At 37.1% G+C, this 72,089-nt stretch overlaps 2 protein-coding genes, 1 long non-coding RNA gene and 1 other non-coding gene across 6 annotated transcripts; 2 read left to right on the top strand and 2 right to left on the bottom strand.

Annotated features, from left to right (window-relative positions):
• The first annotated feature begins 6,541 nt into the window (after window positions 1-6,541).
• LOC112704661 (small nucleolar RNA R71) lies at window positions 6,542-6,648 on the top strand. Its single transcript, XR_003155275.1, has one exon. It is a non-coding gene; the product is annotated as a small nucleolar RNA R71 (small nucleolar RNA).
• Window positions 6,649-27,182: 20,534 nt separating this feature from the next.
• On the top strand, window positions 27,183-29,768 carry LOC112703129 (uncharacterized). Its single transcript, XM_025754452.2, has 7 exons — window positions 27,183-27,999; window positions 28,082-28,297; window positions 28,387-28,521; window positions 28,609-28,680; window positions 28,787-28,981; window positions 29,120-29,222; window positions 29,581-29,768. Exons 1-7 carry the CDS (start codon window positions 27,577-27,579, stop codon window positions 29,628-29,630), a joined length of 1,194 nt encoding a protein of 397 aa, XP_025610237.1. The 5' UTR covers window positions 27,183-27,576; the 3' UTR covers window positions 29,631-29,768.
• Window positions 29,769-30,956: 1,188 nt separating this feature from the next.
• LOC112703130 (universal stress protein PHOS32) lies at window positions 30,957-33,302 on the bottom strand. Of its 2 annotated transcripts, XR_011864038.1 has the most exons (6): window positions 32,864-33,237; window positions 32,654-32,795; window positions 31,853-31,905; window positions 31,567-31,685; window positions 31,410-31,486; window positions 30,957-31,315 (listed from the first exon to the last, which is right to left on the bottom strand). XR_011864038.1 is itself a non-coding variant. In XM_025754453.2 (5 exons), the coding sequence occupies exons 1-5, from the start codon at window positions 33,096-33,098 to the stop codon at window positions 31,290-31,292; spliced, it is 537 nt and encodes a 178-aa protein (XP_025610238.1). In that variant the 5' UTR covers window positions 33,099-33,302; the 3' UTR covers window positions 30,957-31,289. The 2 variants fall into 2 exon arrangements, 1 of the variants encoding a protein (XP_025610238.1); XM_025754453.2 differs by lacking the exon at window positions 31,853-31,905 and having other exon boundaries at window positions 32,716-32,795; window positions 32,864-33,302.
• Window positions 33,303-36,403: 3,101 nt separating this feature from the next.
• Window positions 36,404-46,318, bottom strand: LOC112704097 (uncharacterized). Of its 2 annotated transcripts, XR_011863495.1 has the most exons (4): window positions 46,156-46,318; window positions 46,011-46,064; window positions 45,777-45,935; window positions 36,404-36,579 (listed from the first exon to the last, which is right to left on the bottom strand). It is a non-coding gene; the product is annotated as an uncharacterized lncRNA (long non-coding RNA). The 2 variants fall into 2 exon arrangements; XR_003154774.2 differs by lacking the exon at window positions 36,404-36,579 and having other exon boundaries at window positions 45,419-45,935.
• Window positions 46,319-72,089: the final 25,771 nt, after the last annotated feature.

The raw sequence follows: 72,089 nt of genomic DNA, 5'->3' as shown, positions 1-72,089 counted from the left end.
ATGGTGATCTAACGACTTCCTGAATTAGCGATTTGTTGCTGTGTCCTGGTTTGGTGCTGGCAAGTTTAGAGAGAAGGTCTGCCCTGGCATTTCGTTCCCTAGGAACGTGCTGTATGGTTACGCTATTGAATCCTTCTTTTAGTTTGTTTACCTTGGCAAGGTATTGTTGGAGTAGGGGATCTCATGTTTGGTAGTCTCCTTTTGATTTGGGAACTGACTACCTGCGAGTCGGTATTTACTTCTAGGACCTTTGCTCCGATTTCCTTGGCTAGGGCTAGGCCCGCCAGAAGGGCCTTATATTCTACTTGATTATTTGAAACCAGGAACTCGTATCGTACTAACTGTTCGATTACAACCCCGTTTTGACTTTCGAGTATGACTCCGGCTCCTCCGGAGGTGGTGTTTGATGAGTCGTCGACGTGTAGTTTCCATGACTCGGGGGTGGAGTTTCCTGGCGTCATCTCGGCGATGAAGTCGGCCATGGCCTGTCCTTTGATTGCATTTCGGGGTTCGAATTTGATTTGGAACTGGGACAACTCGATGGACCATGCTAGCATTCTTCCTGCTTGGTCAGGTTTTTATAGTACCTGTTTGACCGCTTGGTCTGTTCGAACTGTCACTGGATAGGCTTGAAAATACTGTCGCATACATCGGGAGGCCGTGAGGAGCGCGAAGGCTAGCTTTTCTAGGCGTGAGTAACGAGTTTCCGTGTCTTGTAGGACTTTGCTTATGAAGTAGATGGGTTTTTGTTCTTTTTTCTCGTTTTCGCGGATAAGTGCCGCTGCGAGTGCTTCTTTCGTTATGGAGAGGTATAGGTAGAGGGTCTCCCCTATTTGGGGTTTGGCAAGAACTGGTGGTTCCGCTAGGACTCTCTTGAAATGTTGGAATGCCTCTTCGCATGTTGCTTCCCATTTGAAGGGGCACCTTTTTTCATCAGTTTAAAGAAAAGGGATTGCTTTTTGTGCCGATGCCCCGAGGAAACGGGATAGCGCAATGAGCCGGCCGGTGAGCTTTTGGATTTCGTTAAGGTTTTTCGGGCTTTTCATTTCAAGGACGGCCCGACATTTCTCTGGGTTAGCTTTAACTCCACGTTGTGTGATCATAAAGCCGAGGAACTTTCCTGCCTCCATTCCGAAGGCGCATTTTATTGGGTTGAGTCGCATTTGGTGTTGTCGTAGGGTGTTCAATATGAGCTTGAGGTCGCTAATGAGTTGCTAGCCGGATTCGGACTTGGCGAGCATGTCGTCTATGTAGACTTCTAATTTGTCTCGGACAGGTTCTGGAATATCTTGTTGATGAGCCTTTGGTAGGTGGCTCCGGCGTTTTTTAGGCCGAAGGGCATGAATGTGTAGCAGTACGTTCCGTCGGGGGTGATGAAAGCCATTTTCTCCTCGTCGGGTCGGTGCATAGGTATTTGGTTATAGCCGGAGTATGCGTCCATGAAGCTGAGGTATCGATGACCGGATGCGGCGTCTACTAATCTGTCGATGTTTGGTAAGGAAAAGGCGTCTTTTGGACAGGTTTTGTTGAGGTCCGTTGGTGCACAAAATTGTGATCATCAACAATGGCACCAAAAACTTGGTAGCGCTCTCAAACGTGAATCACACTTTGTCACAACTCCGCACAACTAACCAGCAAGTGCACTGGGTCGTCCAAGTAATACCTTACGTGAGTAAGGGTCAATCCCATGGAGATTGTTGGTATGAAGTAAGCTATGATCATCTTGTAAATCTCAGTTAGACGGATAATAAAAGGTTATGGAGTTTTCGAATAATAATAATAAATAAACAGAAAATAAAGATAGAAATACTTATGTAAATCATTTGTGAGAATTTCAGATAAGTGTTTGGAGGTGCTTGTCCCTGTTGAATCTCTGCTTTCCTACTGCTTTCATCCAATCCTTCTTAATCCTTTCCATGGCAAGCTGTATGTAGGGCATCACCGTTGTCAATGGCTACATCCCATCCTCTCAGTGAAAATGGTCCAAATGCTCTGTCACAACACGGCTAATCATCTGTCGGTTCTCGGTCATGTTTGAATAGAATCCTTTGATTCTTTTGCGTTTGTCATCACGCCCAGCAATCGCGAGTTTGAAGCTCGTCACAGTCATTCAATCCCAGAATCCTACTCGAAATACCACAGACAAGGTTAGACTTTCCGGATTCCCATGAATGCCGCCATCAATTCTAACTTATACCACGAAGATTCTGATTAAGGAATCCAAGAGATATGCGCCCGGTCTAAGGTAGAACGGAAGTGGTTGTTAGTCACGCGCGTTCATAGGTGAGAATGATGATGAGTGTCACGGATCATCACATTCATCAAGTTGAAGTGCAACAAATATCTTAGAACAAGAATAAGTCGAATTGAATAAAAAATAGAAGTACTTGCATTAAAACTCGAGGTACAATAGAGCTCCATACCCTTAATCTATGGTATGTAGAAACTCCACCGTTGAAAATACATAAGTGATGAAGGTCCAGGCATGGCCGAGAGGCCAGCCCCCAAAACGTGATCACAGGATCAAAAATACAATCCAAGATGAAAATACAATAGTAAAAGGTCCTATTTATACTAGACTAGCTACTAGGGTTTACAGAACTAAGTAATTGATGCATAAATCCACTTCCGGGGCCCACTTGGGTGTGCTTGGGCTGACTTGATCTATCCACGAGCTGAGGCTTCTCTTGGAGTTGAACGCCAAGTTGTAACGTGTTTTGGGCGTTCAACTCTGGTTCGTGACGTGTTTTTGGCGTTTGACTCCAAAATATCAATGAATATTAATTCTAATTAGACGAGCGGGACTTGTAGCTTTTTGCTTCTGAACAGTTTTGGCATCTCACTTTATCCCTTGAAGTTTCGAATGATTGGCATCTATAGGAACTCAGAGTTCAGATAGTGTCATTGATTCTCCTAGTTAAGTATGTTGATTCTTGAACACAGCTACTTTTATAAGTCTTGGCCGTGGCCCTAAGCATTTTGTTTTCCAGTATTACCACCGGATACATAAATGCCACAGACACATAACTGGGTTAACCTTTCCAGATTATGACTCAGCTTTGCTAGAGTCCCCAGTTAGAGGTGTCCAGAGCTCTTAAGCACACTTTTTTTGCTTTGGATCATGACTTTAACCACTCAGTCTCAAGCTTTTCACTTGGACCTTCATGACACAAGCACATGGTTAGCGACAACTTGATTTAGCCGCTTAGGCCTGGATTTCATTTCCTTGGGCCCTCCTATCCATTGATGCTCAAAGTCTTGGATCCTTTTTACCCTTGCCTTTTGGTTTTAAGGGCTATTGGCTTTTTCTACTTGTTTTTTCTTTTTCTTTCTATTTTTTTGCCACTTTTTTTCAAACTTTTGCTTTTTCACTGCTTTTTCTTGCTTCAAGAATCAATTTTATGATTTTTCAAATCACCAATAACATTTTTCTTATTCATCGTTATTTCAAGAGCCAACAATTTTAACATTCATAAATAACAAGATAAAAAATATGCACTGTTCAAGCATTCATTCAGAAAACAAAAATTATTGTCACCACATCAATATAATTAAATTAAATTCAAGGACAATTTTCGAAACTCATGTACTTCTTGTTCTTTTGAATTAAAAACATTTTTCATTTAAGAGAGGTGAAGGATTCATGGAATTATTCATAGCCTTAAGACATAGTTACTAAACTAATGATCATGAAGTAGAGACACAAAACATAAACAAACATAAAGCATAAAAAACCGAAAAACAGGAAAAATAAGAACAAGGAATGAGTCCACCTTAGTGATGGTGGCGCTTTCTTCTTGAAGAACCAATGATGTCCTTGAGTTCTTCTATGTCTCTTCCTTGCCTCTGTTGCTTGATCCCTAGTGATTTTGGTGCTCCTATCCTTAGTTGCTCCCAATAATTGTGTAAAGAAAAATGTATCCCCTGAGGTATCTTAGGGATCTCTTGATTTGCAGTCAAATGCCCTACTACTGAGCTATGGATCCTTGAGATGAATCTCTCCATCTCCCATGACTCGGAGGTGGAAAAATTTTTTGTCTTCCCTTTTCTCTTTTTTTTTTTTGAGGTTTCTCTGGCCTTAGGTGCCATCAATGGTTATGGAAAAGCAAAAAAAAGCTATGCTTTTACCAAACCAAACTTAGAATGTTGCTCGCCCTCGAGCAAAAGAAGAAAGAATAAAAGAAGGAGAAGAAGATATGGAGGAGAGGGAGAGATGTTTGTGTTTCGGCCATGTAGGGTGGGTTTGGGTGGGAAGGATGGATGGATGTGAGTGGTGAAGAGGTGAGAAGGTAAGTTGAGGTAGGTGGGGATCCTGTGGGGTCCATAGATCCTGAGGTGTCAAGGATTTACATCCCTGCACCAATTAGGCATGTAAAATACCCTATGCATGCAATCCTGGCGTTTAACGCCAGATTGATGCTTGTTTCTGGCGTTAAACGCCAGCTTTATGCTTGTTCTGGGCGTTTAACGCCCATCTGCAGCATGTTTCTGGCGTTGAACGCCAGCTTTCCTTAGTGTGCAATCCTGGCGTTTAAACGCCAGATTGCTGCATGTTTCTGGCGTTCAGCGCCAGATCCATGCTCTGTTCTGGTGTTGAACGCCAGACAGATGCTCCTTACTGGCGTTTAAACGCCAGTAAGTCCTTCCTACAGGGTGTGATTTTTCTTCTGCTATTTTTTATTCTGTTTTTAATTTTAATATTTTTTTTCGTGACTCCACATGATCATGAACCTAATAAAACATAAAAGAACAATGAAAATAAAATAAAATTAGATAAATAAAAATTGGGTTGCCTCCCAATAAGTGCTTCTTTAATGTCAATAGCTTGACAGTGGCTCTCATGGAGCCACACAGGTGATCAGGTCAATGTTGTATAGTCCCAACACCAAACTTAGAGTTTGGTTGTGGGGATTCAACACCAAACTTAGAGTTTGGCTGTGGCCTCTCAACACCAAACTTAGAGTTTGACTGTGGGGGCTCTGTTTGACTCTGTACTGAGAGAAGCTTTTCATGCTTCCTCTCCATTGTTAAAGAAGAAGATCCTTGAGCCTTAAACACAAGGTAGTCCCCATTCAATTGAAGGACTAACTCTCCTCTGTTAACATCTATCACAGCTCTTGCTGTGGCTAGGAAAGGTCTTCCCATGATGATGCATTCATCCTCCTCCTTCCTAGTGTCTAAGATTATGAAATCAGCAGGGATGTAAAGGCCTTCAACCTTTACCAACACGTCCTCTACCAATCCATAAGCTTGTCTTACTGACTTGTCTTCCATTTGTAATGAGAATAAGGCAGGCTGTACCTCAATGATCCCCAGCTTCTCCATTACAGAGAGTGGCATAAGATTTATGCTTAACCCCAGGTCACACAGAGCCTTTTCAAAGGTCGTGGTGCCTATGGTATAGGGTATTAAGAATTTTCCAGGATCTTGTTTCTTTTGAGGTAAAGTTTGCTGAACCCATGTATTTAGTTCACCAATGAGCAAGGGAGGTTCACCTTCCCAAGTCTCATTACCAAATAATTTAGCATTCAGCTTTATGATAGCTCCTAGATATTGATCAACTTGCTCTCCAGTTACATCTTCATCCTCTTCAGAGGAAGAATAGTATTCAGAGCTCATGAATGGCAGAAGGAGGTTTAATGGAATCTCTATGGTCTCTATATGAGCCTCAGATTCCTTTGGGTCCTCAATAGGGAACTCCTTCTTGGTTGGGAGACGTCCCATGAGGTCTTCCTCATTGGGACTCACGTCCTCCCCTTCTTCCTTGCATTCGGCCATATTGACTATATCAATGGCCTTGCACTCTCTCTTTGGATTCTCTTCTGTATTGCTTGGAAGAGTACTAGGAGGAGTTTCAGTGATTTTCTTACTCAGCTGGCCCACTTGTGCCTCCAGATTTCTTATGGAGGACCTTGTTTCATTCATGAAACTTAAAGTGGCCTTAGACAGATCAGAGACTAAATTTGCTAAGTTAGAGGTGCTCTGTTTAGAATTCTCTGTCTGTTGCTGAGAAGATGATGGATAAGGCTTGATATTGCTGAGCCTATTTCTTCCACCATTATTAAAGCCTTGTTGAAGCTTTTGTTGATCCTTCCATGAGAAATTTGGATGATTTCTCCATGATGAATTATAGGTGTTTCAATAAGGTTCACCCATATAATTTACCTCTGCTATTGCAGGGTTCTCAGGATCATAAGCTTCTTCTTCAGAAGATGCCTCTTTAGTACTGTTGGATGCATTTTGCCATCCATTCAGACTTTGAGAAATCATGTTGACTTGCTGAGTCAACATTTTGTTCTGAGCCAATATGGCATTCAGAGCATCAATTTCAAGAACTCCCTTCCTTTGAGGCGTCCCATTATTCACGAAATTCCTTTCAGAAGTGTACATGAACTGGTTATTTGCAACCATGTCAATAAGTTCTTGAGCTTCTGCATGCATTTTCTTTAGGTGAATAGATCCACCTGCAGAATGGTCCAGTGACATCTTAGAGAACTCAGATAGACCATAATAGAATATATCTATCATGGTCCATTTTGAAAACTTATCAGAAGGACATCTTTTGGTCATCTGCTTGTATCTTTCCCAAGCTTCATAGAGGGATTCACCATCTTTTTGTTTGAAGGTCTGAACATCCACTCTAAGCTTGCTCAGTTTTTTAGGAGGAAAGAATTTAGCCAAGAAGGCCGTGACCAGCTTATCCCAAGAGTCCAGGCTATCCTTAGGTTGTGAATCAAACCATGCTCTAGCTCTGTCTCTTACAGCAAAAGGGAAAAGCATGAGCCTGTAGACTTCAGGATCTACTCCATTCGTCTTTACAGTCTCGCAGATCTACAAGAACTCAGTTAAAAACTGATAGGGATCTTCTGATGGAAGTCCATGAAACTTGCAATTTTGTTGCATTAGAGCAACTAGTTGAGGTTTCAGCTCAAAATTTTTTGCCCCAATGGTAGGGATTGAGATGCTTCTTCCATCAAACTTGGAAGTAGGTGTAGTATAATCACCAAGTATCCTCCATGCATTATTGTTGTTGGGTTCGGCTGCCATCTCCTTTTCTTGTTCGAAAATTTCAGCAAGGTTGTCTCTGGATTGTTGTATTTTAACTTCTCTTAGTTTCCTCTTCAGAGTCCTTTCAGGTTCTGGATCAGCTTCAACAAGAATGCCTTTTTTCTTGTTCCTGCTCATATGAAAGAGAAGAGAACAGAAAAAGAAGAAAAATCCTCTATGTCACAGTAAAGAGGTTCCTTATTATTAGTAGAAGAAGAAGGGAATAAAGAAAGGAGAATCCAAACAGAAGGGTGAGGATAGGGGTAGTGATTTGAGATGAAGAGAGGTGAAGAAAAGTGTTAGTAAATGAATAAATAAATAGAATAATATGAGAGAGGGAGAAATTTTCGAAATTAAATTTTGAAAAGGGGTTAAATGATTTTCGAAAATAAAGATAAGAAATAAAATTAAAATTTAAAATAATTAATTAATTAAAAAAAGAATTTTTGAAAAAGAGGGAGGTATTTTCGAAAATTAGAGAGGGAAGAGTAGTTAGGTGGTTTTGAAAAAGATAAGAAACAAAGAAAAAGTCAAATAGTTAGTTGAAAAAGATATTAAAATCAAATTTGAAAAGATAAAAAGATAAGAAGTTAGATAAGATATTTTGAAATCAAATTTTTGAAAAACATAAAATTTTGAAAAAGATATGATAAAAAGATATGGTTGAAAAAGATATAATTTTAAAATTAAAATTAATTACTTAACTAACAAGAAACTAAAAGATAGGATTCTAGAATTTAAAGATTGAACCTTTCTTAACAAGAAAGTAACAACTTCAAATTTTTAAATCAATCACATTGATTGTTATTAAAGTTTTCAAAATTTTGAAATAAAGATAAGAAAAAGATTTTGAAAATAAATTTTTAAAAATTTCAAAAATAATAAGAAAAATGAAAAAGATTTCATTTGTGAAAAAGATTTTGAAAAGATAAGATTTTTAAACTTGAAAATTTGACTTGACTTGTAAGAAACAACTAATTTTAAAATTTTTTTACTAAGTCAACTCAAATTTTCGAAATTTTGAGAGAAAAAAGAAAAAGATATATTTTTATTTTTTGAATTTTTAATTATGAGAGAGAAAAACACAATTATGACCCAAAACATGAAAATTTCGGATCAAAACACTTAATGCATGCAAGAACACTATGAATGTTAAGATAAACACCAAGAATACTTTGAAGATCATGATGAACCTCAAGAACATATTTTTGAAAAATTTTTTATGCAAAGAAAATATGCAAGACACCAAACTTAGAAATATTTAATGCTTAGACACTATGGATGCAAAAATGCACATGAAAAACAATAAACAACACAAAACAAGAAAATATCAAGATCAAACAAGAAGACTTATCAAGAACAACTTGAAGATCATGAAGAACACTATGAATGCATGAATTTTCAAAAATTTCAAGAAATTTTTAAAACATGAAATTGACACCAAACTTAAAAATTGACACTAGACTCAAACAAGAAACACAAAATATTTTTGGTTTTTATGATTTTATTAATTTTTTGTATTTTCTTTTATTTTTCGAAAAAATTAATTTGAAGAAAAGAATAAGGAAATTCAAAATTTTTAATAAGCATTCCAAGAATCTTAGCAATGTTAGTCTAAAGCTCCGGTCCATGAATTAGACATGGCTTCATAGCCAGCCAAGCTTTTTGCAAAAGCTTCAGTCCAAAACACTAGACATGGCCAATGGCCAGCCAAGCTTTAATTGAAACATCCTATACAGTAGCCAATGTTGAGAAAGACATGGAATTTAGACAAAGAAGCTCTTCTCTAAGGATGAGTGAAATCTCGGTCCAAAAGAATTTAGACATGGCTTTTACAGGCAGCCAGGCTTCAACATGCTTTATGAAACTCTAGAATTCATTCTTAAAAATTTAGAATAATTTTCGAAAATAGATGAGAAATGTTTGAAAAATATTTTTTAAAACTTTTTGAAAAGAAAATAAAAAAGAAAATTGCCTAATCTGAGCAACAAGATGAACCGTTAGTTGTCCATACTCGAACAATCTCCAGCAACGGTGCCAAAAACTTGGTGTTGTTGCCGAATCAGAAAAACTTGGCGCTGTTGTTGCACGTAATTGTAATTCAAACAATCCCCGGTAACGGCGCCAAAAACTTGGTGGACGAAATTGTGATCATCAACAATGGCGCCAAAAACTTGGTAGCGCTCTCAAACGTGAATCACACTTTGTCACAACTCCGCACAACTAACCAGCAAGTGCACTGGGTCGTCCAAGTAATACCTTACATGAGTAAGGGTCGATCCCACAGAGATTGTTGGTATGAAGCAAGCTATGGTCATCTTGTAAATCTCAGTTAGGCGGATAATAAAACGTTATGGAGTTTTCAAATAATAATAATAAATAAACAGAAAATAAAGATAGAAATACTTATGTAAATCATTGGTGAGAATTTCAAACAAGTGTATGGAGGTGTTTGTCCCTGTTGAATCTATGCTTTCCTACTGCTTTCATCCAATCCTTCTTAATCATTTCCATGGCAAGCTGTACGTAGGGCATCACCGTTGTCAATGGCTACATCCCATCCTCTCAGCGAAAATGGTCCAAATGCTCTATCACAGCACGGCTAATCATCTGTCGGTTCTCGATCATGTTGGAATAGAATCCCTTGATTCTTTTGCATTTGTCATCACGCCCAGCAATCGCGAGTTTGAAGCTCGTCACAGTCATTCAATCCCGGAATCCTACTCGGAATACCATAGACAAGGTTAGACTTTCCGGATTCCCATGAATGTTGCCATCAATTCTAGCTTATACCACGAAGATTCTGATTAAGGAATCCAAGAGATATGTGCCCGGTCTAAGGTAGAACAAAAGTGGTTGTCAGTCACGCGCGTTCATAGGTGAGAATGATGATGAGTGTCATGGATCATCACATTCATCAAGTTAAAGTGCAACGAATATCTTAGAACAAGAATAAGTTGAATTGAATAAAAAATAGAAGTATTTGCATTAAAACTCGAGGTACAGCAGAGCTCCATACCCTTAATCTATGGTATGTAGAAACTCCACCGTTGAAAATATATAAGTGATGAAGGTCCAGGCATGGCCAAGAGGCCAGCCCCCAAAACATGATCACAGGATCAAAAATACAATCCAGGATGAAAATACAATAGTAAAAGGTCCTATTTATACTAGACTAGCTACTAGGGTTTACAAAAGTAAGTAATTGATGCATAAATCCACTTCCGGGGCCCACTTGGTGTGTGCTTGGGCTGAGCTTGAGCTTTACACGTGCAAAGACTTCTTTTGGAGTTGAATGCCAAGTTGTAATGTGTTTTTGGCGTTCAACTCTGGTTCATGACGTGTTTCTGGCGTTTGACTCCAGAATGCAGCATGAAACTGGCGTTGAGCGCCAGTTTACGTCGTCTAATCACAAATAAAGTATGAACTATTATATATTGCTGGAAAGCTCTAGATGTCTACTTTCCAACACCATTGAGAGCGCGCTATTTGGTATTCTGTTGCTCCAGAAAATCTATTTTGAGTGCAGGGAGGTCAGATTCCAACAGCATCAGTAGTCCTTTGTCAGCCTTCTTATCAAAGTTTTGCTCAGGTCCCTCAATTTCAGCCAAAAATTACCTGAAATCATAGAAAAACACAAAAACTCATAGTAAAGTCCAGAAATGTGAATTTAGCATAAAAACTAATGAAAACATCCCTAAAAGTAACTAGATCATACTAAAAACTACCTAAAAACAATGTCAAAAAGCGTATAAATTATCCGCTCATCATCCGTGTAGTCGACGCACATTCGCCACTTCCTGTTAGATTTCTTCACTAGCACGACATTCGCCAGCCACGTCGTGTAGGGTAGTTCCCTAATGAAATTTGCTTCGAGTAGGGCTTTGACTTGCCTTTTGACCGCGGCTGCTCGGTCTGGGGACATTTTTTGTCTCCTTTGTGCTACAGGTTTGGTTTGGGATCTACGGCTAGTTAGTGGGACGTTTGATCGGGATCTATTCCAGGCATGTCAGCTGATGTGAACGCAAACAAATCTCTATTTTGCTTCAGGATTTGGGAAAGATCCTCTTTAATGTCATACGGGAGGTTCCTGTTGATGAGGGTGTATTCGTCTTTGGTTTGCACTATTTGTAGTTTTTCCATGTTGCCTTCTGGTTCTGGCCTTGGTTGGCCGTCTTGTCGGGCGTCCAGGTCGGCTAGGAATATCCCAGCCGCATCGTGAGATTTCTTTCGTAAAGCTAGGCTGGCGTTGTCACATTCTGCTGCGACCTCCCGGTCTCCATGGATACTACCGATGGAGCCGTCTTTCGTTGTGAACTTCATAAGGAGGTATTTGGTAAAGATGATGGCGGAGAAGTCATTGATTGTTTTTCTGCCGAGAATGACGTTGTAGGCCGTGGAGTCTTTTAGGACCACGAATTCGGATATAATTGTCTTCCTTTGGTTACCTGACCCTATGGTGAGGGGGAGGATGATGGAGCCGTCTGGTTTGAGGAAGTTGTCTCTGAGTCCCGTGACGCCGTTGCGGTGTGTTTGGAGATTGTCATTGCGGAGCCCGAGCTTGTCGAAGGCTCCTCGGAAGAGGATGTTGGAGTCTGCGCCGGTGTCCACCAGTATTCTACGTACTAGTCCTGTTCCGATTCTTGCCGACATGACGAAAGGTGAGTCTTCTGCCGAGGTTCCGTGCTGGTAGTCCTCGGGTAGGAAAGTTACCGTGTTGTCGGCAGTGGTGGTTGAGGTTTGATTTCTGACGGCCAGGACCTTGAGGTCTTTTTTTTAGTGTTGATTTTGACTTGCCCGATACGTCTTTGCCTGTGATAACGTTTACTATTATGGTTAGGTCGTCCTCTGGGTTTTCCCTCGGGGGTTGATTTTGTGTTCTCAGGTTGCGTCATTCTCTTTCTGTCGACCTGTCTCTTTCTGTGCGTTTTGGTTCTCTAATGATTTTGGCGAACTCTGGGAGCTTGCCGTTTCTTATGGCTTGTTCGAGGGCATCTTCAAGGTCGAAGCAGTCTTGTGTCCTGTGCCCGTAACCTCAGTGGTAGTCGCAATAAAGGGTTTTGTTGCCGCCCGTTCATTCTTTGAGTTGTCATGCTTTTGGGATGATACCTCGATCTACTATTTGGTGATATATCTCAGTAATTGAGGCTGTCAGGGGTGTGTAATTAGAGAATTTGCCGATTCTGGGTGGTCAGTTTGTGTTTGTTAGTTTGGGATGTTCCCTCTGGCTTTCTCTGGGTGGTGGGTTATGCCGAGGTGTCGGGTTGCCGTGTTGGGTGTTGCTTTGTTGCCATTTGTTGGCAGCAATGACTTGGCTGACCTCCTCGTCGTTTATATAATCTCTGGCGACGTTTTGGATCTCGTGCATGGTCCATACTGGTTTAGTGGTAGGGTGCTTGCAGAAGTCTTCATTCATGAGTCCGTTTGTAAGGCAGAGACTTGCGACCGAGTCTGTGAGCCTGTCAATTGTTAGGCACTCATCGTTGAATCAGTTGAGATATTTCCTCGTGGATTCATCATGTTTTTGTGTGACTCCCAATAGGTTGATGGGGTGTTTGGCCTTGGTGATTCTGGTGGTGAATTGGGCCATGAACCTCTGTGATATGTCGTGGAAACTGGTTATGAATCCGTTTGGGATGGCATTGCACCATTTGATTGCTGGCCCAGCTAGGGTCACTGGGAAGGCTTTGCATCGGACGGCGTTGGTGGCGCCTTCTAGGTTCATTCTGGCTTCGAAGGCCGTTAAGTGCTCCTGGGGGTCTTTGGTTCCATCGTATTTCATGTCCGTAGGTTTATCAAATCCTTTGGGGAGCTTTGCTTTCAAAATTCTCTCCGTGAAGGGGGTGGCTTCCATTATCACATGGTCGTTTCTCGTGCATTTGGTTTCTCGGTATCGTCGGTCGTCGTCCGTGTGAACGGGGTCGCGAGATACGCTGCGGTCGTATCTTTTGTTGTGTGGCCGCTCTGGTGATCTGTCATGTCTTAGGTCACGTGAGGTGCTTCTATCATGTCTCTTAGCGTGTCGCCGTTCTGGCGATCTGCCGTGGCGAGACCTGGATCTAGAGGTCGCGTGACTTCCATTTTCGGCGTTGTGCGTTTCTTTGGTGGCAACCCGACCTTCGAGTTCCTGTACTGGGTGGCAGAGTTCTTGGATTATTTGTGCTGACCTGTCTTCCGGATTCTCGGGATGCCGAGTTTTTGTGATGGCGGGGCCATTTTCCTTGTTATGGACGGCGCTTGCTATCCTTCCATGGAGTATGGCTTCTTGGTGTTCGGGAGTTATCTTGGTGGCTTATGGAGTGCTCTTCAAGTTCGTCTGCCATTCTGACTTAACCGGCGTAAGTCCCCGCAGACAGCGCCAATGTACAAGATGTCTCTGGTACGGGTTGAGAGATGGATCGAGAACTTGTGGGTTGAGGCGGATGCCGGATCACTTGACTGGAGTAATGGGGGTGGTACCTGTAAAGACACTCCGACGCTCAAGTCAGAATAGATCTGAGAGGTAGAAGGTGTGAGGAATGAATGAGTACTTGGAGGGACCTGGGTCCTCTATTTATAGGTGATAGTAGCTATCTTATCTTATCTTATTTGACTAAGATAAGGGAGACGTTTGAATTTGAAAATTGATTAGGAACTCTAGTAGGCCGGTTCCTAACCTTCTAAAAGGTTTCGGTGGGTCGAGCTCGAGTAACCGGGTTTGGGGACTATCCTGAATTATAGAATCCGTGGATCGAATCCGTAACAGTAAACATTAAGACAACATGTACTAAAAGTAAGCAAAATTTACAGAACAAACATAAAATAAATAAGTAATGAGACATATTTCTTCTAGGATTTGAAAAGAAGAAAAATTATATATTTTTTTGGTGTGCTCATTAACGGACAAAACACACACATATATATATATATAAAAGAAGATGATAATAATAATAATAATAATAATAATAATAATAATAATAATAATAATAATAATAATAATAATAATAATAATAATAATAATAATAATAATAATAATAATAATAATAATAATAATAATAAGATGAGTTATAGTAATTGAAAAACAGTCAAGCAAAAGTAGAGGAAGTAAAAATATGCGACTTGCACGTTTTGAAGTAAACAGAATAGGAATAATAAAATTATTAATATTTTCAAGAAAAGAAAAATAATCAAGACACGTAGTGTCCATGCATTATTACTGTCTCATTATATATTGTATCTGTACAATTACGTATACTTTACACTATCCTTCTCTTTTTTTTTGGTTGCCATGATATTCCCCAATCTGAGAGGTTAAGAACTAATCCGTCGCGGATCTGAACTCCATTTAAGGGTCTGCTGCTGACCAATGAATTACTGCATGCATAAAGTGGGATTCAAACTTCCGACACTTACTTAAACAGACGAATAAACTAATCACTCGACCAACCCAAATTAATTACACTATCCTTCTCTTTATTCATCACACCTCATAGTTCCAAATTTATAAGGCATGCCACACATTATAGTTACAGAACACACCTAAATTCAATTTTTTTTTCATACTTCTTTTTTTTCCATTTCAAACGTGTCTTTTAACTTCACGCCTCTTCTTCTTAATTGTTCATCACATTGTTGCAAATATAGGCATAGACAAACATAATAATACATATTTTAACACACACAACTTAAAATATTTTCTTTAAATAATTAAAGGAAAAAAAACTGAGAAGCTTAGAACTAATACTAATAATAATGGCAAAAAAAAACTATCAAAATGAAAAAAAAAATTAGTTACATATAATAAAAAAAATTTAGAACAGAATCTCTACCAAAAAATCGATAAACTAAATCCTAAACTGATATAATCCAAGGTCATGATCATTTTGAGTAAAAAATCGATACGAATCAGTCAAACCCAATAAAAATCGGCCCAACCGACATGAACCTACAACGCTTACGATTTTGGAACTTTTTTCAAAACATACCGAGTGGGATTAGAACCCTTTCCTTATATGTGGTTAACGCTAAATATGTTTACTTTGTTTCAACTCTAAGATTGTTCTTCTCCTTTTTCTTTTTATCTTGATAGATCCTAATTATCTAATAGTGATGCTTCTTTTTCAATATAGGATTACACACAAACCTTTTTCTCTGATCTCCTTCCTCTTCTTTTTTAAGGTTCCTTCCCTCAAAATTATAAAAAAAGAGATCTTCGAAAACAATGGCGCTTTTCTTCAATTATTCTCTTTACCTATGCCTCCAGCAGGGATAGCGTTTGGTTAATCATTCTGTTTTCAAATTTTTTTTTGCCACTGCAACATTTTTTTATCACTACTTTCGTTACTCCACTCTTTATCATCATATTTTTATTTATTGAATTTTTTTATATTATTTTTTTGGGTAAATCACTTTATTAAACCAAACAACGATGAATATTACACTATTCACCCAAAATCAGAATCGATATGTGAATCACCCAAGCCATCGTTTCTATATAAATCAAAACAGAAAGGCCAGATTTACGTTTCTTCATAAATCAAAACAGCCTTGGTCAAATTATACGTACTCCTAGTAAATCTAATGGGGCTGTTTCGATATATATATATATATATATATATATATATATATATATACCAAGTTTCCTAGTAAATCTATTGGTGTTGTTTCGATTTATATGCAATGGTACCATACTAAATCTAACTATGCTGTTTCAATTTTTGTATGTAGAGTGTCATGATGTAATTCGAATGGGAGTGATTAGATTTAATAGGAGGACAACCTTTATAATATGGAATCAAGGTCAATTCTGAATGAGAGTAAGCCACAATAGCTAATAAGGAGAGCTTTGTAATATTAGTGCACTATAGAGAGTTGATTAAGAAAAAAAACACGGTTAGGAATTAAGTTCACTAATAAAGATTCTCTTAGTATTCTTTTGAAACCTTCAACTAGTTTCAATGAGTTCTTGAATTCTATATTCCAAAAGCTGCGGTTGCAAGGCATGAAATGGGTTGAGAAATTATTTTATAGAATCTCGATCTCAGTTTTGCGGGATGACGTGAAGTACGATTCGTTCGTAATAGGGACTGACGAAGATTTGAAAGTTCTATTCTATTGCCGCTGGCAGTTTTTCGAGGTGATAACCCCTAAGTTGTTGGCCAAGCTTGTGGATGTGGTTTCCAGCTCAAGTGGCTCGAACCGGAATCCCCAAGCCGTTGCAACGGCCGCCTGTTCTACTTCGAGGCCAAATGGTGGCTCGTCATCGATGCCTGTGATTGCGCCTGACGCAATGTTGGTTGCATCCCCATCCTTCGCAGAGGATCTGAACCGAAGTGGTGACGGAGAAGTAGGTATTGTTGATACGGCACCGGTTTCATTACATGGTTTCGCACCGGATGGTGTAGACGATGTATTGCGGGATGATGATGAGGATGATGATGTGAAGCCGGACATGATTGCCGTGAGAGTGGTTAAGATATAGTAGGGAGCAATTCAGTTGGAGGTGTTGGAGGGTCTAGTTTAGGGACGTAGCAGTACCCCCCTGTACTTTTTCACCTTGGACTTAGATGCCATGAGACAGCAGGCGATTCCTGGAAAACCTGTTGGATTCGGGGGGTAACAGAGTTTTAGGTGGGTCAATAATTTCAGGACAAATAGGAGGTCGTGTTAAGTGGAAGACTTATAGCATCTGACGCGAGATTCAGTACAAAGTGGTGGAGTCTGATTATCGCAAGTACTATGGGAAGTGTAAGGAATTTGACAACAGGTGCGCATGGTGTATTCGGATCAGTCTTCACCAGCACAAAGGGATTTGGGAGGTCAAACGGTACAATGGCCATCATACTTGTCTAGCCACGTCAATATCGAGTGACCACATGAGTCTCGACTATCATGTGATCTCGGCATTCATAATGCCGATGGTTAGAGCTGATGTTGCCATGTGTATCAAAGTACTCCTGAATGTGACAGATGCACATTTCGATTTTAGACCGACTTATAGGAGGGTTTGGATGGCCAAGCAGAAGGTCGTGGCACAGATCTATGAAGACTGAAATGAGTCATACATCGAGTTGCCATGATGGGTTCTAGTGTCCAGGTGACAAGGCCGGGTAGTGTTGCAGTGCTGAGAACAAGTCCTGTGCATATGGGTGGGCAAATGGATGAAGCCTAGGCGTATTTCCATCGTCTGTTTTGGACATTGCCACCATGTATTGAGGCTTTCTGACATTGCAAGCCGTTGGTTAGCATCGATGGTACCCACTTGTACGGGAAATATGGGGTGACATTGCTCGTTGCGATTGCTCGGGACGGGAATTCCAACATCCTACCCGTTGCATTCTCACTTGTGGAGGGTGAGAATGCTGAGTCATGGTCTTTTTTCCTCTCCCACCTCCGCCAGTACGTCACTCCGTAATTGGGCATCTTAGTGATATCGGATCAGCACAACGGAATAATGCCTGCATTGGAGGTGCCCGACGGCGGTTGACTACCATCCGCTGCCTACCGTCAATTCTGCATTCGACATGTGGCAGCCAACATTGCCCTGACCTTTAAGGGCAACGACGCACGGAGGCTTCTAGTGAACGCGGCTTATGCCAAGACCGAGGTGGAGTTCGACTACTAGTTTGATATCCTCCGTTCAGAAAATCCTGCCATGTGTGATTGGGCTAACAGGATTGACTATACACTATGGACACATCATCGGGACAAGGGACGGAGATTCAGGCATATGACGACAAATATCTCTAAGTGTATGAATTCGATCTTGAAGGGGGTTAGGAACCTTCCAGTGTGTTCTCTGGTGAAGTCCACATACGGATGGTTGGCCGAGTTATTTGTGCGCTGATAGACCCATATTTTATGACATATTTTGTGCTGAATTTAAGTGATTTATTCAATCCTTCACCCACTTATCCATGTGAAATTGCATGGTTTTACTTTCCCTTCTTATTATGTGATGTATGTGAAAAACATGTTTCCTAGGCTTTAAAAATATTAATTTTAATTACCTTGTATTGCCATTCGATGCCGTGATTTGTGTGTTAAGTATTTGCAGAACTTCTAGGGCAGGAATGACATAAAGGATGGGAAGAAAACATACAAAAATGGAAGGAAAGCACAAATTGGAGTTTTGGAGAAACTGGCAGTGACGCGTTCGCATGGACGACGCGAACGCGTGGTTCGCGCAAAAGAGATTCAACGCGAGCGCATGGATGAGGCGAACGCGTGACCTGCAAAATACAACTGACGCGGGCGCATGACTGACGCAACCGCGTGGAAGGGCAACACTCCAGATGACGCAACCGCGTGACCCACGCGAACGCGTGACGTGCGCGATTTGCAGAATTTGCAAAAGTTGTCCTCAGCGATTTCCGGGCCTTTTTTGGCCCAGAGAACATAGATTGAAGGATTATAAATGGAAGAATCCACCCATTCATGGATAAGGAGAAAATACACACTTTTTAGGATTTAGATGTAGTTTTTAGTGAGAGAGGTTCCCTCTTCTCTCTTAGGATTAGGATTAGGATTTTTAGAACTTAGGAATATTTTTATCTCATCTTTATATCAGGTTCAATATCTTTTTATTTCGACTTCTCTTAATTTTTGACTATTGATGTTGCTTATTTGGCTTATGACTCTTCATATTTGGATTGATTTTATTTTATTAATGCAATTGAGGTATTTCAAACTTATATGTTATTGATGCTTGGGCTCTATCCAGATTATTTTCATTCAAGTAGATTTTATTCCCTTTTGGCTTTGTTTGATTAATTGGTAACTCTTGAGTTGTCGAACTCAGCAGTGGTTGAAATTGGCAGATTCTAATTGATCTAGATCGCTCTAAAACTAGTCTTCCCACAGGGATTGACTAGGACTTGAGGGTCAAACTAATTAGTCCACTTGACTTTCCTTTGCTTTACTAAAGGTTAATTAAGTGGGAGAAAAATCCAATTCTCATCACAATTGATAAGGACAACTGGATAGGACTTCCAGTTTTCATACATTGCCAAGAGTTTTATTAGTTTTTAATTTATTAATTCTTGCAATCTATTTCTCTTGCTTAAAACCTTTTCAACCCCCAAAACACTGTTTTTCCATAACCAATAATAAATCATACTTCCCTACAATTCCTTGAGAAGACGACCCGATGTTTGAATACTTCGGTTTATAAATTTATTGGGGTTTGTTACTTGTGACAACCAAAACATTTGTACGAAGGGATTTTCTGTTGGTTTAGAATCTATACTCACAACGTGATTATATTTTTGTAAAATTCTTCACTAGCAAAAAGTCCTAACGTCATGCGCAAGGAAAGAGAGGCAGAGGCACAGTTGGGAACCAGACAATAATTTAGTCAGCATCTGGTTAAGGCTATAGAGGCAAATCTAAAGGCGTCTCGGTGTTTCACAGTGACTTTGTATGATAGGGAGAATTCTGAGTTCACAGTGGCGAAGACCACCCCGACTGGATCGTTTTCACTTGGTAGTTATAGAGTGTCACTCCGGGCGTGGACATGTGATTGTGGTTATTTCAGGCACTTCATTATCCATATTCTCATGCATTGGCCTATTGTGCGTATTCATGTTTGACTTGGCACCCCTATGTGCATGAGGTGTATAGCCTGAGGTCGGTATTCAGCGTGTATCGGATGGGATTCACCCCTCCGATACCAGAGTATTTTTGGCCACCATACGTTAGACCAACAGTCATACCAGACCCCTCCAAGACGTGTGCCACTACTTTTGAAAAAATAAACGTGAAATATTTGATACTAATTTAAAAAAATATAGCATGTACTAACTTCTTGATTGATGATACCAGCAATGTGGGCAACTCCGTCTAAACGATAAAGATGGTCTGAATTATCCCCATCACATTAATTTTTTTCAATATTGGGGTATTTTGGTTGGGAATTCGGTGGGGAAATCATGTGGGGTGTGGTTCGAATGGCTCTAATTCAAATTATATTTATAGTGATGCTGATAGTAAATCTAATAGATCTCTTTCAAATTACAATGGGCTTAAAGCAAGCATAAATCGAATCAGTGGGTATAGATTTACTAAGTACCCGTCCTCGTACATAAATCGAATGGCCTCACTAGATTTATTTTATATTTACTGGTATACATAAATCGAAACAGCACTAATAGATTTACTAGGAAACCTGCTATATATATATATATCGAAACAACCCCATTAGATTTACTAGGGGTACGTATAATTTGACCAAAGTTATTTCGATTTTTGAAAGAACGTAAATCTGGCCTTTCTATTTTAATTTATATAAAAATGATGGCCTGGGTGATTCACGTATCGATTTTGATTTTAGGTGAATAGTGTAATATTGGTCGTTGCTTGGTTTAATAAAGTGATTTATCCTTATTACTTTATCAAGTTGATAGGAGAATTTTTTATTTTTTATTTTTTATTTTTTTAATTTTTTAAAACAGAATTTATGGCAAAGAAAACTTAGAATTTTATTTAAATTAAAAGAAAAAAGATTTTTTTTTATATTAAAAGAAAAGAAAGAAAAAAATTAAATGGAGTAAATGACAATATAATAATTGTAATGATATCCTTATTATTTTCTAAGTTGTCTGTGATAAATTATTTTGATTGTTGCCTTGCTCTTTTTATATAGAGAAAGTATGAGGAGCCAATGAAATATTTATACAATGTGTACAATGGAGGTTTATGGAGTATTAGAGATATAATTATTAGTGTTACATTTTCTCATCAGCTGAAACTTTTGGGATGAGTGGTATCATGACATGGTATTAAAGCGCTAGATCCAAAAGGTCAAGAGATCGATCCTTAGTGACCCCTCGAGAAGATGTTTATTATCCCTTGTAGTCGGATGGTTATTCTAAATAGTATAGAGGATGTTCATTTCATAACTCAATAACCATTGTACACATTGTACAAATAGTCTATTGTCTCCCTAGCGGGATCCTTTTATATATTTTGATTATATTAAAACAGCTGATTTAATTTTTTTTATTTTTTTGTTGTATTAAATAAATTAAAATTAAGATATATAACTTCATTAAACACAAAAATAGATAAAAAAAAATAGATATAAGCTTACTTGGAACTTGAAAGTTGAAAAAGGAGTCAATCTTTTTATCTATATATCCTTTTCTATTTTTATATATAAGAAAAGAAGAAAGTAAAACTAGAATTCATTAACTATCACTTTCGGTGATACAGAAGGAATATCATTATTTATTTAGATTCTGCTGAGGAAGTAGACTCCAGTTAGTCCTCAAATTTTAATGGACGATCAACAAACTTTGGTTTCTCCAATACTACTCATCAATATGATAGAGAGGTGACAAGTTTAATTAGAATTTTTTATATGATGTTCAGACTTCAAACCAGGTTCCCATGTACAACCATTTCCGAATCACATGTCAGGATGGAAACATTAATTTTATATATATATCCATTGTAATTCATATTAAATTTTGTTGGAAAATTAAATAAAGAAGAGTACTAAGAGGTCAGTAATTTTTGTGATTTGTAATCATTAAGTAATTATCAATGATGTTTAATGGTATGAGATTTTATCTAATAATATAGAATTATTCACTTTTCTTTTATTAATTATATATGACTAGAATTTAATAAAATTGCTGTCTCTATACTTTTTCTTAAATAAATAAGATTGTAGGTATGAGATTTGAATCTTCTCAAATTTTTTTTACTTAAGATGATAAAATATAATTTTTTATTATATAGTTTGTAAATAAGATTAAAAAAATATAAAAAAAAATTAGAAATCACATTTTATTTTTTAAGTTGAAAACAAAGAGGATTCATTCCCGTATGTATGTAACATGATTGGCTCGCTCGGTTGATATCTTTCCCAAAGGAAACAAATGCAATTGAGAGGGAATGAAGGAAGCCCATAGTACCGTATCCTGCTATCCATCTCATCATTTGTATATTCATCATTTGCAATTTGCATTAAGTGGACCACCCTAACCTAATGTGGATACAGATAGCAACAGAAGAAGTTTCCAAACACCAAATTTAACCAAGCTGCTTCTTTAATTTACTCTGGGGACTATATATTTCAATATTTGATTATTTGTTACTACGATGGAGGGGAGCAGCAGGAACTAGGATTCCCGATACATTGGATCTGCTACTTTATTGCTTTCTATATAAAATATATGTCCCCATAACTCAATTATTATAACTGTTCATCACTATATACTATACTTAATCAGATAAGATAAGGAGAAGGCGTATAGCAATTATTTATTATTTTCTTTGGGACTTGTTTGTAATTCTGATTCTACTGCCAAGAAAATCATATCAGATTCTAGACACCGACTCTGCAGAAAGAAAAAACATGTGAGAGAGAGAGACCTGAAACTAATGTTTTCATGAACTGCAGAATAGTTTGTTGTTGCTTACATGCTTGAAACAAACTAAATTAGATTTATATTATAGTTCAATCATTAGGATTGGTGTTAATTTCTTTAATTCGCAGGTAGTCTAAAGATTGATAAGGCTTCAAGATAATAATCATTACTAATTATTAACAATTTCTTATCTTATGATTTCTGATAAATTACCAGAAAATGTCTAATCATATGCATTAATTAATGCTCCAACTATCAATTCATGAGTTTGAATATCGAAGGTGTGTTAACTGTTAAGTATACATTATTATGTAAACGATGACTGCATGAATGTGTGTGAGAGGATACAATAATGCAAAGTATGTGAAGAGTTAGAGTTTGTCAAAGAGAAATGGAAGAATAAGCATGGAGAGCACTATTTGTTGGTCAAAAATAATTAATTTTGAGAAAAAGGGTTACTCGTAAGAGTAGTGAGTGAGCTTTCGTAAGAGAGTTGATATCGAAAGGATCTTGTGTTTAAGGGCATGGAGTAAGAGTCTGATTAGTTTAACAAGTTAAAGAGTCATTAGAAGAAGTGAATCAAAGATCTTGGGATTGGAAGGTTGTTTTCTAGCCTTTATAAGATCAAGCAAAAGAGCGGAACAGTTACTCACGTTTTTCACATACATGGAAGTTACACTTCAAATCGATTGGTTAGGAAACTGCTATAAATAAGAGAAGACTCGAAGATACAGAGTTAAAACTTTACTTCAGAAATTACTCACGCATACTCACATTTCAGAGACTTTCTGATTCTGTTTCGAGTTAATTTTCTATAGGGTTCCTTCTACATATCTTTACTTTCCATTTATCTTTTTTGCAAACTTCATTTTTCATGTAAATTTATTTTTTAAGCAATATTTACTTTACTTGCCTAGTTTTATGTTTTAAAACCTTTAATTTCCATGTCAAAAATCTTTTGATTTAATCGAAGGTATTTTACTCTTTTGTTTAAATTCAATGCAAACTGTTTAAATTTCCGTCAATTTTATTTTCAAGGCTTTTATTTATGTCTTTTCGGTCTTTTTTTTTAAATCTCGTCTAATTCGAGAATCTTTGATGCACTATTAAAAAACTGGTACCTACAAAAGAAGAGTTGGTTTCGCAAAAAAAGAGTTGGTTTCGTTTCCAGACTACTAAAATCAAACCACCATCAATTTGCTAAAAATCGAATAAAAACTATTACTACGTGATGAGAAATTAGCCCAAAAAAAGAAAAAAAGAGTACAACAGTAGCTAGAATAACAAAGGAGGACAAAAGGGGACAGAGTAGTTTAATTTTGTGTTGAGAGTGATGGAGGAAATGAAGGGCCCATTCGGCTTTAGGTGTGTGCTTAAGGTCATTATTCGCATTTGCAAATGGTGTATAGAGAGAATGTGAAAAGACTCAAAGAGGGGACCTAGAGAAGCAATAAGCTAGGAGGAAGAGGATAATGACATGCATACATGAAGTTAGAGAAGGAATAGGGCCCATTAACATTAGGTGGTGATGATGATAATGGAAGTTGCCTTCATCCTCTCTGGACTGGTTCCTACCACTCTCATCACCCTTTTATTATACCTTCCAATACTGCTCTACTTCACCCTTCAGATCGCACCATAAATATGTATTTCCCAAGCAAGCAAACAAACCATGATTTCCACAATAATCATATCGACTGCACTGTCTTCATTTCTAGTGGCTCCTGTATAAGCTTATGACACACTGCCCTCTACTTCTAACTATCATCATCACACTCTTTTCAGATTAGTTTCCTCTAGCGAAAAGTAACGTTTAAGGTGAATTTTGAAAAGGTCGTTACTAATTGGAGAATGCAGCAACTGAATTACTGTCAATTAACAAAATAAAGAACATTGATCGAATTTATGAACGATGATCATGAACCTTTGTTTTTAACCGCTAAACCTTTTACTGATATCAACATGAGATTATTATTAGGAGCAGATCAAATCAATGGGATCAAGACTTGATTGATTGGTTGGTTAACCAATCTTTTCACAAACAATTACACATACACATAGCCTGCACGTTTCTAAAAATTGTACGTCGCTGAGTGGAGTAAGAGTTATCTCCGAAAAAAGTAGTATTACATTCTAATAATAATCTTGGTCACTTAATTAATTCATACACTAATTAAAAGAACTTATAGCTGATTTTAAAATTCTCTTTCAATACCCTTACTTAAAATCTGATTTATGGTAGGAAATAGGAATATTTTATTATGTATTTTGTTTAACAATGTGTAGATTAAAACAGAAAAAAAAAACTCAATTCTCCAAAATGAATTGAGTAGTCAATGGACAAATTAATTAGGAAGTTAGTTGGAAAAGTATGATATTGTATTTAGGATAATTTTACGACAAAAAACTTTTGCGAAAAAATAAAAAACAATAATATATAATTTATTTTAAAAAAATTAATAAAAATAAAATGATATATTCTCATAACAAAATATCTAACTATCTAAATGAATTTTCATTTTTTCACCGTTTTTCTTCTTTATCTTGGTATATGTTTTGAGAGTTACTGAAAATTGGGTTGTTCTTGCGTCTAAACGTGAGATCCAGACTCTTTTTAGGACAGCATCTAATTTCTTTAGGTATCGAGATACTACCGTTTGAGTTCCTTGTGAAGAGGTGTGGGATGGAACCTGTAAGAAACTCTGATGTTTAAGTTAACAAGGTTTAAGTAGGTATTTATTAGTAGATTAGGTTTTAAATATACTTGAGGGTGTCAGTGTATTTATAATAGAATAGATAAACACCTTTTAGAGTAGTTCCACCTTTGATAATGAATTATCATTCCTTTTTTCTAAGAAAGTTGTTGAGATTTCCCTTTTACATGAGTGGAAGATATTTTAGAAGTTGTTTACTTATTTAGATAAGTAGGGTTGTACTGCGGTCACCGTGTCTGACCTCTATGAGGTCAGGTAGGAGTGAATGAGATTAGTCCTCTTAAGTGGGTCGTTATTCATTTTGGGCCTAGCTATGTTCATGGATCAGGGTATGAACAATGTCTCTGCTTGAGTCTGACTTTTAAGAAGTCGAACTTGAGCATTTGTAGGTCATGTTGAATCCACCAAGGCATCAATGCTGAAAAGTGGGGTAGGGGTCTTTAGGGTAGGCTTTGTTGTAGTCGGTATAATCGGCGCGCATTCTCCATTTTTCGCTCTATTTTTTTCACGAGTACGACATTAGCCAATCCTAGCGGGTATTTGACTTCTCTTATGAACCGACCTCTAGTAAAGCTTGCACGTACTCTTTCACGACTTGTACTCTTTTAGAGCCAAACTTTCGTCGCTTTTGTTGAACAGGTCGCGATCCCAAGCAGACAACAAGATTGTGACTCATGAAGTCAGGGTGTATCCCGGGCATATTTGAGACTTTCCAAGCGAAGAGATAAAGGTATCGTTGTAAGAGCTTAACGATATTTGCCTTCAATTTCTTATTCAAGTTAACTCCTATGCTTGTCGTTTTTTTTGCCTGATCTCTGATTTGAACCTCTTCGATCTTTCCACCAGGTTGAGGTCGTAGTTCTTCTCGAACTTAGACACAACCTAACTCAATGGTGTTGACATCTTTTTTCTTAATGATTTTCCGTAGATTCAAGTTTTCATTATAGCATTTTCGTGTCAACCTTTGATCTCCCCTTATGGTAGTGATTTTTTCAAGGTAGAAAATTTAGGAGTGAAAACAACCGCAGCTAGTCGGTTTAAAGTTGTCCGACCTATCAATGCATTATATGCTAATGCCACGTCAACTACAATATAGTCTATACTCAAAGTTTTGGACTTCGCACATTTACCAAAAGTAGTATGCAACAGGATGAAGCTGAGAGGTCGAATTTCTCGTAAGGAGATGGGAGTGGTATTTGCAAGAGACTCCGATGATTAAGTTAGTAAAGATTTAAATAGGTTCTTAGTAGATTAGGTTCTAAATATATTTAAAGATGTCAATATATTTATAGTAAAATAAATAATTATTTTTTATAATAATTTTACCGTTAATTATGGAGGTCATTTCTTTTTAAAAAAAATTATTAAAATATTTCTTTTAAATAATGAATGAAAAATATCTTAAAAAGTAATTATTTATTTAGATAAATAAAGCTGTACTATGTTATCGTATTCAACTTCTATGAAATCAGATAAAAATAAATGAGATTAATTCTCTTAAATAAGTTATTATTCATTTTAGACCTAACTATATTTACGAGCGAGAGTATAAACAGCATCCACCTTGTATTTAACGAGAGAAGCGCGGACTAGTAACTACTACAAAAATAAAGACACACAGATCACTAGATATAAAGGGGTAGCCATTTTTAGAAGGGGTTCAAATAATGAGGTGCTAATTAATCATGATGGTACTACTGGCCTACTGGGGTGTGTTGTGTGTAGTGAGTGTACTATGCTGGATATGAAGGCGCGTGGATTCTACTGCCAATATATTGGATGCGTGTAATCGACGCGACACGTGTCGTTGTGAAGTTTGAAGCTTCCCCAGTAGGAAATTCAGAGTTGTGTAACAAATCACAACTTCCCAGGCAAGGTGGAAATGGATCACAGTTGACAACAATTCCAATAAGGGACACAGCATCTGGTGACATGTCAGATCGAAGGATCCAGGATTTGCCACGTGAAACAACCACGTGGGTGTAGACGTAAGTTGGACCGAGTTGCAGCCATTATTCAGGGGGCCCGGAAAACCATACCCAACAAAAGCATTCCCCTGCATGATTACTATTGCTAATGACGATGTTATCATAATCAAAAAGTTTTCATCATTCTTAATTTGGACCCAAAATGAAAGCGTTGTACGGGGTTGACATGAAGATGATTTAGTTACGTTGAGGGTTAGGGAGTATTACGGAGTCAAAGTGACGGGGGAGGGCCACGTGAGAGTCATGTCGGTGAGGGCCCAGCGCCCACAGGCTCGTTCATTTTGATGTATGCATCTCTTTCTTTCACACCCCACTCATTAGTTATAAGAAATAGTTATGAAATAAGGAACAATGATTTCCTTCCTAGATTAGTTTTTTATATAAATATACATACAGCCCACAACTCTATTTATTGTGTTGTGAAGCTTCATTCATCATCTCTCTTACACGGCACTAAGAAACTTAAGAAAGAAGATGTTGCACTGTCTCAACAGTAACGCTTCGGGCTCCGAGATGACAGTGCTAGAAAGGCAAAGGGCAACGATCAAGTGGCAACACAACAACAGTCATCACCAAGGATACTCCTCTTCTTCTTCACCTTCACCATCTTCATCTTCTTCAATCTCACTTGTTCAAGTTCAGAGCAGCTCTCCTACTTGCCTTGCTGCTGGAGCGTGGCCCAAACTCGACAACAACTTTCTCATGGGATTCACCTCTTCTCCTTCTTCTGGATTCCCGCTACCTCCTCCTCCTCCTCCTACAACTTCTGCTGCTTCTTTTGATCTAAATTCCGCAATCTCAAGGACTTCCAGCTGTCCACTGCCTTCTCTTGCAGAGGGGAAAGAGACTACTACTCCCAATAACAAGAGAAAAACTGACAAGTTTCACAACACCAAGGTTGGTACTTGCTTGCATACACACTAAGTCTTCCTTCTCTCACATTATTTTATATATGTTGATGTTGTTGGTTTTGATTCAGGTTGTTGCTTCAGATAATGATAACAAGGACAAGAGGGTCAAAGTGGCTGCTCCCAATGACTCAGCAACCGTAGGCAAGAAAGGCACACAAGCTTGTGGAGATAATTCCAACAAGGATAATTCAAAAGTTTCTGAGGTTCAGAATCAGAAGCCAGATTACATTCATGTCCGAGCACGCCGGGGCCAAGCCACTGATAGCCATAGCTTAGCTGAAAGAGTGGGTTCTATTTACCCAAGAAACAATGATAATGTTGGAATTGGATTTATTTTGCCACTGCAAACTCAAAGCAAGCACTCTTGTTGCAGGTTAGAAGGGAAAAAATCAGCGAGAGAATGAAGTTCTTGCAGGATTTAGTGCCCGGTTGCAACAAGATTACTGGAAAAGCTGGAATGCTTGATGAAATCATCAACTATGTCCAGTCCCTTCAACGACAAGTTGAGGTGAGAGTCGGTGTTACTGTTAGGTCCATTCTCTTCATATGCTATGTGATATTATCCTTATATAATATACTATATTATGATATGCAGTTCTTGTCAATGAAATTAGCTGCTGTGAACCCAAGACTTGACTTCAACATGGATGATCTCTTTACCAGAGAGGTAAGTACTCAGTATGTACTCAATCTTTTTTAGCTCAAATCAATTGCTGCTTTCTATATATAAATATATGTTGCTGACATGTACCCAATTCTTTTGTATTTTATAGGTGTTTCCTGCATGTGCTGCAAGTTTTCCTGCTATAGAAATGTCACCAAACATGGCTAACACTGCCTCTTATCTTCACTTCAATTCATCACAACAAATAGATGCAGGGATAAACCCTCAAGATATCAGTCTCCGAAGGACCATTAGTGCCCCAGTATCCGCGCCAGAAACCTTTCTTGATTCGTCTTGTTTCACTGTAAGTTCCCCTCTCTATCTCTCCCATTTTACCCTTTGGCCCTGTTGTGCCTAAGGTAATCAAATTATAAACTTTGATAACTACGAAATTGTGGTGCGCTTTTCTGAATTTGATATTTAGTTAATGTGCAAAATGCAGCAAACTCTGCCCTCCTCAACTTGGGAAGGTGATTTTCAAAACCTTTACAGTGTGGCTTTTGATCAAGCAAGAGCAGCATCCTTTCCTTCTCAGCTATTCACAGGTAGCCAACAAATTGTGTCATGTCAAAATCACTTTTCCCCCCTTAGCTTGATATCTTTAAAGCAGAAAGTAAAGGCAGAAGAGAGTGGATATTAATGGATGACAGAGACTTTATAGCCCCCAGTAATATTGATAATAGGCATAGAAATCTTGCTTGATGCCTCTTTTTTATCTGAATGAATCAAATTTTCAAAAAAGGATCTGTTTTATCATGAAATTATACAACAATGTTTCTTTCCCATTCCTTTTTACCTTTTAGAAAATGCTAGCATAGGTTATGGGGCATAAAACATAAAGAATATTTATGCTGGGCTACTTGACATAAATTCTAATATTGCTGTGTGTTGATTTCTCTGCAGGTCTACTTGAACCGAGCAATCTAAAGATGGAGATGGAGATGGAGATGTAGACCTCCAATTACTGTTGGATGGATTAGATTACTAAAAAGGGCCTATTATCAAGATTCTTTTTCTTTGCAAGTACATAACATATATTGTTTGTAGACTGCTACAATAGTATAAATAAATAAAATCTTAATATTAATACCTTTTTTAAGTTTTTAACCCAACCACATGTATTTTGAAAGTTTACATTACAATTAAAGCAAGTGAGAGAAAACTAAAGTGCGCCATCGACCAGCTGGCTCATATGGGACCAGGTAAACTAATCCAAGTCACATAAACGCGTTGATAACAACTTTTCACTGCCTTTTTTTTTTTTCCTTTTCTATTTTTCCTTCCCAAGACTTTATGGTAAAGCGGAAACAATTAAAAGCCGGAAAGATACTAAGCAATGAGTGAAACTAAAAAGTAAAAAAGCCTTACCGGTTTAGTTATGTCTGTGTGAAGGCAGAGATAATAGTGAAGGTGGTTGAGACTTTTGTGAGAGAGAGTTTCACAGAGGAAGCATTAGGGGACAAGAATAAGAAAGAGTGTTAATTGAGAGTGATGGATATAGGCCCGTACCGATGGCCAGACATTTTCCCTCTCTTCAATTTATTACGATGATTTTTGTCTTTCTAAGTACCCTCTCTTATTAGAGAATTGTTATGATTCAGTTCGATCCAAAAACATATATATCAATTCCACTGTCGAGTTGATATGTAGTATATGCGTCATGTTAATATGCATGAAAGGAAGTTTAATCAGGGTTTGGGATAAGTGCTGGTGGCTGGGTTATACTCACTTTCAGAGGCAATATGGGGGGTGGACCTGTCTCATTCATGGCCAAGATTTTGTTGATTCTCTTTGTTGCTGTGGATAGTGAGAGATGCATCTTGGATTGTCCTTTCATTGGCCCAACCATACACCTTCTCTTCTCTGCTCTCACTCTCACTCACATGGAACGCCGTTTACCATATCCAACTTTCAATTTAATAAAGGCAGGCTAACCAAATCCACAGAGATTCCCTTGCAACTAACTAAATTATCTTTGCTTTCATCTCAAACAGCAACTTAGCTTCCACGTTTGTGTCCCCTTCTTGGAAATTTAGAAATCTGGATTCGTACTTTTTTCATTTGAATGAAGTGTTATATACCGTAAAAGAATTGGTGTGAAGTGAAGACAACTACACAAATTTGCATCCCAAGGCTTGATATACGGCAACTGAGCACAATCTTTGACTCAGTTGAATCCATACAAAATTGGGCTCCAAAACAAAACTAGTACACCAATAGCTGATTTGTTTGTGGTCCAACAAAACTAGTTGCCTATAGCTACAACACTGCCCATTATGTTGCACAGATGAACTTTCTTTTTATTATATTTTTTCCTTAACTATTAATACAAATGAATAGTATATTTATACGAGTAGAATCTAACAGCAACTCAAATAAACCTATTCCAAAAATAAAGCTGTCCAAATGCTTTGTAACATCAAAGAAAGTCTAAACAGCACAATGAGAAAATGAGTTACTAAGCCATTGAATTAATAACATGCTAGTGGTTAATAATATGCAAGGAAAACATCTCTATTCTTGGTGAAAATGAGTCAGAACCAATCTTCATATCACTAAACATGACTGTTAGATATACTAACAAGGCCAATTGACATACGTACAAAGCTTCACTACAATATTGATGCATCTCCAGCATCTGCCAATCAAGGAAATGAAACTCCTTCAAGATTTTAATACTCAGTTACAAGAGAATACAACCCTGAAAAGAAGGACAGAGGCACAATGCAAACCTTTTCCAGGAACGATGACAACAGGTGCTGCTTTGCAGTGGTGGAAGCAGTACTCTCCAACACTTCCCTGTAGCACACTGAACAAAGAAGAAACACACTCTTGCATCAGAAATTCAGAACAGTATTGGATAACTGCAGAGAGAATGGAGAGGCAAACCTTTGAATTAAGCTTCTGCCTCTTGATCCCAGAACTACAGCCGCAGGTTTGATCCTCTCTGCTTCCCTGCAAATTACTTTCCCTGCATCACCTTCCACAATCCGAGCAACTGTCTTCACCTGCATAAAACATAACAAGGATTATTAACTAGGTACTATTGGATCGAAATGTCCACGGTACGTTTGAAGTTCATGCCTAGCAAAATCTAGGTGTAACAGAAACAAAGTATTAGAACAAGAAACATGAGAAGAATGATAAAATTCATTCATTAAGTGTTTATACATACTCATTACAAGGTGTAAAAATTTACTTGCTGCTCCTATATTCATATCTTTTCCCCTGAAAGCACAGTGTTATGATTATGAAATTGGCCCAAGCCCAAGCTTTAATACACTACTATGAAAGGAAAAGAAGACAAGAAAATAAAAAGGAAGACTGGTATGACTTTCTTCTAGACTTCCATTTGTGGAATTCTGTTTTCTCATCCTCATTTTGGTCTTGATGTCAAGCTTTTGTCAATTTGCAGGAATGACAAACCCTCTATGACTCAAGAATAGCATAGTACCTGCTTCTTATCTAGTCTCCCCAAATTTACCCCTTTTTTCTTGTTAATTCAGTTTAATTTACTTTAATTGGGCTGAGAATTAATCCCATTAGTTCAATATTGAGAACTTCTTTCTATAAGTTATTTGTGGATTAGCATCTGCTACACACTGTAATTAACTATTTTACTCTGAAGAAAGTAACTCCAAGTGTCAACTATTTTGGCAGAACAACACATTATGGAGTAGAGTTGATATGAGGAAACAGCAGCTACAAGACTCTGAGCGCGAAAATCATTCTTTGTTTTATTACAAGAGAACCTAGGCTATAACTAATAATGTCAATGCCCAAAATTCAGGATGTTAAAAAAAATCCCATATCTTGAATGAATCCGCATGATTGTTGTTTGCAATTGCATGGTGCATACATTACATATGTGATATAAGATGATAATACTATTTTCCAAGAGGGAAGTTGGATTCACAACAATACAATGAAAATAATCTGTTTGATGAATCATGGTAAGTAGTTCAAGTGGCCATACATGTTTGTTTCATGTTGCATAGTATTAAGGCAAGTGATGTTTCGAAGATGGTGAGAACTAACCATGAGGACTTGAAAAGCCTCAACGGCTAACTTCTCCATGAGACCCTGGGTTAAGTCGTACACGACCTCGTTCTTTACGTCTGCAACATATTGATGGAATAAGTAACTAAAAAAGAGAATAATGGGAAGAGAGTAATAAAAAAGTAACCAGAAACGGCGTGGACGAGGTGGATGGTATCAGCGAGGCGGCAGAGGTGGATGAGAGCCCAATCAAAAGCATGCTTGCTATTGGGAGCATGATCAATGGCTATGAGTATGTCCCTTCCTCTTCTTCGCTCCCCTGTTTCCCTCTCCAGCTCAGGCTCCCCCACCACTGGTATCAAAGACGGAAGCCTCACTTCTCGGTAGTTGTACTCCTCCACTTCCTCCATCACTGTCTCCATTATTTCTCTTCTCTCCTCTTCTTTTCTTTACTCTCTATTATTGAGGGAGGAGCCGCCTCAGCACTCAAATGTCGTGGCCAAGTGGAAAACGTCCAACTCTAATCTATTGTCTCCCACTTCAACCTTTGTTGACTTACTCTATATATGCAATTCCAGAGCACATTATTTTGCTTTTCTCTTGGGGTCCTCTAACAAATCATACTCAATATTCATTTCGTATAAAATTGCTATAATTATCTACAGTTCTATGTTACAATAATAATTCATTAACTGCACGTTTTAGAAATTTCACATTCATTTTTTTTTTTGTTTATAATATTTTAAATGTTATATAAATAATTAAATATATTTTAATAACTCTGTATAGATTTTTCTCTTGCTGGAAAAATTAAGAGTGTAACGCTAATTTGGTTTGATTATTTGCGAATTGCTTTTGAAATAATTACCTTTGAAATAATTGAATCATTTTTTTTGGTAGGGAAAGAGTATTTTTTAAAAGAATGTTTTTTGTTTGGACATAATGAAATAAAATTAGTTTTATAATTAGCAAATGAAATTAATATAATTTTAAAGTAGATAAATGTACATTTTTAAATATACCAGTGTTAAACTCGTGCGATACACAAATTTATATTTTAATTTGATATGATAAATTAAAAATAATATTTTATAATCATAAATTTTTCGAATTTAGTATAATACTATTATTGTCATTACATAATAAACGTACTGAATATGCTGTTTTATCTTTATTCAAAGTAAAATGCAAATGGAATAGTTTAAAATCTATAAAATTCTTAAACCATAAAAAAAAAACCTAAAAAATAAGAACGTATATACTGTAATATTAGTAATATGTCAATTTTACATTAAATTTTATATCAAAAGCTAATAAAAAATTATTGACAACCTAATATTTTACTAATCTTATTGAAAAAGTAATTGGCATATAATGTTGTACTCTCTATTACATCTCATATATTACAATACTCTTTGATATTTGGAGTTTTAAAACTCCATGTAATTTAAAAAAAAAATACTATCAAAATTCAAAACTCAATTTAACCTTGCCATTGATTTGGCTTAACATTTAATGTATATTGATAAGATCAATAAACAATTAATACAATTTTTTTTGTAAAACTCAAACACATTAATTACAACCTCTAAAATATATTTTTAATAAATGATAATTATGATAGCTATAAAAAATTTAATATGCTCTATTAATATTTAATATATAAGTTATTAAGGTTATTAAATGAGTTCATAAAATCTAATTAATTAATAATTTTATATTTTATTTATTTTAATTATTTATTTAAATTATAATTTATCTTATAAAATTTATCTTATATATTATTTTCTTTAGTTCATTGAAAATATTAAGTTCTTCCACGGATAAATTTATCCCTATTTCTATATAATTTGGATCGTATTCGTATATTTTTATTTTTTATTAATCTAATTTTATTCACATATTTAAATTTTAAAATTATAAAAATTTGTATATAAAATTTAGATAAATATAATTTAAATTAATAATTTATATTTAATAAAAATAAACGTATTTATATTATTTTTATTATCTTAAGCGAAAGATATCTCTAACTATATTTTTTTAGTAAGATTTATTAATCTTTTCACATATTATGTATCTGTATATACACTCAAATGTTATTAATTTAAAAGATTACATATATTTATATCTTTTGTTATTAATTTATGTACCTATACATACACTCTAATGTTACGATTACATATAATATTATTATCGTCATTATATAATAAACATACTGAATATATTGATTTATCTTTATTCAAAATAAAATGCAAATAGAACATTTTGAAGTTATAATATTCTTGAACCATAAGGAGGGAGACATGAAAAAATAAGAACATATAACTGTAACAATAGTATGTCAATTTTATACAAAATTTTATATCAAAAGGCTAATAAAAAATTATCGACAACTTAGTATCTTACTAACTTCATTAGAAAAGCAATTGGCATATGATGTTGGCTTCCTGTTACACATTTCATCCTCTCAAGTCTGAAAGTAGAGTTATAGATAAATTAGTTATATCCATGAGTTCTTCAACTTTTCATGCTTTCTTTCTTCATTCCCTTGATCCAATCTTTGCCTCCTAAACCTTAAATCACTTAACAAACATATCAAGGCATCTAATGGAATCAAGGTAAATTATATTTATCTATTTTAAGATCTAAAAAGCATATTTTCACTCTTGAGCACAATTAAAGGAGAATATACAAAACCATGCTATTTCATTGCATAAATGTGGGTAAAAGGTTATAAAATCCCCTAAATCAAGCATAAGATAAGCCATACAAATGGGTTTATCAATCCACAGTAAATATTTGTACAAAAGTGTAAATTATAACATGCTATTAAAATGAAAATAATATTTTTCTTATCTAACTATTATTAAAATTTTCTTTGAATTCGACATTTGTTGTATGTTGATGACTTTGAATTGCCGTCTTTGTCTAGAATTAGAACCCTGAGGCCACTGCACTCTTAACTCTTGACAAAACAACACAAAGTTGTCCATGGGTGAATACTGATTTTGGCAAATAAAGTCCTACATGTGATAATGATTGACTCTGACTCTTATTAATGGTAATTGCAAAGCATACTGTTAATAGAAATTGTCTCCGTTATAACTTAAATGACAATTCTGAATCTGAAAGGGATCAAGTTCAATTTTAAAAAATTAAATATCAGCACAAAAACTTTCTATTTGTATTACTATAAAGATAATTAACAATTTAAAATTAAAATTAAATTAAAATTTTACTTCCAAAAAATAATTTTAAAAAATAAAAAGATAGAAATTAAGATCTCTTAAATTCGTACAGAATTAAGTTAGGGTTACAAAACAAGCAAGCACTGTAACACCCTATTATACTTAATCTTATGCTTAAGTCATAAGACTGAGATAGTACGGTATTACGACTTCTATATATATATATATATATATATATATATATATATATATATATATATATATATATATATATAAAATAAGAAAAAAAATACTCAACTAGGAGCCTTGAAAAATGGGTAAAACAAATTCGCAAAATGAAAAATGCAACGCTCGAGGAATCAAATTTCTTGCGGGTTAAGAAGCCTAAAAGGAAGTGATAAAGATAAATAAGAGAGAAAGGAAAGCCAGGAAACAACATAACTAGCTCCTGACTCAACCTGCGAAGGTAAGGCTGGGCGGAGGATATATATATATATATATATATATATATATAAACATACATAACTATTCCCAAAATACACCAAAATGCCAAAGTAAACTTCTATCTCTCCCTTAACCTCTGAGAGGAGCAGCATACATAAGTTACTTGGAGAGTAAGCTATATATATATATGAACTGAAACCCAAAAGACATCCATGAACTACTTTGCTTCAAGATCCAGACGCCTAGCGAGGAGCCTCTCGACCTGCATCTGAAAAACAACAATACAATATAGAATGAGAATCAGAGGTTCTCAGCATGGTAAAAGTGTCACACGTATAATAAATAAGGTCTTGAGAATGCCATAGGCAATCCTAGAACTCCGTTATTCAGTTATCCAACTTAATTACTAAGCAGAAGCCATAAATAGGGGTAGGTATTCTAAATCTACCTAACTTACTCAATTTCAATCCTAATCTAACACCAAACCATTTCTCCATTTCCTCCATCCCTCCATCATCCATAATGCAACAGAAACAAGCAACCAAACAAGCTCACGCACAAGTAATGAGCAGATAGTACAAGTAGCAAGTATAACAGGTAACAGGTGGTATATATATCAATTAGGCAAACCCAGAAAATTCATAGCAATCAAAACAAACAAATGCATATGATGAATGTTTATCCTACTGGCCGTGAGCTCACTTGTCGGTTACTTTGCCAGAATCTGACACATCTGATAGCTAACCCAGATATTGGTCTCTAGGTTGCACATCTCCAGGAGGATCATAAATGAAGGAGAGTGCCTTTCCACATCGAAGGAGTGTGCCTTTCCACTTTCTCCTGGAGGATATACGAAGGAGAGTGTCTTTCCATATCGAAGGAGTGTGCCTTTCCACCTTACAACCAGAGAAGAATGTGGGGGAAACAATACGAAGGAGAGTACCTTTCTACCTTCCCCACACCTGCATCACAATAAGAGAGGGAACTTCCGTCCTCAACTTTCCATATCGACCATTTCGGCCACACACAGTCATTCCCAAATCTCATCATTTATCATCATCATTTCCTTACATTCGTTCTTTAAAGCCATAGCAACATGTATTCATTTAGCTTTCACATCATTCCCTTATAACTCATCACGTTTACCCTTTCCGGGTCCTGACCAAACCATTTATCAAACTCTTCTCAACCTTTTTAATATCGAATAATCTTAAAATCAACCCAACTCTAACATTAAGTCAATCACATAACACGAAGATTAATCTTTGACTTCTCGGACCCATGACTATCACTAAGACATCCTCAACACTATTTTTTTCTGTTTTTAATATAACAAATGAACTCGGAATTGGAAAAACTTTATGTCCAGACATTCATCTCGGAATAAGATTTCTAGCAAATCCAAAATCACAATTTTCAGATTTAACTGGCCTCAAAAACAGAGGAGAAACGCTGACTACTCTACAGTGCTTAGAAACCAGAAAACAACAGCAGCATATGATATCTAAAATTCCATATAAAATTCAAATTAAATCCAATCGCCTTAAAAATTAATATGGTTTAACTTAACATATCCAGGTTTCTTTTCCAATTGGTTTCAGGTAAAAATCATTTTTAATGAAGGAGTTATGTAACTTGGAAGTTGAGTAACTTTCTGCAGAATTCTGTTTTAAAAGCCAATGAACATGTCCTCTTCCAAGTCCCATAACTCACTCATTAAAACATGGACAGCCTTGAAATTTAATTCACAACTACTAAGCATAATTAATTTTCACCTCCAATTGTTTGCACTTGAATATCCATCCATAATCAGAAGTTATAAACTCTCAAAGTTGCTGATCTAAGAAAACAGAATCTGGCTTTTATTGTATCGCATCGTATTTCAAAAATTCATATCTTTAAAATCACAAGTCCAACCATTCTGAAATTTTACGACGTTAAAATAATAGGACTAAAGCTTTATTTAAAATTAGTTTCATTTCAAAATTCATTTTGAAACATTCGCAGCAGAGCCAACAATTTACTGCTGTTCTAAAAATTATGCGGTAAAAATCAGATTCCACGACTACAATTTGAAAATTTACCATAAATCATATATGTAATGAAAAGATCCCATTTTCTCCAGTTCAGTTCTAAATATTCCGAGGTTTAACTAGGACTTGGTTCCACGCAATTCTGATCATCACAGAATTAGTTACAGCATATGCAATACCACCACAACACAACTCTACATCCTTATTAACAAACACCAACCATAATCCCTCATAAATAAATACAAGAGTATACCATTAATAACTTCCACACCTCATAATTACAATATATATCCACCAAAAAATCTATGCCAACAACATTACAAGGCTAATCATTAAATATAACAAACAATTCAACTTATCCTATGGTTCCTCTAACCTAAGTTTTCACAACACTGTAAATATTAAACGTGCGAAACTTAAACCATACCTTGGTCGACCACTTAGTTTCACCCAAGGCAGCCTCACAACACAAAACACAGCCCCTCCAAGCTCAATTAAAACAGTCACAAACCAAGCCTTGATCACCAACAAGCCTCCAAATATTCCCAATTCAATTCCAAAGCATATATACCCACTTAGTCTATACCTAATATATATACATGTTCCAATTTCAGTTTTCCCATAAAAAAAAACAAGATTGAGCTAGGGTTAGGGTACCTTTACCATACCCATATGCTCAATAGCTTGAGCCCATAAGTCCCGAAAGCTAACTTGAACCTAAAACACAAAAATTGGACAAGATTCACTATAGGTTTTCAATTTCACCAAAGAAAGGGGGTATAGATTCTGACTCAAAAGTGAAGATTAATAGTAAAATTGATCCGATAGAAAGGTAGAGCTCGACTCGCTGGACGCGTGGCCACAAACGGTGCAGCAATCGGAGCTCAAACGAGAAAGATAATGTGGTTTGAAGATTGGATGAGGGTTAGGGATCTCCTCCTCTTCCCCTTTCTGTTTGCTACGTGGTGTATGAAGTGTGGAAGAGGAAGCTGATGCTTCTTTTATATTATGGGTCTGGTTGAACCCACGGGTCTGATTTGGGCCCTGGTTCAACCGGTTCGGCTTTTTCGGTCCAATTTTGGGCCAAATTTTCGAAATTGATATCAAAATTCTCGTTTTGACGAGCTCTATCCTATTTTAATATTAGTTTTGCATTTTTAGCTTTCCTAATTAAAATGAAATTTATTAACTAATTATTTACTGATTTTAGCGGGGTTTACATCCTACACACCTAATTAGGAATTTTGCCCTCAAAATTCAAATTCAGCTATCTGAGAAAAAGTGTGGGTAGTCCTTCCGCCTGTAGGATTCGAGTTCTTAAGTACGTTTTCCACTTCCAGTTTCACTTTTTACATCCTCTAGTACGTAACTTCTACTCTGCCTAGCTGCTTGGCCATGGTATCTTATTATATATCCTAACCGAGGTTACTCGAAGCGTGAGATCCTTCTTTAGTTGCACTGGTTCAAGTTCTAATATGTGATTGACATTGGAAGTGTACTCTTGAAGTTGAGATGTCTTACTTGATACCAGTTTGGAAGATATAGGGTAGAGTTACCTGATATGCCACTGGCCTAATTCTCTTCAGAATCCGACAAGTCCGTCCTTGCCATTATCCTAGGTCCCAAAACACTTTGGTTTCAATACCTTCATCTTGACTCACTCACCGATTCCAGCTTGTTAAAGTAACCTTCTCAAGTTTAGGACTTCCTTGGTTCATGTAATTCTTTTGTCGGCTTTTCATAGTAAGATTGTTAACTCGAATTTGTGTAGCTCTTCTCCGCTATCTCAGCTATTAAATTCAGGAACTAAGGTATTTGATGCTCTAGTTTTTATCGATACGGTAGTATTTAGCACTTTGTGAAGCTCCATCTTCTCCTCTAGTCCTCGACAATCTAATACGAAACCGATAATTACTCTTCCTTTCTTTGATGTAGAATCTTCAATGGTTGCAGCATTCCGAATAGTTTTTGGTGGTCCTCTTTTACTTTCTCATGCTTCAACACACCATTATACTCATTGCCACTTTATTATTTATTTCTGATAACCCAAAAACATCTTCTTTGATTCATGGTACGTCTTGGCAGCTTCACGGTAACTTCGAAAATCCTTTCTCGTAAGTTTCAGACAATAATTTCTTGTCTCAACTTCCAATTTAGACACGTAACTCCTTCTTGGTATCTTCTTGATTCAACAGGTTTCAATACTTTTAGTAGCTCCTTATCACTATTATTGCACTCACTAAGCCCTTGACCCTATGATCTCTATTTCGGCATTTGCATTAGGCATATAAATCTCTTTTTAATCCTCCTTTGTTTACCGAACTTCGATATCTTTGGTGGCTCCTTATTGTCTCGTTACGCATCCCATATCTCATTGTCATCATGTTGTAGACGAGCAGTGGTTTAGTCCAGCATGCCCAACCACACTCTCATTCTTCAACTTAGAACTTTAACTTATCTAACATTTTTTCCTTTGGAATTAACGTTCAAGAATCCCTTAAAATCTTCTTGCTTAAGGCGTCTGCTACGATCTCATGATGTCATTTCAGCACGTGTCTTAAGTCTTCCAATAATGCCTCGTAATAATTTTCCCAAATGGTTCATTAGGTTCAAGTGATACAAGTATTGGCATAAGGATCGATCTTCTTTCCATGACTCGAAGGCTTTCATCGTATCCTGGTATTTCATTCACACGGTGCACCTCATTGCATCTATCTAGTCACGAGCGATACGATAGGCGAGGATTAAGGTTTTGAATTCCCTCATAATATCGCTGGTTTACTTTCATGTTCCAAAGTCTTGCCCTAAAGGATTGACACTCTAATAATTGCATCTAAGACTTGTGCGTGACGCAAAATCCAATATGAGTTTATTTTTCAAAGAAAAGTTATGTTCAAAGGGACGAACGAGTAGCGCGAATGGTGTTCACAAGAATTCAAAAGAAAGTCTTGTATACAGTTAACCAGAGTTGTACAGAACTAATGGGATGCACAAGAAGAGAAACCTAGTTGCATTTCAAGAAAGAAGTTCGAATCAAAGCTTAAATAGAAAGAATAAGGCATATTGATTGAATAGGTTCTAATTGACTTGAAAGGAATGCGAGTTTCCACAAGAGAGCAACTTCACACACCGCAGGTCACCATGATTTAAAAGTTCTGTGATTATATTAGGATGAGTTCAAGTTGAATTCAAAAGAGACAAGCTTTGTACGAGTAAGGAACAAGATCGGAAGAACAATGAGTTGGGCTTTTACAGGAGAAGGTTCAAGATAGAACTTTCAATGCAAGCTATAAGAGAAAGGTTAGATCAAGTCGTGAAGATTAGCTGGCATGCTCTCGCAAAGAAACACTTAGTTGGACGATCCTCTCTTCCAGTACTCTCTTTAACTCGGTCTTGAACTCTACTGATTCTAATAATGTCTTTACTTGTGGTGCAATCAACACTGATCCAATTTTTGACACTACGTCTATGACCAACTCACGCTCTCTCTAAGGTGGAAATTCTGGTACATCTTCAAGAATGGTCTTGGAAACTCTTTTGTATAGGAATTCGGTCTCACCTCTACTTGTCTCTCGATCAATTAACAACTAAAGGTTGAACTCGCTCTATTCCTTTTCCTCGAATCTTAACGTCGCTGGATTTCAAACGATAACTCCACATAGCTCTCAACGGTTCTAATTCCTTAGGTATAATTCACCTGGCTTCCATTTCGTCATTCTGATTCTTATCTTCCAAGAACCTAGCCACTCGTCTAAATTAGCTAAGTATCGCTCCATCTCATCAACTAGTAGTCTTCGACTAACCATCAGCTCGGACTCCACGATCCTCAAAACTTGTCGTGCTTTACAAATGGATCATACATATATTAATGATACGCAAGGTAGTTAAAAACTCAACTGCTAGCTTATGGTTACCTCGGGTATGAAGATCAGATTCAACTGCATCTCGATGTTTCTTGTGTGGACAGTCTCAAGCTATATGCCCCGGCTTCCCGCACTTGCAACATATGCCTAGTCCGGCTCTCTGCGGCTCATCCGGAGTAGTCTCTCCATAGCCTTCTTGTAATATTGTTGACTTCATGGAGTAACGTTCTGTGAATTGACTTTTCATAACCAATTCAGGAAAATTCGTTAACCTTTCGAGCACACGCAGTTGAAGATGTCTCTTCTAAGCCCTTTCTCATACTGAACACACTTCCACGCCTCATAGTCGGCTGGGTTTCCTTGACAAACTCTTGAGAGATGACACAAGTTGTCAAATTCACGGGTATAGTCAGCAACAGACATATTTTCTTGCTTCAGTTGCATTAACTCCAATTCTTTTGCAATGCGAATCCCATGTAAGAAATATTTTCCGTAAAATTTTTTCTTGAATTTACTCCAAGGGATATCTGTTAACTCCATCTGTAGGGTGTGATATAACTCCTGCCACCATTCCTGAGCATCTTCCTCCAACATGTAAGTCACTATTTCCACTAACTGTACTTCCAGTATGTGTTGAGTGTATAAAAATCTCTCCACATATCGAAACCACTGATTAGCCTCTAACGCATTGGCATTTTCGTTAAACCGGGGTGGACCACTCTTGAGGAAATCAGTAAGGGTCATGGACCTATAGTATCGACCTATGTTGCTCGTACCAGCACCCCCGAGCTTCCATCTCGGGGTCCTTGCATTGGTTCGGTCCTAGGATTTTTCTTCCAGTTACCTCGCTCAGATCCGTGAGTCGACATTTGGTCCCTGTTCACACCAAACAATTGATATTAAGGTGATCAGTCTCAATATCTCAAGTTTAGTGCTTAAGAGTCCCAAATGCATGCTCACGAACATGTATGCTACACATATCAATTAGATATCCTAATAGCACATAGACACATACACAGAGAATGCACAATAGCATATTCAGTCCATCCTCAAGCTCTATAGGAACGAACTGCTCTGATACCATAATGTAACACCCTACTATACTTAATCTTATGCTTAAGCCATAAGACTGAGATAGTATGGTATTACGACTTCTAAAAGTAATATATATATAAAATAAGGAAAAAGATACTCAACTAGGAGCCTTGAAAAATGGGTAAAATAAATTCGCAAAATGGAAAATGCAATGCTCGAGGAATCGAATTTCTCGCGGGTTAAGAAGCCTAAAAAGAAGTGATAAAGATAAATAATAGAGAAAGGAAAGTCAAGGAGTAGCATATATAAGTTACTTGGAGAGTAAGCTAAATATATATACACACAAATATGAACAAAAACCCAAAAGACATCCAAGAACTACTTCGCGATCCAGACGCCTAGCGAGAAGCCTCTCGACCTGCATCTGAAAAACAACAATACTATAATGAGAACTGAAGGTTCTCAGCATGGTAAAAGTGCCACGCATATAATAAATAAGGTCCTGAGAATGCCATAGGCAATCCTAGAACTCCGTTATTCAGTTATCCAACTTAATCACTAAATAGAAGCCATAAACAGGGGTAGATATTCTAAATCTATCTAACTTACTCAATTTCAATCATAATCTAACACCAAACCATTTCTCCATTTCCTCCATCTCTCCATCATCCATAATGCAACAGAAACAAGCAACCAAACAAGTTCACGTACAAGTAATGAGTAGATAGTACAAGTAGCAAGTATAATAGGTAGTAGGTAGTATATATATATCAATTAGGCAAACCCAGGAAATGCATAGCAATCAAAACAAACAAATGCATATGATGAATGTCTATCCTACTGGCCGTGAGCTCACGTGTCGGTTACTTTGCCAGAACCCGACACATCTGGTAGCGAACCCAGACATTGGTCTCTATCATAAACGAAGAAGAGTGCCTTTCCACATCGAAGAAGTGTGCCTGTTCACCTTGCAACCAGAGAAGAATGTGGGGGAAACAATACAAAGGAGAGTGCCTTTTCACCTTCCCCACACCTGCATCACGACAAGAGAGGGAACTTCTGTCCTCAATCCATATCGACCATTTCAGCCACACACAGTCATTCCTAAATCTCATCATTTATCATCATCATTTCCTTACATTCGTTCTTTATAGCCATAGCAACATGTATTCATTTAGCTTTCACATCATTCCCTTATAACTCATCACATTTACCCTTTTTGGGTCCTGACCAAACCATTTATCAAACTCTTCTCAACCTTTTTAATATCGAATAATCTTAAAATCAATCAAACTCTAACATTAAGTCAATCACATAACATGAAGATTAATCTTTGACTTCTCGGATGCATGACTATCACTAAGACATCCTCGATACTCTATTTTCTTTTCTGTTTTTAATATAACAAATAAACTCGGAATTGGACAAACTTTATGTCCAGACATTTATCTCGGAATAAGTCGTCTAAAAAATCAAAAATCATAATTTTTAGATTTAACTAGCCTTAGAAATAGAGGAGAAACTCTGACTGCTATACAGTGCTTAAAAACCAGAAAACAGCAGCAGCATATGATATCTAAAATTACATATAAAAATCAAATTAAATCCAATCGCCTTAAAAATTAATATGGTTTAACTTAACATATCCAGGTTTCTTATCCAATTTGTTTCAGGTAAAAATAATTTTTAATGAAGGAGTTATGAAACTTGGAAATTGAGTAACTTTTTGCATAATTCTGTTTTAAAAGACAATGAACATGTCCTCTTTCAAGTCCCATAACTCACTCATTAAAATATGGACAGCCCTGAAATTTAAATCACAACTGCTAAGCATAATTAATTTTCACCTTCAATTGGTTGAATCTGAATATCCATCCATAATCAGAAGTTATAAACTCTCAAAATTGCTAATCTAAGAAAAGAGAATCTGGCTTTTATTGTATAACGCATCGTATTTCAAAAATTCATATCTTTAAAACTACAAGTCCAACCATTCTGACATTTTATGACGTTAAAATAATTGGACTAAAGCTTTATTTAAATTTGGTTTCATTTCAAAATTCATTTTGAAACATTCACAGCAGAGCCAACAATTTACCGCTGTTCTAAAAATTATGCGGTAAAAATCAGATTCCATGACTACAATTTGAAAATTCACCAAAAATCATATATTTAACAAAAAGATCCCAAATTCTCCAATTCCGTTCTAAATATTCCAAGGTTTAACCAGGACTTGGTTCCACGCAATTCTGATCATCACAGAATTAGTTACAGAATATGCAATACCACCACAACACAACTCTACATCCTTATTAACAAACACCAACCGTAATCCCTCATAAATAAATACAAGAGCATACAATTAATAACTTCCACACCTCATAATTACAATATATATCCACCAACAAATCTATTCCAACAACATTACAAGGCTAATCATTAAATACAACAAATAATTCAACTTTTTCTATGGTTCCTCTAACTTAAGTTTTCACAACACCGTAAATATTAAATGTGCGAAACTTAAACCATACCTTGGCCTACCACTTAGTTTCACCTAAGGCAGCGTCACAACACAAAACACAACCCCTCCAAGCTCAATTAAAACAGCCACAAACCAAGCCTTGATCACCAACAAGCCTCCAAATATTCCCAATTCAATTCCAAAGCATATGTACCCACTTAGTCTACACCTAATAGATATACATGTTCCAATTTCAGTTTTCCCATAAAAAAACAAGATTGAACTAGGGTTAGGGTGTCCTTACCATACCCATATGCTCAATAGCTTGAGCCCATAAGTCCCGGAAGCTAATTTGAACCTAAAACACAAAAATTGGACAAGATTCACTATAGGTTTTCAATTTTACCAAAGAAAGGGGCTAGAGATTCTGAATCAAAAGTGAAGCTTACTAGTAAAATTGATCCAATAGAAAGGTAGAGCTCGACGCGCTGGACGCGTGGCCGCAAACGGTGCGGCAATCGGAGCTCAAACGAGGAAGATACGGTGGTTTGAAGATTGGATGAGGGTTAGGGATCTCCTCCTCTTCCCCTTTCTGTTTTCTGCGTGGTGTATGAAGTGAGGAAGAAGAAGCTGATGCTTCTTTTATATTATGGGTCCGGTTGAACCTATGGGTCTGATTTGAGCCTCGGTTCAACCGGTTCGACCCTTTCGATCTAATTTTGGGCCAAATTTTTGAAATTGATATCAAAATTCTCGTTTTGACGAGCTCTATCATATTTTAATATTAGTTTTTCATTTTTAGCTTTCCTAATTAAAATGCAATTTATTAACTAATTATTTTTCAATTTTAGCGAAATTTACAAGCACAAATTAAGTTTGTGTAACATTTAAATTTGAAAAAAAGTATCATTCTTATCATAAATATTTGAGATAAAAAATATTCTTCTAAATATATTTTTATTGCTTTTCTATTTTAAATATTTTGAAAATAATTTAATATTATTTTCGATTAAAGATTATGTAGCCTTTGTTTCTGAAACATAACTAGAAGGCACTCGAAGAATAAAATAGAACTAATAAAAAGAGTTCATAATGACTCTTTAATATAACTGTAGCCAACCATATAAGAAAAATTTCAATGAAAATAACGAAAGTCCTCAGGCATTAGACATAGATTTAAATGTGAGTTTGATTTAATGTTTTATTTAACAGATATACGTTTTATTTTTTGAACGACTTTTTTTTGTTTAGTTTCTTTTTTTTTCTCTTTTATCAACGTTTAGTATTTTTCAATCAAAAAATAACATTAAACTTGTTTTAACATTCAATTGAAAATGTCATTCAAAATTTATGATAGACTAATTTATTTTCTACTAATGATATTCTTTTTTTCCTTTAAAAAGAACCTTTTTTATAAAGTCTAAGATACAAAGAAGTAGATTGACTTTGAAATTACAAGACTGGTTCATTCAAAAAATAAAATACTTTCTTTCTTTTTTTTTTATATTTTTTTTGGGAATTTACCCATTTTGGTCACCATAGAATTTAGGATCAGACACTTTAGTCTCCAACTAAAATTAATTACTCGATTGGTCCTAACAATTAACTCCGTTAGCCACTTAGGTCTTTTACTCTATCAACTCTAATGGAGGACAAAATAGTCCCTGACAACTCTAACAAGGGACAAAATGGTCCCCGACTCTTCTGTTCGGAAACGACATTGTTCTCTCCCGATTTCTATCATATCTCGCATAATCCTAACAGTCTAACGTTGCAACTTCAAGCTAAATAATACATACTCTGCAACTTCAATGTTCATAAGAAGAAAAATCCTCAATTTGTTCTCAACCAATTCATACTCAGGAAATTAATGACTATGTCTCTCAGCAAGTCCGATTTATTAAGACCTATCGTCGTCGTTTCCATCTCCTTCCTCCTCTGCCCTATCATTTCCATGGCCACATTGTCCACCACTCTGATCGCCTCCTTCAGCTTCTTCTTTGAACTAATGTTCAATAATCGCTTAAGTTCTCATATGAGCGGCGATGACGACGTTGCTTGCTATACTAATAGCTTGGATGCGAGGTCGAAGCTGCTTGCCAGCTTGGACTCCAGGAGAGAAGGAATAAAGTACTCAGGGTCCATTCCAAATGAGAATTTGTATACTATATCGAAGGAGAATCTTCTCATGATATCCTAATGTCCAACAATCTATATTGCTTACCGGTGAGTGGAAAAAGGCGTTTCCTTGAGGTAGTTGGAACTTGATCTTGAGGATGTGGTCGACATTGTCGGGATTAGAGGTGATGCTATTATCAATGACGTGGAGCTGGATGCTTCTGGTGGGTAAAGTGCAGAGGAGGTGGATGTACCAGTCACATAGATTTAGAAAGTGTGTGGTCCATGCATGTTGAGATGGGTACAACACGTGTGGCAGTTACACCATGGCTTGATCTTGGAGCTGAAGAGGAGGAAGAAAAAGATAGAGAAGAAGACTAAGAAGGTAAAGAAGGAGAGTATGAACGTTAGGGTTATCTAAGATATTACGAAAATTGGGAGAGAATGGTGTCATTTCCGAACAGAGGGGGTCAGGAATCATTTTGTCCCCTGTTAGAGTTGCCAGCAGGCAGGGATGGATCTAGAAATATTATCATGGGGGCTGGTGCACGGATTTGTGATAATCAACAATGGCGCCAATAAACTTGGTAGCGCTCTCAAACATGAATCACACTTTGTCATAACTCCGCACAACTAACCAGCAAGTGCACTGGGTCGTCCAAGTAATACCTAACGTGAGTAAGGGTTGATCCCACGGAGATTGTTGGTATGAAGCAAGCTATGGTCATCTTTTAAATCTCAGTTAGGCGGATAATAAAAGGTTATGGAGTTTTCGAATAATAAATAAATAAATAGAAAATAAAGATAGAGTTACTCATGTAATTCAATGGTGGGAATTTCAGATAAGTTTATGGAGATGCTGTATTCCTTCTGAATCTCTGCTTTCCTACTGCTTTCATCCAATCCTTCTTACTCCTTTCCATGACAAGCTGTATGTAGGGCATCACCGTTGTCAATGGCTACATCCCATCCTCTCAGTGAAAAAGGTCCAAATGCTCTTGTCATAGCACGGCTAATCATATGTTAGTTCTCGATCATGTCGGAATAGAATCCATTGATTTTTTTGCGTTTGTCATCACGCCCAACAATCGCAAGTTTGAAGCTCGTCACAGTCATTCAATCCCCGAATCCTACTCAGAATACCACAGACAAGGTTTAGACTTTCTAGATTCTCATGAATTCCGCCATCAATTCTAGCTTATACCACGAAGACTCTGATCTCACGGAATGGAAGGCTCGGTTGTCAGGCAAGGGGCAACCATACGTCGTGCATCAGGAATCCAAGAGATACGCACCCTAGCTCTCGCTTGTAGAATGGAAGTGGTTGTCAGGCACGCGTTCATAAGGATGGATAATGATGAGTGTCACGGATCATCACATCCATCAGGTTAAAGTACGAATGGTATCTTAGAACAGAAATAAATTGAATTGAATAGAAAATAGTAGTAATTGCATTAAAACTCGAGGTACAGCAGAGCTCCACACCCTTAATCTATGGTGTGTAGAGACTCCACCGTTGAAAATACATAAGTGAAAGGGGTCCAGGCATGGCCGAATGGCCAGCCCCCAAAACGTGATCACAGGATCAAAAATACCATCCATGATCCAGGATGTCTAATACAATAATAAAATGTCCTATTTATACTAGACTAGCTACTAGGGTTTACAGAAGTAAGTAATTGATGCAGAAATCCACTTCCAGGGCCCACTTGGTGTGTGCTTGGGCTGAGCTTGAACTTTACACGTGCAGAGGCTTCTTTTGGAGTCGAACGCCAAGTTGTAACGTGTTTTGGCATTCAACTCTGGTTCGTGACGTGTTTCTGGCGTTTGACTCCAGAATGCAGCATGAAACTGGCGTTGAGCGCCAGTTTACGTCATCTAATCTCTAATAAAGTATGGACTATTATATATTGCGGGAAAGCTCTGGATGTGTACTTTCTAACGCCGTTGAGAGCGCGCCATTTGGAGTTCTGTAGCTCCAGAAAATCCATTTCGAGTGCAGGGAGGTCAGAATCCAACAGCATCAGCAGTCCTTTGTCAGCCTTTTATCAGAGTTTTGCTCAGGTCCCTCAATTTCAGCCAGAAATTATCTGAAATCACAGAAAAACACACAAACTCATAGTAAAGTCCAGAAATGTAAATTTAGCATAAAAACTAATGAAAACATCCCTAAAAGTAACTATATCCTACTAAAAACTACCTAGAAACAATGCCAAAAAGTGTATAAATTATCCGCTCATCACAACACCAAACTTAAATTGTTGCTTGTCCCCAAGCAACTGAAAGTCAAATAGGATAAAAAGAAGAGAATATACTATAAATCCCAAAATATCAATGAATATTAGTTCTAATTAGATGAGCGGGACTTGTAGCATTTTGCTTCTGAACAGTTTTGGCATCTCACTTTATCCTTTGAAGTTTAGAATGCTTGGCATCTATGGGAACTTAGAATTTCAGATAGTGTTATTGATTCTCCTAGTTAAGTATGTTGATTCTTGAACACAGCTACATTTATGAGTCTTGGCCGTGGCCCTAAGCATTTTTTTCCAGTATTACCACCAAATACATAAATGCCACAGACACATGACTCGTGAACCTTTTCAGATTGTGACTCAGCTTTGCTAAAGTCTGCAGTTAGAGGCGTCCAGGGTTCTTAAGCACACTCTTTTTACTTTGGATCATGACTTTAACCACTTAGTCTCAAGCTTTTCACTTGGACCTGCATGCCACAAGCACATGGTTAGGGATAGCTTGATTTAGCCGCTTAGGCCTGGATTAATTTCCTTGGGCCCTCCTATCCATTGATGCTTAAAGCCTTGGATCCTTTTTTACCCTTGCCTTTTGGTTTTAAGGGCTATTAACTTTTTCTGTTTGCTTTTTCTTTTTCTTTCTATTTAATTTTTTTTGCCAAATTTTTTTTCGCAAGCTTTTGCTTTTTACTGCTTTTTCTTGCTTCAAGAATCAATTTCATGATTTTTCAGATTATCGATAGCATTTCTCTTTGTTCATCATTCTTTCAAGAGCCAACAATTTTAACATTCATAAATAACAAGATAAAAAATATGCAATGTTCAAGCATTCATTCAGAAAACAAAAAGTATTGTCACCACATCAATATAATTAAACTAAATTCAAGGATAATTTCGAAACTCATGTACTTCTTGTTCTTTTTGTATTAAAACATTTTTCATTTAAGAGAGATGAAGGATTTATGGATTTATTCATAACTTTAAGACATAGTTACTAAATACTAATGATCATGTAAGAAAGACACAAACATAAATAAACATTAAGCATAAAAACCGAAAAATAGAGAGATAAGAACAAGGAATGAGTCCACCTTAGTGATGGTGGCGCTTTCTTCTTGAAGAACCAATGATGTCCTTGAGCTTTTCTATGTCTCTTCCTTGCCTTTGTTGCTCCTCCCTCATTGCTCTTTGATCTTCTCTAATTTCATGGAGAATGATGAAGTGTTCTTGATGTTCCACCCTTAATTGATCCATATTGTAACTCAAGCCTTCTAGAGAAGTGTTGAGTTGTTTCCAATAGTTATTGGGAGGAAAGTGCATCCCTTGAGGCATCTCCGCGATTTCTTGGTGATAAGCTTCCTCATGCGTCTCTTGGGATCCATGAGTGGACTCTCTTATTTGCTCTATCTTCTTCTTAGTGATGGGCTTATCCTCCTCAATGGGGATGTCTCCTTCTATGATAACTCCAGCTGAGTAACATAGATGACAAATAAGATGAGGAAAAGTTAGCCTTGCCATGGTGGAGGACTTTTCGGCTATTTTGTAAAATTCAAGGGAGATGACTTCATGAACTTCTACTTCCTCTCTAATCATGATGCTATGGATCATGATGGCCCAATCCACAGTAACTTTGGATCGGTTGCTAATGGAGATGATGGAGCGTTGGATGAACTCCAACCATCCTCTAGCCACAGGCTTGAGGTCCACTCTTCTTAATTGAACCGGCTTGCCTTTGGAGTCTCTTTTCCATTGAGCTCCTTCAACACATATGTCCATAAGGACTTGGTCCAACCTTTGATCAAAGTTGACCCTTCTTGTGTAGGGGCGAGCATCTCCTTGCATCATGGGCAAGTTAAACGCCAACCTTACATTTTCCGGACTAAAATCTAAGTATTTTCCCTGAACCATTGTAAGATAATTCTTTGGATTCGGGTTCATACTTTGATTATGGTTCCTAGTGATCCATGCATTGGCATAGAACTCTTGAACCATTAAGATTCCGACTTGTTGAATGGGGTTGGTCAGAACTTCCCAACTTCTTCTTTGGATCTCATGTCGGATCTTCGGATACTCATTTTTCTTGAGTTTGAAAGGGACCTCAGGGATCACCTTCTTCTTAGCCACAACATCATAGAAGTGATCTTGATGGGCTTTAGAGATGAATCTCTCCATCTCCTATGACTCGGAGGTGGAAACTTTTGTCTTCCCTTTCCTTTTTCTAGAGGTTTCTTCGGCCTTAGGTGCCATTAATGGTTATGAAAAAACAAAAAGCTATGCTTTTACCACACCAAACTTAAAATATTGCTCACCCTTGAGCAAGAGAAGAAAGAATAGATGAAAAAGAAGAAGATATGGAGGAGAGGGAGAGAAGGTTGTGTTTCGGACAAGGAGGAGAAGAGAGGGTTGTGTTGTGTGAAAATGAAGAAGAATGGAGGGGTATTTATAGTGGAGGGAGAGGGGTTAAGGTTTGGCCATATTGGGTGGGTTGGGTGGGAAAGTGATTTTGAATTTTGAAGGTAGGTGGGGTTTATGGGGAAGAGTGGAAGGATGTGAGTGGTGAAGAGGTGATAGGGAAGAGAGATTGAGGTGATTGGTGAAGGGTTTTGGGGAAGAGTATTATTGGATTGTGTGAAGAGGAGAGAAGGTGAGTTGAGGTAGGTGGGGATTCTGTGGGGTCCACAGGTTCTGAGATGATCCTGTGGGGTCCACAGATCCTGAGGTGTCAAGGATTTACATCCCTGCACCAATGAGGCGTGTAAAATGCCCTTTTCATGCAATCCTGGCGTTCAACGCCAGATTGATGCTTGTTTCTGGCGTTGAACGCCAGCTTCATGTTTGTTTTGGATGTTCAACGCCCATTTGCAGCATGTTTCTGGCATTGAACGCCAGTTCCATTTTTGTTTCTGGCGTTCAGCCCCAGCTCTCCTCAGGGTGTTTTCCTGGCGTTTAAACGCCAGGATGTTGCTTGTTTCTGGCATTCAACGCCAGATCCATGCTCTGTTCTGGTGTTGAACGCCAGCCAGATGCTCCTTACTGGCGTTAAAACGCCAGTAAGCCCTTCCTCCAGGGTGTGATTTTTCTTCTATTGTTTTTTATTCTGTTTTTAATTTTAGTATTTTTTTTCGTGACTCCACATGATCATGAACCTAATAAAACATAAAAGAACAATAAAAAGAAAAATAAAATTAGATAAATAAAAATTGGGTTGCCTCCCAATAAGCGCTTCTTTAATGTCAATAGCTTGACAGTGGGCTCTTATGGAGCCACACAGGTAATCAGGTCAATGTTGTAGACTCCCAACACCAAACTTAGAGTTTGGATGTGGGGATTCAACACCAAACTTAGTGTTTGGCTGTGGCCTCCCAACACCAAACTTAGAGTTTGATGGTGGGGGCTTTGTTTGACTCTGTACTGAGAGAAGCTTTTCATGCTTCCTCTCCATGTATACAGAAGAACACCCTTAGGTCTTAAACACAAGGTAGTCCCCATTCAATTGAAGGACTAATTCTCCTCTGTTAACATCTATCACAGCTCCTGCTGTGGCTAGGAAAGGTCTTCCAAGGATGATGCATTCATCCTTCTCCTTCCTAGTGTCTAAGATTATGAAATTAGCAGGGATGTAAAGGCCTTCAACCTTTACCAACACATCCTCTACCAATCCATAAGCTTGTCTTATTGACTTGTCTGCCATTTGCAATGAGAATATGGCAGGTTGTACCTCAATGATCCCCAGCTTCTCCATTACAGATAGTGGCATTAGATTTATGCCTGACCCTAAGTCACACAGAGCCTCCTCAAAGGTCATGGTGCCTATGGTACATGGTATTAAGAATTTTCCAGGATCTTGTCTCTTTTGAGGTAAAGTTTATTGAACCCATGTATTTAGTTCACTAATGAGCAAGGGAGGTTCAACTTCCCAAGTCTCATTACCAAACAACTTGGCATTCAGCTTTATGATGGCTCCTAGATATTGAGCAACTTGCTCTCCAGTTACATCTTCATCCTCTTCAGAGGAAGAATAGTCTTCAGAGCTCATGAATGGCAGAAGGAGATTTAATGGGATCTCTATGGTCTCTATATGAGCCTCAAATTCCCTTGGGTCTGCAATAGGGAACTCCTTCTTGCTTGAGAGATGTCCCATGAGATCTTCCTCATTGGGATTCACGTCCTCTCCTTCCTCTCCAGGTTCGGCCATGTTGATTATGTCAATGGCCTTGCACTCTCTTTTTGGATTCTCTTCAGTATTGCCTGGGAGAGTACTAGGAGGAGTTTTAGTGACTTTCTTACTCAGCTGGCCCACTTGTGCCTCCAAATTTCTAATAGAGGACCTTGTTTCACTCATGAAGCTTAAAGTGGCCTTAGACAGATCAGAGACTATATTTGCTAAGTTAGAGGTGCTCGGCTCAAAATTCTCTGTCTGTTGCTGAAAAGATGACGGGAAAGGTTTGCTATTGCTAAACCTATTTCTTCCACCATTATTAAAGCCTTGTTGAGGCTTATCCTTCCATGAGAAATTTGGATGATTTCTCCATGAGGGGTTATAGGTGTTGCCAAAGGCTTCCCCCATGTAATTTACCTCTGCCATTGCAGGGTTTTCAGGATTATAGGCCTCTTCTTCACAAAATGCCTCTTTAGTACTGTTGGATGCATTTTGCCATCCATTCAGACTTTGAGAAATCATGTTGACTTACTAAGTCAACATTTTGTTTTGAGCCATTATGGCATTCAGAGCATCAATTTCAAGAACTCCTTTCCTCTTAGCGTCCCATTATTCACGGAATTCCTCTCAGAAGTATACATGAATTGATTATTTGCAACCATGTCAATAAGTTCTTGAGCTTCTGCAGGGGTTTTCTTTAGGTGAATGGATCCACCTGCAGAATGGTCCAGTGACATCTTAGAGAACTCAGATAGACCATAATAAAATATATCTATCATGGTCCACTCTGAAAACATGTCAGAAGGACACTTTTTAGTCATCTGCTTGTATCTTTCCCAAGCTTCATAGAGGGATTCACCATCTTTTTGCTTGAAGGTCTGAACATCCACTCTAAGCTTGCTCTGCTTTTGAGGAGGAAAGAACTTAACTAAGAAGGCCGTGACCAGCTTATCCCAAGAGTCCAGGCTATCCTTAAGTTGTGAGTCCAACCATGTTCTAGTTCTGTCTCTTACAGCAAAAGGGAAAAGCATGAGCCTGTAGACTTCATGATCTACTCTATTAGTCTTAACAGTCTCACAGATCTGCAAGAACTCAGTTAAAAACTGGTAGGGATCTTCTGATGGAAGTCCATGAAACTTGCAGCTTTATTGCATTAGAGCAACTAGTTGAGGTTTCAACTCAAAATTGTTTGCTCTAATAGCAGGGATTGAGATGCTTCTTCCATCAAACTTGGAAGTAGGTGTAGTATAATCACCAAGCATCCTCCATGCATTATTATTGTTGGGTTCGACTGCCATATCCTTTTCTTGTTCGAAAATTTCAGTAAGGTTGTCTTTGGATTGTTGTAATTTAGCTTCTCTTAGTTTCCTCTTCAGAGTCCTTTCAGGTTCAGGATCAGCTTCAACAAGAATAACTTTTTCCTTATTCCTGCTCATATGAAAGAGAAGAGAACAGAAAAAGAAGAGAAATCCTCTATGTCACAGTATAAAGATTACTTTATGTTAGTAGAAGAAGAAAGGGAATAAGAGTGAAGAAGAATGAATAATCCAAACACAAGAGTGAGGATAGGAGCAGAGATTTGAGATGAAGAGAAGTGTTAGTAATTGAATAAATAAATAGAATAAGATGAGAGAGAGAAGTTTTCGAAAAATTTTTGAAAAGGAGTTAATGATTTTCAAAAATTAAAAGGGAAATAAAATTAAAATTAAAATTTAAAATAATTAATTAATTAAAAAGAATTTTTGAAAAAGAGGTAGGTATTTTCAAAAATTGGAGAGAGAAAAGTTGTTAGGTGATTTTGAAAAAGATAAAAAATAAACGAAAGTTAATTGGTTAGTTTGAAAAAGATTTGAAAATCAAATTTGAAAAGATAAGAAGATAAGAAGATATTTTGAAATCAAATTTTTGAAAAAGATATGATTAAAAAGATATGGTTGGAAAAGATTTAATTTTTAAAATTAAAATTAATTACTTGATTAACAAGAAACTAAAAGATATGATTCTAGAATTTAAAGATTGAACCTTTCTTAACAAGAAAGTAACAAACTTCAAAATTTTTTTTGAATCAATCACATTAATTGTTAATAAAGTTTTCGAAAATTATGAATTAAAGATAAGAAAAAGATTTTAAAATTCAAATTAAAAAATTTTCAAAAAAAATAGTAGGAAAAATGAAAAAGATTTGATTTTTGAAAAAGTTTTGAAAAGATAAGATTTTTAAAATTGAAAATTTGACTTGACTTACAAGAAATAACTAATTTTAAAAAAATTTGACTAAGTCAACTCAAATTTTCAAAATTTTGAGAGAATTAAGGAAAGGATATTTTTTTTATTTTTGAATTTTTAATGATGAGAGAGAAAAACATAAAAAATGACCCAAAACATGAAAATTTTTGGATCAAAACCAATTATGCATGCAAGAACACTATGAATGTCAAGATGAACACCAAGAACACTTTGAAGATCATGATGAACATCAAGAACATATTTTTGAAAAATTTTTGATGCAAAGAAAACATGCAAGACACCAAACTTAGAAATCTTTCATGTTTAGACACTATGAATGCAAAAATGCACATGAAAAATATCATACAACACAAAACAATAAAATTTAAAGATCAAACAAGAAGACTTGTCAAGAACAACTTGAAGATCATGAAGAACACTATGAATGCATGAATTTTCGAAAAATGCAAAAAATTTTTAAAACATGCAATTGACACTAAACTTAAAAATTGACACTAGACTCAAACAAGAAACATAAAATACTTTTGGATTTTATGATTTTATTAAATTTGTTGGATTTTATTTTATATTTTTCGAAAAACATATAGGAAAAAGAAGATAAGAAATTCAAAATTTTTTGAAGAATTCCAGTAATCTTTCAATGTTTAGCCTAAAGCTCCAATCCAAGGGTTGGACATGGCTTAATAGCCAGCCAGCTTTAGGATGGCATAACATGCATTGTGGTGATTAGTTGAAGCCTCAATCCAAAAGAATTTGGATATGCCTTTACAGCCAGCTAGGATTCAACATGCTTCATGAAACTCTAGAATCCATTCTTAAAAATTCTGAAGCCATAGAATAAATTATTTTCAAAATTTTTTTTTGAAAATAGGGATAAATTTTTTGAAATTTTTTTGAAAATAAAACAAAAAGAAAATTACCTAATCTGAGCAACAAGATGAACCGTTAGTTGTCCAAACTCGAACAATCCCCGGCAACGGTGCCAAAAACTTGGTGCACGGATTCGTGATAATCAACAATGGCACCAATAAACTTGGTAGCGCTCTCAAACGTGAATCACACTTTGTCACAACTCCGCACAACTAACCAGCAAGTGCACTATGTCGTCCAAGTAATACCTTACGTGAGTAAGGGTCGATCCCACGAAGATTGTTGGTATGAAGCAAGCTATGGTCATCTCGTAAATCTCAGTTAGGCAGATAATAAAAGGTTATGGAGTTTTCGAATAATAAATAAATAAACAGAAAATAAAGATAAAGTTACTCATGTAATTCAATGGTGGGAATTTCAGATAAGTATATGGAGATGCTGTATTCCTTCTGAATCTCTGCTTTCCTGCTGCTTTCATCCAATCCTTCTTACTCCTTTCCATGACAAGCTATATGTAGGGCATCACCGTTGTCAATGGCTACATCCCATCCTCTCAGTGAAAAAGGTCCAAATTCTCTTGTCACAGCACGGCTAATCATCTGTCGGTTCTTGGTCATGTCGGAATAGAATCCATTGATTCTTTTGCATTTGTCATCACGCCCAACAATCATGCGTTTGAAGCTCGTCACAGTCATTCAATCCCCTAATCATACTCGGAATACCACAGACAAGGTTTAGACTTTCTGGATTCTCATGAATGCCGCCATCAATTCTAGCTTATACCACGAAGACTCTGATCTCACGGAATGGAAGGCTCGGTTGTCAGGCGAGGGGCAACCATGCGTCGTGCATCAGGAATCCAAGAGATACGCACCCTAGCTCTCCTTGTAGAACGGAAGTGGTTGTCAGGCACGCGTTCATAAGGATGGATAATGATGAGTATCACGGATCATCACATCTATCAGGTTGAAGTACGAATGGTATCTTAGAACAGGAATAAATTGAATTGAATAGAAAATAGTAGTAATTGCATTAAAACGCGAGGTACAGCAGAGCTCCACACCCTTAATCTATGGTGTGTAGAGACTCCACCGTTGAAAATACATAAGTGAAAGGGGTCCAGGCATGGCCGAATGGCCAGCCCCCAAGACGTGATCACAGGATCAAAAATACCATCCAGGATCCAGGATGTCTAATACAATAATAAAATGTCCTATTTATACTAGACTAGCTACTAGGGTTTACAGAAGTAAGTAATTGATGCAGAAATCCACTTCCAGGGCCCACTTGGTGTGTTCTTGGGCTGAGCTTGAACTTTACACGTGCAGAGGCTTCTTTTGGAGTTGAACGCCATGTTGTAACGTGTTTTTGGCGTTCAACTCTGGTTCGTGACGTGTTTTTGGCGTTTGACTCCAGAATGCCGCATGGAACTGGCGTTGAGCGCCAATTTACGTTGTCTAATCTCGAATAAAGTATGAACTATTATATATTGCTGGAAAGATTTGGATGTCTACTTTCCAAAGCCATTGAGAGCGTGCCATTTGGAGTTTTGTAGCTCCAAAAAATCCATTTCGAATGCAGGGAGGTCAGAATCCAACAACATCAGCAGTCCTTTGTCAGCCTTTTATCAGAGTTTTGCTCAGGTCCCTCAATTTCAGCCAGAAATTACCTGAAATCACAGAAAAACACACAAACTCATAGTAAAGTCCAGAAATATGAATTTAGCATAAAAACTAATGAAAACATCCCTAAAAGTAACTATATCCTACTAAAAACTACCTAAAAACAATGCCAAAAAGCGTATAAATTATCCGCTCATCAGGGGCCAATAACATATATAATATTAAAAAATTATGAAAAAAATTATTTAATGTAAAATGTATTACAAAAATATACCGATAGAGAATATATTTTAAAATTTAAAAAATATGTATGTATTTTTTATTAACGAAGTAGTCAATTTTTTGTATCATAAAATTCATTGGTAATAGAATCTGTATCAAATTTTTTAGCAATTTTCTTTTTAATATAATTAAAAGACAATTTTCTTTTTATCTTTCATTTTGTTTCTGAGTTATTCTTCACAACATTTATAGCTGAAAATGATCTCTCAATTGTAGTAGTTGAAATATAGAGAAATAATACCAAATGAATCAAGAAAGACGCTTACAAGAAGAAAAAATTCACTTTATGAGATCTGAAAAATTTTTTTTAATTTAAAAATATTAATAATAATATATTTTCAGATTTTTTTAATATTGTTACTTACTTTTTAGATATTAGAAATCATTAATATTTAAGTTAGAATATACTTTATTTTTATTAAACTAAATACTAAATAAATTTTTTAAAAAATTAAATCATACTTAATAACTTATTACTATTAATTTTTTTTAAAAAAAACTAGGGGGACGAGGCCTCCACTCGCCCCCCGTATGTCTGTCCCTACTAGCAGGGACTATTTTGTCTTTTATTAGAGTTGACGGAGCAAAGAACTTAAGTGGCTGACGGAGTTAATTGTTAAGGACCAATCGAATAATTAATTTTAATTGAGGACTAAACTGTCTAATTCGAAATTCTTTGAGGACCAAAATAGATAAATCCTATTTTTTTTTTATTATCCGTCAATCTGAATAGATTTTTTCATTGGTATGAACTCAACTTTTTTTTTATAATAATAATAGGTGTTTTATCTAAAATAATCTGTATATATTACTTATAAGCTATAATTTAAAAAAAATTAAATTGGATTATGTTGTTGTTGTTCTTGGATTTTTTTCATATACTTATATTTACACATCATTCTATATATATATATATATATATATATATATATATGTTTGAAATACTACGAAAAAAAACTAATCACCTTATAATATATGTTAATTTGCACAATACATAATGTCATATTTATTTTATAATTTTTCATAATTACATATATTTAAATTTTTGGTTTTTCAAATCATATAATAATATTTATTGTTTAAATACATTTTTGTTAACATATTATATTTATATAATAATATTTATATTTTTAAAAATTATATTTAATAATATTTATCTTTTACATAAATAATATAAAAAATAATATAAATTATATCTTTTTTAATAATTTTACATTCTAATGTAATTTTGGTCGATATAATCAAAACATAATTTATTTTTTGAAAGCACATTTGACAAAAAAATTATCCAAACACAAATGACATTGACATCAATCCAACTTTGATCAAAATTAATTTTATAAAAGTACATTTGTATTGTAAATATTAATCCAAATACACACTAAGCCTCCGAATCTTCTTCTAATACTACAAAAAGGGGTCTATGATCACAGTAAAAAAACCATGACCATAGCTAGTGAAAAGGGTGATCATAGGTCTATAGTCACAATTTTTTTACCGTGACCTATTCTGCCGTGGCCATAGACCTATGGTCACAGTTTTTTTATATACGGTCACGATTTCTATAGTCACAATTTTAGTGTTCAAATTCTGGCACTTTAGGCCATGTTTTTTTACCGTAACCATAGGTTAATCTATGGCCACGCGTAAAAACCGTGACCATAGCTTAATCTATGGTCACGGTTTTTACCATGACCATAGCCTTTATGGTCACCCCACTTAAAACTGTGATCATATCCTCTATGGTCACTCTACCTAAAACCGTGACTATAGCCTTATCTATAGCCTCTATGGTCACCCCTCCTTAAAACCGTGACTATAGCTTCTATGGTCACCCCACCTTAAAACCATGACCATAGCTTTATCTATGGTCATAATTTTTACCGTGACCATAACTTATTTATGGTCACCCTATTTTTAAATGGCGACCATAACCTATTTTGTTTTATGAGATTTAATTTTTTTAAAAGCATAATCACATCGCAAAATGATGATAATTACGAAATAAATCTAAGAATAAAAAATTCAATAAATCTAAATCATAAAAGTTTCATTAAAAACTAGATATATTTTTAGTCCAAACAACACTAATCAGAATAGGGTGTAATTTATCCATTACATATAATATCGGATAAAGTATTTTATCAAAAAATAAAGAACACATTAAAATAATACATTTAGATAACTAAAATCATTATAAGACCCATCCCATCTTATATTTGTATGGAACATATTTTCTTTACATCATGTCTTCCTGCTGGCAAAAAAATAAACATGTTAGAACAAAGTAAAAATGATTTTGAGGTGCAGTACAATTGAGTAACGAATATGGAGCACAAGTTCAATAAGTCAATCAAACATTAAAGTTTCAACCACTGGACAATAAGGAGCATTTGCTAGGGTTTGAGCCATATAAAAAGGACACACTAAGTATGTAAGACCCAAAACCTTTGAAAAAGGGCTATCATTAGCTAATTTCAAATTCAGTATTTCTGTAGCTTTAAATTCAGAAATTTTTTTATTAAAGAGAATTAAAGTAAGTTTTGAATTATTAAATTTGAGATGAGTTATGATTATTATCCAATTTTATAATTATTAGATTATTTTCTATATTTAGATTATAAATTCGACAGTTATGAAATAATAGGGGTTTTATATGATTTGGATTAAATAATTAATATTTTAAATATTAATACTGCTATTTTGGAAAATAGAGGGTTTAATTATATTATTTTTAATTATTTGATTTGAACATTTTATTGAAAATAGAATGTGAAATTGATGAGCAAATGGTATTTTTATACACTATTATTGTTGGATTAGAACTCATTTCTAATTACTATATTAACCCTATTTTTAAGTGAGATTACAAAATTACCCTTATACCCAATTTTTACCCTAACCCTGAAACCCTAACCCGTTACCCGTTTCCCATCAGAAGCTGCAACAGCAGTCGCAAACCCCTTTCTCCCCCCAAAATTGAAAACACACACACAAAATAGGAGAGGAGAACTTCTGAGAGAGATGAGGGAAAGAGAGGGGGCTTCACCCACGCCGCCATCGTCCTCACTGCGCCTCACCGTGAGCTGCGCTTCACAGACGTCCGTCGCGTCCTCCCTGTGCTATCCTTCACGTCCGTCGCCGCGAGCTGAAGGGGAAGCCCAGATGAGAGATTGAGAGAGGGAGACGGAGAGCTCAAGAGCCAAGGAAGGAGAGGAAGGCTACTCCTGTCATTGCCGTCGAGCTTGCCGTCGTCCTTACTGCTGCGCTACTGTCGGGCCCACAATCGTGGAGGAAGCACAGACTGTCAAACTCGAAGGAGGAAGAAGGCTGAGACTGGGTGACGCTGGGAGAGAAGGAAATGCGAGCTGGAGGAGCTGCGTCCAGTCACCGCCGACGCGCCACTGACCATCGCCATTCCACTGCACCGAGGGTCCCTTTCCTGTTAGATCTGCCGCCATCAAGCATGAAGGGAGGAGGAAATGGCGTGCGAGTTGGGGCTGATCCTTTTACAGCCGTTGGATTTGACCAGAGAGGGAAGCGGTGACGGTGGTGGATGTTGGTGCTGGGTCAGCAACGCCACTGCTACTGGCCGTTTTGAGCTACTCCGCCGTCTCTGTCACTGGAAAACCTCGCTGCCGTCACCGGAGGACTCTTCCGGTAAGGGTTTTAATTGAGGTTTCTGCCTTTTTGGATTTCGAGAAGGTTTTAATGTTGCGCGGTTTTTATAGTTGATCCACCAGAGCTTCTGGCCATCGCCGGAGTTGTGCCGGGGCCGGTTCGAAATCGCAGCTACTTCGTGTTGTTATTCCGGTAAGAAATTATGTTTCGAAAGCCCTACGTTAGTATCCCGTATGTGTATTAAAGCCTTTACGATATTAAAGTTCCTAGAGTTTTGTAATTGAGGTTGCTTGTAATTTAGAGCTGTTTATGCTGCTGCAAAAGTGTGTGGGGCTGTGCTTTGAAGCTGCCTTTGATTTCGAGTTGAGGCGAAAAGAACTTATGAGGCGTTTAGATTATGGAATTTGCGTTTTGAGGCAGGGTGCTTTCCGAAAACTATATTTAATGTATGGAATTATTACATATGGATACTGATGTGAGACAATGTGTATTTGGTGGTTGTAGCAACCTTATGTATTATTGATTGTCTCGAATGATTATGAATATTTGTTTGATTGGATTGTTGTGTGGCTTTGTGAAACGAAATGATTTTGAGGTTGATTCCTTTAAAGCTTTGAGATCGAGTTTAATCCGTTGGAAATTGATTTGAGTTGAATGGATTACTTAAGAAGGTGAAAAATAGAATACACTCTTGAATTCAGCCTGGCTTGCTTTAAATGATCTGGTTTTTGATAAATGGTTGTTGCTGAACTGTTTCTTTAAAGCGTTAGAAATGAGTTTATTCGGCTGTTAATGATTTTGAAATGGTTTCCTTGAAATAGGGAATTGAGATGACTGTTGGATTTGGGTTGCCTTGAACTGATTTTTGGATTTTGGGCTGTTGAAAAGGATTGTGAAACGGTTTAGTTGGGACCCGAACCGGGTGGCAAAGTCCAAGTTTTAGGTGGAGGTGCTGCCGAAATTTCTATAAAATCTGAGTCTTTATTGAATGTTGTCTGGAAAAATGACGAGTTAAAGACTTCTACGATTTTATTTGAATTATCAAGAAAAGGATGATTCATGCTTTTGAAATGAATTATTAAAGAGAAAATTGTGATTTAGTCTTGCTTCTTAAGAAAGGCATTGTATCTCTTTCAGGAGAAAGTTATTTAGATGAAACTTATGTTTTAAGGCTATTTTAAATGTGACAAGGGCAATGCCCATGAATTTGACTTGAGGGTTTCAATTAGAGGAGTTTCAATGACTTTGAAAGAACTTGAATGTCTCTTGACATGTTTCATTTTGAAATGTTTTGAGAAAGGTTTTAAGTACTCTTTGAATTCTGAATTCTTGCAAGACTAAAACAATTTTGAACAGTTGAAATGTTCTAGAATTTATCATGGGGGTTGAAGTTGGTTTTGCCCAAGTAAAGGAAACGGATTTGAAAGAAGTGAATGATTACGTGACTCGGTTTGGCTTAGATCCTATTTTATTACTCAAATTGGAAAGCCAATGTTTTAATGATTTTAAATGAATGCATGTATAAGCTGAATTATTGATAATTGTGATTTGCACTTCCACTATCAGAGGCACGAGAAAGCAGTGGGTAGCCACCACGTGCTCCAGGTGGAGGCTCGAGACTCTGCTGACCCTATGTCGTAAGGGTGGCCGGGCACTGTGGAAGCCCCGGATGATGTCGCCCTTGTAAATATTCACCAGTGAAGGTGATGGATATGGATCATGATTATGATCAAGTTTATGATGAGTATAACTCGAGTTGGGGATGCACGACAGAGGGACAGTCCAATGGTTAGCTACCAGGACTTGTCGGGTTGGCTCTATAACTAGCAGATGATATCATCAGCCACTAGGACAGGCATGCATCATATGCATCTATGTGACATTGTTTGGATGTGCATATTGTACTTGGTTTGCCTTTGTGATTAGCTGCTAATTATTCTACTTGATGTAATTGTTTGTTTGTGCTTGAACTTCCTATCTGTGTTTGCAACTGGGACTCTGTTGGATTGTGGTGATTGGTTGTTAGTTGGATTGTTTGGTCCGAGGGCCGTGGTTGAAATGAGATGGACTGATGGTTGGTTTCGGTTTTGTGTTTCTGGTTTGGAAAAATATGAAAGGCTATTTTGGTTCAGTATAGATAAACCTTTTTGAAAGGCTTTTGAGTTTTTGAGAATTAAACGGTCCCACTTTTAGAAAAGATTTTCGACTTTACTTTTATTGTAAACCGTTGTTTCTGAAAGGAGGCATAAGACGGTTATTAATCACTGGTACAGTTTATCTTCACGTATCCTATTACAGTAATTCCCAAAAACACTCTACTGAGAACCCTTTCGAGGATGATGTTTGATAAACCACTATTTTATGGTTTACAATGTGTTTAATTGTGTGGTTTTATCATGGTCTTTACCCACTTATTCATATAATTAGCATGCATTTATATTTCCTTCCTAAAATTATTACATGATTGAAAACTTACTTCCTGGAGATCCTTTAATTAGGTATTTTAATCCCCCTTTATTCTATTCGATGCCGTGATCTGTGTGTTAAGTATTTCAGGCTTCATAGGGCATGAATGAGTGAGAGATTGGGAAGGAAGCTTGCAAAAATGGAAGGAATACAAGAAATTGAGGAGATGACCAGCGAGAAGTGATGCGTACGTGTCAGCGACGCGACTGCGCAGAAGAAAGGAATTCGCAGTGACACGGCCGCATGAGTGACGCGGACGCGCAGATTGGAAAAGCAGAAGCAACGCGGAGGCATGGACGACGCGCCCGCATGGAAAAGAAAAACGCCGAATGACGCGTCCGCGTGAATGACGCGTCCGTGTGATGTGCGCGATCTGCAGAATTTCAAAAGTCGCTGGCAGAGTTTTTGGGCCGGATTTCAACCTAGTTTTCGACCCGGAATTACAGACTAGAGTCAGGGAACATACAGAAACGAGAGATACAATTCATTCTGAATAATTTTTTAGTTTTAGATCTGGATTTAATCCTCCCCTAGGTTTTTTCACTCACTTGAGCATTCATAATTAACATTGGAAGATTTTAGCTTTAGCTTTTGAGAAGAGTCTACCTCTGGTACTAGTCATCTTATTTTGTTATTTACTTTTTATATTTATTCTTCCATATTTTTAATCCTTCTAGAGTTGACTTTGGCTTATTTTTACAAGTAATTAATATAGACTATTTTTATTTTCAATTAATCCTTTCATTATTGTTTATCATGTATTCTTTTATTTTCACCATTAATTCTGTGAATTTTATAATTATGATGAGTGAGTAGTTCCATGACTTGATTGGGGATGATTGAAAGGAACCCTTGAGTTGAACTACTTAAGAGAGAAATTATAATTGGGTTTATTGTTGAATCACCCTCTAATCATTAACTCTAGTCCTTCCCAAGGGAGAGGATTAGGACTTATGACTAGAAACTGATTTCCAACTTACTTGACTTTCCTTTACCTAGTAAGGGTTAACTATGCGGAGTAACTTCCAATTATTAATTAATCTTAAGAGTATTTCAACAAGAATAGGGCTTCCAACTAATCTACCCCCAGTCAAGGCTTTTATTTGAAATTAATTAAATTCTCTAATTTAAATTTCTGTTTATCAACTCAACCATATTTGAAAACACCCGATTGATGAAATAGCACATCTCTCTGCAACTCGTTGGGAGACGACCTGGGATTCATACTCCCAGTATTTTAATTTTCAATATTGTGACAACCCCTTTTAAATTGATAAGCGGATTTTTTGGTTGGTTAAGGATTGTACTTGCAACGTATCTCTATTAATAAATTCTTAACTCGCCAATTTCCGCCAAGTCAATTTTTGGCGCCGTTGCCGGGGAGTTGCAACAGTGTGCTAATTTATTGATTGGTATTTATTTTAATTGTAATTTTTCTTTTCATTCTATCACTATGAGCTGTATGTTTCTTTCGTTAAATGACGCGTTCACTTCCGGATCCAAGCTTGCCAGTGTTTGACCCTGAGATTGAAAGAACTCTTTCACGTATAAGGCAAGCTCGGCATCGACGACTCCTCTTTGTGGACGAACCTAAACCGTCATCTAAGGAAGAAACAAGCTCCCTCTCTACTGATCCAGTTCATTTACGTGCAGGTGACATGGCAGCACCCAAAAGAGTCACGATCCAGGAGGAAGGAGCCCCTGATTTTACGCTCCAACCATTCCAGGCACACCACTCAGTAGTAGTTGTAGATTTTGAAATAAAGTCTTCACTACTCAACTTGATGCCCAAGTTTCATGGCTTACCTGCTCAAGAGCCTATCAAGCATCTTAGGGATTTCCAGACTGCTTGTTCTACTGTTAAGCGTGATGGCACTGATAAAATCTCCATTCTGTTGAAAGTCTTCCCGTTTTCTCTGGAGGGAAAGGCAAGAGAGTGGTACTACACTCAATCCGGAACAACTGTTTCCAACTGGGATACACTTAGGAGAGAGTTTCTGGAGAAATTCTTTCCAGCTGAAGTTGCCGATAAGCTGAGGAAGGACATGTCTATGATCGTTCAGGATGAATCTGAAACCCTTTATGAATACTTGGAACGCTTCAATAATCTTCGAGAAGCATGCCCCCATCATATGATTGACAAGATAGTGTTGCTCGGCTACTTTACACAGGGTTTGAAATCTCAAGATAGAACCACATTGGAAGGTGCTAGCAATGGTTCTATGAAAAAGTACAAGACTACGGAAGAAGAATGGCAATTGATCAGCGACTTAGTTGACTCTACTAGGAATCACAGGCAGAAACAAAGTCGGTCAAGAGTTGTTGCAGAGGTATCCAATAGTAAAGAGACTACTGCTATAGCTTAGAGCTTATGTGAAATGACCAACTTGCTGAAGCAGATGCAACTGAATCAGCAACAGCCTCAGCAAGTTCAGCCCTCTCCACCACAGCACAGCCAGCAGTTAGTTCCACAAAGAGTATGCGGAATCTGTGCAGATTACAGTCACTATACCGATGAGTATCCACAACTCCAACCAGAAGACAACACTGTAGCAGCCACTCATAACTTTCATGACCACCCCAATCAAGGGTACAATCAAGGTGGCAACTATAACCAAGGATGGTAGAATAACTCTAACCAAGGCTGGAGAGACAATTCTATCCAGGGTTGGAGGGACAATCATAACAGAGGAGGCAGAGATAACAATGGAAATCAGAGGTGGAATAACAATAACAACTTCAGGCAGCAGAATCAGAATCAGTCCTACAGAGCACCTCATTTAAGACAGCCTCAAGCATCTCAGCAGACCTCTCATATCACTTACCCCTCTTCATCTCCTAATGATGAGTTACTATAATCTATTGATCGGAGACAACAGGCCATGGAAAACAACCTTACTTCTACTTTAAATGGTTTGAATTCTACTTTGTAAGCCCTTGTCTCACAGATTGGATCAATGAACAACTCCAACAACCAGTCCTCAAGCTCTGATGGACTCCCCTCTCAACCATTACCTAACCCAAAGGGTGGTATTAATGCCATCACCCTAAGGTCCGGAACCACACTACAAGAGAGGAATCAGGAAGAGCCAAATCCACCTGAACACACCTCAGCTGAAGAGGTAGTGGAAATAGAAGATGTTAAAGAAGAAAAGAGCATACAGGACATGGCTGAAGCTGAAGACGCCAAATCATAGAAAGAAGCACCAAAGGGCGCAGACACTATAGAGGACGCCGTTCCTATTCCATTTCCACAACTTGCAAGGAAGCCCAGGAAGCAGTTGGAACCTGATCCCAAAATGGTAGAAATCTTCAAAAAGGTTGAGGTAACTGTTCCCCTTTTTGATGTCATTCAACAGGTACCTAAATATGCAAAGTTTCTAAAAGATTTGTGCATACATAAAGACAAAATTAATGAATTAGAAACTATTCCTTTAGGAAGTTCTATATCTGCTTTAATGGGAAATATACCTGAAAAATGTAGTGATCCAGGTCCATGCATGGTTAACTGTACCATTGGAGGTATGATATTTTCTGACTGCATGTGTGATTTAGGAGCATGTGTTAGTATAATGCCTTTATCTGTATATGATGTTTTGAGGCTCCCTCCCTTAAAAAGGTCGGCAGCTCGTTTTGTGTTAGCAGATAAAAGTATTATTACAGTGGCTGGAGTTGCTGAAGATGTATTGGTGGGCATTAAAGGTCTCACTTTCCCCATTGACTTTTACATCCTGGAGATGCCCCAAAATGACTCAGAGAAGCCATCATCTATCCTACTTGGAAGACCTTTCTTGAAGACCTCGAAGTTCAAATTAGACGCTTTCGCAGGCACATACTCTTTTGAAATAGACGGCCGAGTAGTAAGCTTCAATCTGAATGGAGTTATGAAACACCCTCTAGAGGACCGTTCTATCTTCCAGTGTGACATCATAGATGAAACCGTAGCTGAAGTTCACCAGGAAGTGTTTGAAGATAAGTACATAGGACAAGGTCCAAGTGTGGGGAATTTCGAGGACAATGCAGGTACTCTACCACTGCCACTAGTTCCAGATAATCCAGAGCCAGACCATGAACAGAAGTTAGAATTGAAATCCCTCCCTCCACACCTCAAATATGCTTACCTCGAGGACAAGCAGAAGTTTCCAGTTATCATTGCATGGGACCTCACTTCTCCACAGGAAGAGCCGTTACTTAGTGTGCTGAGGAAGCACAAGAAAGTAATTGGGTGGAGTTTAGCAGATATAGTAGGCATCAACCCTCAAGTTTGTGAGCACAGGATATTTTTAGAAGAAGGAGCAAGACCTGTTCGTGAACCCCAAAGAAGATTGAACCCCACTATTTTAGAGGTTGTCAAGAAGGAAGTGACCAGACTATTAGAGGCAGGTATTATCTACCCCATCTCTGACAGTGAATGGGTGAGCCCAGTACAAGTGGTGCCCAAGAAGTCTGGAGTCACTACAGTGAAGAATGAGCATGAAGAGCTCATAGCAACCAGAGTACAAAACGCCTGGAGGGTCTGCATTGACTACAGGCATCTCAACCAATCTACTCATAAGGATTACTACCCTCTTCCATTCATTGATCAAATGTTGGATCGCCTGTCAGGTAAATCACATTATTGCTTTTTAGATGGTTACACAGGCTATTTCTAGATTCATATAGCTCCTGAGGATCAGGAAAAGACTACCTTTACCTGCCCCTTTGGGAGTTATGCTTACAAGAAATGCCCTTTGGCTTGTGCAATGCACCAGCTACTTTCCAAAGGTGCATGATGAGTCTTTTCTCTGATCTTATTGAGGACTGTATGGAGGTTTTTATGGATGATTTTAGCATTTATGGTGATTCTTTTAACCTTTGCTTGGATAGTTTATCTAGAGTATTAGATAGATGTGTCAGTACAAACCTTGTATTGAATTTTGAAAATTGTCATTTTATGGTTAAACAAGGAATCGTACTGGGACATGTTGTATCTAATACTGGCATTTCTATAGATCCAGCAAAGGTGGATGTTATTTCTAGTTTGCCTTACCCCTCTTCTGTGAGGGAAGTTCGATCGTTCCTTGGACATGCAGGTTTCTACCGAAGATTCATTAAGGACTTTAGTAAGGTAGCACTTCCCCTATCCAGACTACTGCAGAAGGATATTGAATTCGAGTTCAGTGAGGATTGCAAACAAGCGTTTGATAAGGTGAAAAGCGCCCTGACTCAAGCTCCAATTGTGAGAGGACCGGACTGGAGCCAGCCATTCGAAATCTTGTGCGATGCTTCCAACCATGCAGTAGGAGCAGCACTGGCTTAGCGTGAAGGTAAGGACCCTTTTGTTATTGCTTATGCGTCTAAAACTTTAGATGCCGCTCAGTCTAACTACACTACTACTGAAAAAGAGTTTCTTGCTATTGTTTTTACTCTGGATAAATTCCGAGCCTATTTACTTGGTACTAAGGTAGTAATGTATTCAGACCACGCAGCTCTAAAGTATCTATTAGCTAAAAAGGAATCCAAACCAAGGCTTATACGTTGGATACTACTACTACAAGAATTTGATTTAGAAATAAAGGACAGGAGTGGTAACCAGAATCTAGTGGCAGACCACTTGAGTCGCCTTGAACACATTAAGGATGACTCCACTCCTATAGCTGATAATTTTCCATTTGATAACCTATAAGCAGTATCTGAGGTAACCCCTTGGTATGCACCTGTAGCTAATTATCTAGTTAGCCGCACTTTTCGTCCACACTTTACTAAGCACCAAAGAGACAAGCTGAAAAGCGAGTCTAAATATTATATATGGGATGACCCATATTTATGGAGATGTGGCACTGACCAGGTAATTAGAAGGTGTGTGCCTCAATCAGAATTTCAGTCCATTTTAGAGGCCTGTCACTCATCTGAGAGTAGAGGACATTTTGGCCCCCAAAGAACAGCTAGAAAAATCTTAGATTGTGGATTCTGGTGGCCCACCCTTTTTAAAGACGCTGCTGAATTTTGTAAATCTTGTCCCCCATGCCAAAGGTTTGGTAATATATCCCAGAGGGATGAAATGCCTCAACAAACTACGCTTTTCTGTGAAATTTTTTATGTTTGGGGCATTGACTTCATGGGTCCATTTTCAAATTCTAATGGTGTTAGCTGTAGACTATGTTTCTAAATGGGTGGAAGCAATTCCTACCCGTACTGATGATGCTAACACTGTTGTTTCCTTTGTTAGAAACCACATTTTTTGTCGCTTTGGATCACCACGAGCAATCATGAGCGATCAAGGCACCTATTTTTGTAACAGAAGACTAATAGGATTACTGAAGAAGCATGTGATCATTCATAAAATAGCAACAGCCTACCATCCTCTGACTAATGGACAAGCCGAGGTGTCTAACAGAGAGATCAAGCATATTTTATAGAAGATAGTCAAACCTCATAGAAGAGACTGGAGCACCAGAATATAAGATGCGCTCTGGGCATACAGAACAGCATACAAGACACCCATTGGGATGAGTCCTTTCCGCTTAGTCTATGGAAAGGCTTGTCACCTTCCAGTTGAGGTGGAGCACAAAGCTTTTTGGGCAGTAAAGGAATGCAACATGGGATTTGAGAAAGCCGGAGCTGAAAGGAAGTTGCAACTGCAAGAATTGGAGAGCCTTCGCCTAGACGCTTATGAGAACTCAAGACTGTACAAGGAGAAAATGAAGGCTGTACATGATCAACACATCAAGAGAAAGGAGTTCCAACCTGGGGATTTGGTCCTTCTTTAC

This window comes from Arachis hypogaea, chromosome 7 (assembly GCF_003086295.3).
Source record: "Arachis hypogaea cultivar Tifrunner chromosome 7, arahy.Tifrunner.gnm2.J5K5, whole genome shotgun sequence".
Taxonomy (NCBI): Eukaryota; Viridiplantae; Streptophyta; class Magnoliopsida; order Fabales; family Fabaceae; genus Arachis; species Arachis hypogaea.
This window is presented reverse-complemented; position numbering and strand designations above follow the sequence as displayed.

Excerpts from the sequence above, each read along its gene's own strand:
- LOC112703129 (XM_025754452.2), top strand. The coding sequence starts at position 27,577 with ATGTTGCACTGTCTCAACAGTAACGCTTCGGGCTCCGAGATGACAGTG. Across the intron at positions 28,000-28,081 it reads ACAAGTTTCACAACACCAAG|GTTGTTGCTTCAGATAATGA; the intron begins GTTGGTACTTGC and ends GTTTTGATTCAG. Across the intron at positions 28,681-28,786 it reads ATGATCTCTTTACCAGAGAG|GTGTTTCCTGCATGTGCTGC; the intron begins GTAAGTACTCAG and ends TGTATTTTATAG.
- LOC112703130 (XM_025754453.2), bottom strand. The coding sequence starts at position 33,098 with ATGGAGACAGTGATGGAGGAAGTGGAGGAGTACAACTACCGAGAAGTG. Across the intron at positions 32,796-32,863 it reads CCTCGTCCACGCCGTTTCTG|ACGTAAAGAACGAGGTCGTG; the intron begins GTTACTTTTTTA and ends AATATGTTGCAG. Across the intron at positions 31,316-31,409 it reads TGTCATCGTTCCTGGAAAAG|ATGCTGGAGATGCATCAATA; the intron begins GTTTGCATTGTG and ends CTTGATTGGCAG.